The 72089-nt window shown below is 38.6% G+C and overlaps 4 protein-coding genes and 1 pseudogene across 4 annotated transcripts; 2 read left to right on the forward strand and 3 right to left on the reverse strand.

Annotated features, from left to right (window-relative positions):
- Window positions 1-21937: 21937 nt before the first annotated feature.
- Window positions 21938-25228, reverse strand: LOC148788435 (STOREKEEPER protein-like). Its single transcript, XM_088879466.1, has 2 exons — window positions 24068-25228; window positions 21938-22185 (listed from the first exon to the last, which is right to left on the reverse strand). The coding sequence occupies exon 1, from the start codon at window positions 25009-25011 to the stop codon at window positions 24109-24111; it is 903 nt and encodes a 300-aa protein (XP_088735592.1). The 5' UTR covers window positions 25012-25228; the 3' UTR covers window positions 21938-22185; window positions 24068-24108.
- Window positions 25229-27864: 2636 nt separating this feature from the next.
- On the forward strand, window positions 27865-28430 carry LOC148788436 (dirigent protein 4 pseudogene; annotated as a pseudogene).
- Window positions 28431-32447: 4017 nt separating this feature from the next.
- Window positions 32448-33121, reverse strand: LOC148788437 (uncharacterized). The gene is made up of 2 exons (XM_088880076.1): window positions 32804-33121; window positions 32448-32705 (listed from the first exon to the last, which is right to left on the reverse strand). The coding sequence occupies exons 1-2, from the start codon at window positions 33119-33121 to the stop codon at window positions 32448-32450; spliced, it is 576 nt and encodes a 191-aa protein (XP_088736202.1).
- Window positions 33122-35035: 1914 nt separating this feature from the next.
- Window positions 35036-35536, forward strand: LOC105160137 (uncharacterized). Its single transcript, XM_011077403.1, has one exon. The coding sequence runs from the start codon at window positions 35036-35038 to the stop codon at window positions 35534-35536; it is 501 nt and encodes a 166-aa protein (XP_011075705.1).
- A 16892-nt stretch (window positions 35537-52428) lies between these two features.
- On the reverse strand, window positions 52429-55713 carry LOC148788438 (STOREKEEPER protein-like). Its single transcript, XM_088879467.1, has 2 exons — window positions 54559-55713; window positions 52429-52676 (listed from the first exon to the last, which is right to left on the reverse strand). Exon 1 carries the CDS (start codon window positions 55500-55502, stop codon window positions 54600-54602), a length of 903 nt encoding a protein of 300 aa, XP_088735593.1. The 5' UTR covers window positions 55503-55713; the 3' UTR covers window positions 52429-52676; window positions 54559-54599.
- Between the last annotated feature and the right edge of the window lie 16376 nt (window positions 55714-72089).

Here is a 72089-nt window from a genome sequence, read left to right on the forward strand (position 1 = left end):
CTCGAACTTTGAACAAGCCATCGTCTAAATAGCCTTTACCGACAAAAATACCAAATTGTTGAATTACAACTTTATTAAATTTGAAAACCAATTCATATCTCTTCCTAACTATTACAGAACTACTAATGATATTTCTTCTGACAGTGGGTACATGATGAACTCTTTTTAGCGATAGAATGCGCCCTGAAGGAACTTTCAAGTCCACGCTTCCCATCCCAAATACTTTAGATGTACTGGAGTTACCCATGCTTACTGTCCTTCCACTGATGGCCTGATAAGACACAAAGAGAGATTTATCAGCACAAACGTGCACATTCGCTCCAGTGTCAATCAACCAATCATATGGTTCGTTAATAGTCAGGAGTTCGGGTTGTACAGATACATACCCGCGAGTTGCTCTTGAGGTGCTAGCACCGCTAGAACTTACCACAACCATATTGATAGCTGTCTGCCCAGTTTTGGCTTTTTTATTAGGACAAAGCTTGGCCCAGTGTCCAACCACAGGTTCCAGCATGGTTTGTTTGCTTTTGGTTTCTTATTTTTGTAGGCCTTGCTTTTATTGATGGCTTTTGAGTTTGTGTTAATCTTATTCACTTTCTATTTCCCCACTACAAGATTGGCCCTTGGTTGATGTTCAACAGGCATCTTGTGTGTTTGATTTCTATGTTCTTCCTCAATGCTGATAGCAATCATAAGATCATCCAAAGACAATTTCCCTTTCTGATGCTTGAGTGTCATGCCAAAATTTTTCCAAAGATTTGAGAAATTTGTCCACTATGGACATGACCAGAAACTTCTCGGGAAGCTTCATCTCAGCATCAGCCAGAGTATGCTCAAGATTGATAATCTCATTAGTCTGTTCAGCTACAGATCAGTCCTCAACCATTTGATATCTTATGACTTGGAAACAGAATACTTTTCGAGCCCTTGCTCTTTAGTATTATATTTTCGGACCAACTCAACCCACAGAGACGTAGCAGTGTAAGAATCGAAACAATAGACATCGAAGAGCGTATTTGACAAGGCTGACAAAATAGCTCCTCTACCTATTTGATCCCTTTCTGTCCACTGGCCAGATGAAATACAACCACTATAATTCAATGGTAAAAAAAATCCTAAACCGTCCCAGTGACAATTGCAAAATCTAAATTAATGGCTATTTTTTTAACAGCTAAATATGTGTTCCAGTAGCCATTTCAAAGACCATTTCAATGTTTCCTATATGTGTTCCTCTCTTTCCATTTAATCTCACTATCTTCTTCCATTCTTCTTATTTTCTTTCTATTTGACGAGGATTATAAGATTGAAGAAGACAATAATTATGATTGACAGTTCAGCGTTTTTTAAAAAGTATTGTGTATTTTAGGCCCAACCGCACAGATTGTAGGTTATCATTGTATTTTACCGATAAAAAATTACAAATATTATGATTGGGTGTGATCGAAATTGCAACAGAAATTGGCTCGGCCATCTTTAGTATTTTAGGAAACTAAAACTAACGTTTTAAAAAATGAGTTTGAAAATAGCGTTTTCCAAAATAGTTCCAACAACAAAATTCGATTTTTCAAAACTTGTATATTTTCTTCAAGACTATTGGAAAAGTATTTTGTTTCAAGTAATCGAAACGATATTTTGAAATATTACAATCGGATTTAGACATCGAAAGCAATTAAAGCCACGTTGGAACAAATAACATAAAGCAATTAGAAATGCTATTTATGACAAGAAATTTAAACTGAAAACTTACATCGAGAATTGTATCGTAACGATTCTCAGTACAATTGAAGTCGTTAATTTAACCGGATCGCAGAATTACTGCTTGCCTTGAAGAAAATATACGCCGCGTATCAGAAGTGCACCGGGTTCAACGTAATTTCTCCTAGGATAAGACGGTTATAGTTCTTTTGATTTCAGCACTATACCGAAGAACACCTCAATCAAACACTCAAAAGCTCGTAATCGAAACTTTATAGCTCAAATCTTTAACAAAATATAGAAGCCGAAAGAGAGAGAGGGAGAGAAAACTCAAAGTGTGAGTTTGTTGTTTGTGGTGTTTTCCAAATGGTGAAGAGACAAGCCTTTATGTAGGCTTAAAAAATTCAGCAATTAAAAACAGCATTGAACACAAAATTAATGGCCATGAGTCCCCATCCAAAACCGAAAGATGATTTTGAACAAAAATTGTTGTTTTATCTCATGCAATTGCAATTTGAGGCTGATTTCGAAAAACTGTTTCATTACATTAAATATTGAATTGGATGCTTTTCAAGGCAAATGAAAATGGATGTTGGCAATAGAAATGTATCTTCAATTCTATGGGTTTCCACAAAAAAAAAAAAAAAAAATCCCAACACAATCAACATCGTGTACAGGACCAATTTCTTTTATTTCTGGAACATGCTTGAGTACAAGAATGAATGTGATGGGTATCTGCTGCAATATGCTAGGAAATGACAAAAACACCATTCATTAAGGGTATTAATGTCCTTTCTCTAGAGGATCCGCGCCTCTTCTATCGGGCAGGTCGCAGAGGACCCGACCCGATCCGAATAACAGCCTTGAAGACCCGAACAATGACAGTCATTCGATCTGGACGCGAGCCAGCAGGATAAGGCCACGTGGCCCAGCCAATAGTATCCAGTTGTGCTCTATAAATAAAATGCCATAATTAAAGGTAACTTCTGCATTTATTGAGATTGAACTTTGTGATCGCTTACTTTTCTCTCGATCAACCTAACTTGAGCATCGGAGGGTCATTGTCGGGGATGTGCCCAACGAGCTCATTGTTCTTGTCTTATTCTCAGGGAACCCAAAATCTGTGATGAGTTCGTATATAGGGATCGGTGATGAGTTCGTATATAGGGATCGGTGAATTCGTGCCGGATCAGTTGGCGCCGTCTGTGGGAACATCTAAGAAGTATCATCATGGAAGGTTCATCGAGGAGAAACGCCAGGGAAGAAGAGACGCCTAGGAAAGGAGGACCTACGATAGAAATAACAAAAGATGAATTGCAAAGAATGATAGAAGAAGCGAGTCGGAATGCTATTCGCAGGAGCATGTGGCTACATTTGAAATAGTGATGAACTTATACGGACAACCGGGTCCTATCATGGCAAAATTGTTCGCAACTACGCTCACGGGAAAGGCACAAGAATGGTTCACAAATTTGCCCCGGGGAAGCATTGAATCTTACGAACAGCTGGTACAAAAGTTCCATTTTCATTTTGCGAGCAAAAAGAAACAGAAGAGGTCGGCAACCCATTTGTTCAACATCCGACAGAGGGAAGAGGAGACCTTGAAGAACTTCATGGGGAGTTTCACTAATGAGACGTTGGAGGTGCAAGAATTGAGGAATTACATGATCGTAAGTATTTTGATTCACGGGTTGAGGAAAGGTCCCTTCACATCTGCGCTCGCACGCGACCCTCCGGGGGATGTTGAGCAGTTAATGGCTTTAGCTCAGAAGTACATAGACGAGGAAGAGATGAATGCGATGAAGGATTCTGAACGAAGAGAGCGCGAACACACGTACAGGTAACCGAGGTATGCCAGAGAAGGGGGAAGTAGGATAAAAAATGATAAACCCAAGGAACCAAAATACCAACCCAAATACAACAACTACACTTTGTTGGCTATGTCGCGAGAGAAAGCCTTGATGATGGTCGAAAATGCAGACGTTCTGAAATGGCCAAGGACACCAGGTATGCCCCCTCTAAAAAATTTTCTAACAAATATTGCAGATTTCATCGCGAGAGGGGGCACAACACGGAGGAATGTTTTCAACTTACGGACGAGATTGAGAGGTTGGTTAGACAGGGATACTTCCAGGATCGAGTTCCCCCAAACTGCAAGATTAGTAAGGAGACGAGGAGGAGTAGGTCGAGAAGCCAGGATCGAAATCCTGGCCCTTCAAAAACGGAAAAGCCCCACCCAGCGGGAATAATGCACCAACCAAAGGGATGATCTACACCATTGCAGGGGGGCTCGAGTTCGGGTGATTCGAGCAGGACTAGGAAGAGATGTTCTAGAACCATGAGCTCGGGCAGAGGAAGAGAGTTCGTGCTAAAAGTTGAAGAGGAAGAAGCCATTTCCTTTGACAGCTCAGACAAGCCAGAAGAAAGCGGAGATATGAATGATCCAATGGTCATCCGGTTAGACATAGCAAATTTCACTGTTCACAAGGTGTTGGTAGACAGTGGCAGTTCTGCGGACATCATCTTCAAATGCGTGGTTGATAAGATGGGTCTAGAGAATGCTCGGTTGGAACCGGTGAAGACTTCGCTGGTCAGCTTTGGGGAGAGCGAAGTAGCCTCTTTGGGAACGATCGAGCTGCCCGTGTCCATGGGAGATGAGCCTAAGAGAAAAACCTTGATGGTTAAATTTCTGATAGTAGATACTCCATTCGCTTACAACGTTATCCTAGGTAGACCGAGGCTGAATTCATTCTGAGCAGTCATTTCGACTTATCACATGAAGATGAAGCTCCCCATAGAGTACGGGATTGGAGAGGTGTCATGCGACCGAAAGGAGGCTAAAAAATGCTACAAGTTATCACTGAAAGGGGAGTCCGTACAGAAGAAAACGAAGATCAAGGAAGATGCTGACCCTTGACCCTATGAGGCAGAACACTTGAAGCCCAACGGTGAATATAAGGTTGTGCAGCTCGTGCTTGAAGAACTCGACAAAACTACCAGAATTGGGGCGAACATGGATAGAGAGATGGCCATGATAGATTTTTTGAGAAAGAACATGGACGTGTTCGAGTGGAATCCTTCGAATTTTACAGGGATTGACCCAGAGGTCATTGTGCATCGTTTGAACGTCGACCCGGGGGCCCGACCTGTACAGCAGAAGAAGAGGTCGTTTGGGAACGATAAGAAAGAAATCATTAGACAGGAGGTCGACAAATTGCTTAAACTCGGGTATGTGTCTGAAATTCAGTATACGAATTGGCTTTATAACGTGGTGCTTGTCCCCAAATCCTCGGGGAAATGGTGCATGTGTGTTGATTTCACAGATCTGAAGAAAGCCTGTCCAAAAGATCCATACCCCCTGCCGAGGATCGATATGATGGTAGACTCAATAGCCGGGTTCGAAATGTTTTCGATGATGGACGCCTATCAGGGGTATCATCAAATCCACATGGCCGAGGATGACAGAGATAAGACCTCATTCATCACCGACAAGGGGATCTATTGCTACAACATGATGCCATTCGGTTTGAAGAATGCGGGCGCAACATATCAACGACTGGTTAACAAGATGTTTGGTGACCTGCTGGGAAAAACAATGGAAGTATACGTTGATGATATGCTGGTCAAAAGCAGGAGATCGCAGGATCACCTTGAGGACCTCGCACAAGCGTTCAGTATAATGAGGTTGTATGGAATGAAACTGAATCCAGACAAGTGCACCTTTGGAGTAGGAGGCGGAAAATTTTTGGGGTACATGATTAGCGAACGAGGAATTGAGGCGAACCCGGAAAAGATCCAAGCCATAATGAACTTCCGATCACCAACTACGATCAAAGAGGTGCATAAGCTAACTGGAAAGATCACATCATTGAGCAGGTTTATTTCTCGATCGGCAGATAGAAGCCTACCTTTCTTCAGGGTTTTCAGGATATCAAAAAACTTCGCATGGACTGAGGAATGCGAGAAAGCGCTATAAGAGTTAAAGGAGTATCTGACAAAACCCCACCTACTAGCAAATCCAAAGGAAGGAGAAACCCTGTTCTTGTACTTAGGCATATCGGAGAATGTAGTCAGTTCGGTTTTGGTGCGGGAAGAAGCCGGTAATCAGAATCCAATATATTATGTTAGCAAGATGCTCCAAGTCATTGAATCGAAGTATTCAGAGATAGAAAAGTTAGCGCCCGCCTTAGTAGTAACGGCTAGAAAGTTGCGACCTTACTTTCAATCGCACAAAGTGGTGGTATTGACAAATCACCCCCTAAAATACGTGATGTCGCGACTCGAGGCCTCAGGCCGATTGATCAAATGGGCTATCGAATTGGGACAGTATGACGTTGACTATCAGCCCAGAACTGCACAAAAAGCACACTAGATGGGCCTCTCCTAAAATGCTTAGACGAGGAGAGAGCCTTGTACGTGATGCGCGAAATCAACGAAGGGAGCTGTGGGAACCATTCAGGTGCGAGATCGCTGGCTCAAAAGATCATACGACAGCGATATTTCTGGCCCACATTGGTCAAAGATTCCAAGGAGCTGGTGAAGAAGTGCGAAAGCTGCCAGAAATATGCATCCCTGATACACCAACCAGCAACCTCAATAGAGCCGATCAAAATAGCTTGTCCGTTCGACTAGTGGGGAATAGACATCGTGGGACCTTTCCCCCCTGCACAGGCTCAAAAGAAATTCATCATTGTAGCGGTTGAATACTTCTCCAAGTGGGTCGAAGTGGAGGCCATGGCCAAGATATCCGAGAGAGAAGTCATTAACTTCATTTGGAAGAACATCATCTGCAGGTTCGGAATACCCAGAATTCTAATTTCTGATAATGGCACCCAATTTCAGGGAAGAAAGATTACAGAATAGTGCAAGGAGCTCAAGATCGAACAGCACTTCACGGCGGTCGCGAATCCGCAGGCCAATGGGCAGACGGAGGTGACTAACAGAACGATCCTGCATCACTTGAAAACACGATTGGAAAATAAAGGATCATGGGTAGACGAACTGCCAGGAGTTCTTCCGCACAACTCCGCGAATTGCTACAGGCGAGACCCCATTTTTCCTGGTATACGGGACGGATGCTATAATTCCTGCGGAGGTAGGAGAGGAGTCCCAACGGATCGCATCTTACGACCCTAATTCTAACCAAGGTGAGCAGAATTTTGACCTTACAGTGATTGAATAGAAGAGAGATGCGGCATACGCCCGAATCTTGCACCACAAAGGGTTAATGATGAAAAATCATGATCGAAGGGTTCGACCAAGGCAGCTACAAGTGGGAGATCTCGTGTTAAAGAAAGTGGAGGCCTCCAAACACGTTGGAAAATTGGAACCGCCATGGGAGGGGCCATATAAAGTGACCGAGATCAGGAAAAAAGGTACGTACAAGTTGCAAGATATGCAGAGACGACACTTGCCGCGACCATGGAATATCCAGAACTTGAAAAAGTTCTATGCGTGAAGGGAGATTGCATTTATGGAGCCTGTGAAAGGCCGTCAACTAGCTGGAGAGCGCTTATTATGGAGCCTGTGAAAGGCCATCAACTGCGGATAGATCGCATTTAAGGAGCCTATGAAAGGCCATCAACTGCGGAGAGGTCGCATTTAAGGAGCCTGTGAAAGGCCATCAACTGCGGAGAGATCGCATTTCTGGTGCCTGTGAAAGGCCAATCAACCGTCCGAAGACACCTAAAGGAGCCTGTGAAAGGCCACCAACTGCGGAGAGGTCGCATTTCTGGTGCCTATGAAAGGCCAATCGACCGTCCGAGGACACCTAAAGGAGCCTGTGAAAGGCCACTAAATACGAAGATCGCATTAATGGAGTCAGTTTGAAAGTTCACATCCAAGGTTAGGAAGGTCGCATTTTTTGTATTAGAAACAGTCATTAATATATATGATAATATCTGAAAGGACTTGTACAAAGTGTAATCCCTTTCTGTAATCCCTTTTGAGAAATTCCAAGAAGCCAATTTGTCTTTTCGTGTTACATTGATTCAAAAATTATGCTTATCTTATGCTTGGTATTACCTATTGCCGAATTCTTCAAAACGCCACACGCCAACTGAAAAAGAGGCGTTCAACAAACTGCAATCTGAAAAAGAAGCAGCCTGCAGTGCGATCTGAAAAAGATGCACTTCACACGCCAACTGAAAAAGAGGCGTTCAACAAACTGCAATCTGAAAAAGATGCAGTTCATATGCCAATTGAAAAAGAGGCATTCAACAAACTGCGATCTGAAAAAGACGCAGCCTGCAGTGTGATCTGAAAAAGAGGCGTTCAACAAGAACACACACTATCTGAAAAAAAAAGAGCACCCGAGGAAGAACGATGACAAGTAAATGGCATCAATACACGAGCTGTCAAAAGATCTATTCTTTCATTAATGAAGCATCATGTACAGGACATCATCAAAAAATCATGCCTTTCAAAACCAGCCGTAAAAAAATTACAAGTATGGTATTGACAAGTGTATCTATAAGAATTGTCTAAATGAACCAAGCCCCTGATCACCTCAGTCGTCGGCTTCTAGCTCCTCCCTCAAAGCTGCAAACTTATCTTCCTCGAGATCAGGTTCATCAGGATAGGGTTGAAGGTCGCCATCGAGCGTGATATCCATTTGACTGCGATTAAAAGACTCTTGAAATCCACCAAGTTTCTCAATTTGAGCCTCACACGTCTTATAGCCCTTGGTGAAAGAGTCAGCAGACTTGATCTCAACAGCAGTCTTGAAAGTGTCCGTCTTCAAGAAGTCGCGGACAACAGCCATACGGGAGCTCGCTAAAATCTAGTGATGCTCTTTCAGTGAAATGCGACCGGCCTGGCCTTCATCAAATCCCTTCTTATGGCCCTCGACCAGCCCGACCTCCTTGCCAGCCTCAAACCCTTCTTTCCGACCTTCTGATAGGGCGACCTCCTTGTCCTTGTTAGCAGCTGCAAGCTCGCCCTTCCAAAACCTGGAGTTTCTCGAGCAAAGTCTGCATCTCCTCCACATGAGCTCGATCCGTTCTATCCCTATCAGCCAGTTGTGCTTGGAGCTCCTTTACCTTCCTATCGGACAAAATGTGGTTTTTGCGATAGGTCGTGCATTTCATGGATAGGCTCCGGAAGAACGTCAATGCCTGCAACATTGATCAAAATTGTTTAGAGTCGAATACCAAAACTTCAGTAAAAAATATGAGATTACCTGTAGCTGAGCATGAACTCCATATTCCTCGACCCTGACGGGATTGTTTGCTACTAAGGAGCTCTGATCGCGGAGAGAGGTGAAAGAGTCGTACAACTCGAAGGACTCCCCTCCTGCTTTTGAGAAAAGGACAGAACTAGAAGAGTTGTTCCACCTTAAAGCCACCCGATCTCCCTTCTGTTCAGACGGATGGGGCTGATCGCCTCTCAGTGCCTCCCTGGTCTCTTCCCAGCAAGAGGCAAGTTGTTCTAACCGCAAAAACCTTTCGCGCTCATTTGCTGTTCGGCCTTAACTGCAGCTTCCTTGGCCATCCATCTCAATGATTTGGATCGATGGGACTTTGAGGATTTCGAAGACCCAGAAGGTTCTGTTGGCTCTTTATCTCTCGCCTCATCCCTATGCCCGTGCTTGTGCGAAACCCGCTTCCGTTTTTTCTTTTCTCCACTATTGCGGTCATGCTTCTTAGGTTCACCCCCCTGATCGCCGCTCAGATCGTCGAGATTCAGTTCTAAGTCAGACGAGTTGTATCCGTGCAGAGGAAGAGGGGGTCTCCTCGCTGTTGACCTGAATAGGATGATGGTCAGCAGGGCTCGCGAAGGGGCTTGTATAGGTGAGCTCGAAGGGGGATCTGCAGGAGGTGCGACCTGCTTCCCCTTGGCCTTCATCTTATTTTTGGTCGCCTTCAGCCATAGAGCGTAACAAGAGCTCATGATTATACTATCTGCAAAACAGAGGTATGTAAGCGAACTCAAACAGAATGATAAGGTAATGCGTCGTACGAGAAAAAGAGATCACCTAAAGACTCTTCGACGTGGAGGGGCGCTGGAGATAGCCCAGACAGTCGCAAAATCTTCTCAGTGAGAAGCTTCTTGGGGTCGTACTATAAGAGGTTAAACTATTTATTTGATCGCCCTCCAGCCCCCCTCCACTTGTCTTGGGAACAGGTTTATATTTACTTCATTCCATTTTAAAAGGCCAAATACTCAGATATCTACAGTCAGGCTTGGTAGAAAGGTAGAAGAAACCCCTATCACCGGATCGTTTGGAAGTGGTGAAAGAGTATAAACTCCAGAAGTTATCACAACTGGGTTCAACACCCAAATATTGCATTATTACGACAAAAAGAACAATATGAGTAATAGAGTTGGGAGAAATCTGCATAGAGCATATCTCCAGTTTATTCAAAATTGCGGATTGACGAGGAGCTAAAGGGAACCTCAACCCGACGTCAAGATGTTTGATAGAAAAGGCACAAAAATTAGGGGGAGGACGGTGCATGCGATCGAAAGCCCTACGAATGATAATCTCGTACTCAGGGGGTATGTAATATTTTTCCCTAATCTTGCGAATAGGGGTTCTAACACTACTGACTACAGCTTTCCAAGGATTCCTAGCGAGCCTATCTTGGAATTTTTCAAGGGTACAAGGCCCAACTTGTTTATCAAGAGTTTTGAAAATCTAGAACTTTTTGTTCCTTTTTGGAGAGGTAGAAAAGGAACCATGAGCAGACCCAGAAGGGGTCGCAGACGACCTAGAGCCAGAGCTCGAACCAGAATTTGAACTAAAGCTGGAAGACATCGTACCTTAGAACAGGACAGCGATGGAAGCTGCAGATCGAACGCGAACTCGAAGTTATAAGCACTGGTCGCTAAAGCTTATGTGTGGGGCGGGGGAAAATATTTGAATGAATGGTGTATTTATAGGTTCACTTTTCTAGGGAAGCGCGCCACAGACACGGTCACCGGATGATGCCACGTGTCCGCCAGAAGTGTGACATCGATGGATGCGACCGTTCTACTTCTTCAAAAGCAATAAATTGCACTTTGAATAAGTGAGGGAGTAATGATGGGTATCTGCTGCAATATGCTAGGAAATGACAAAAACACCCATCATTAAGGGTATTAATGTCCTTTCGCTAGAGGATCCGCACCTCTTCTGTCGGGCGGGTCGTAGAGGACCCGACCCGGTTCGAATAACAGCCTTGAAGACCCGGGCAATCACAGCCGTCCGATCTGGACGCGAGCCAGTAGGATAAGGCCACGTGGCCCAGTCAACAGTATCCAACTGTGCTCTATAAATAGACCCGAAACGCCATAATTAAAGGTAACTATTCTGCATTTATTGAGATCGAACTTTGTGATCGCTTACTCTTCTCTCGATCAACCTAACTTGAGCGTCGGAGGGTCATTGTCGGGGACGTGCCCGACGAGCTCATTGTTCTTGTCTTATTCTCAAGGAACCCAAAATCTGATCTTGCAGGAGTTAGCTATCTGTGACGAGTTCGTATATAGGGATCGTTGAATTCGAGCCGGATTAGAATGGATGTCCCAACCTTCTGTGCCATAACATTATGTTACAAATTTGAGATGTAAAGCAAGTATTTTTTTAGCTTGATGTATGAATCAATGATAGTGGAATCGAATGAAGATTTGTCTAAGATATACAAAATTGCCCAATTGTGTTCCTACGACTAGAGCCCTTTTAGTCTTCTGATTCTGAAAAATACAATGAGATTAACAAAACAACACTTCAATAGATGAGGATGAACAAAGCTTAGGAACTGATAACAAATTAAACTTTAAAGGAAGGTACTAACAACACGACATTGAGTGCACAGTCTGTGTGACTGATTGAGTAGTACTGTCAGGCAAATGAACTAAGGTAGGGTGAAGGAAAGGTGAAAGATTATCAAGAATGCAAGTGTAGCACACATGTGATTGGTTGCCCTCATATCTACAATCCAAGATGATAAAATTTCAGCTCCATATCTACCAAAAACAACATTCATACCTGTAAAATCATCCACATTCGCCAGGTTTCCTTGTAGCTGATCAACCTGCATATTGCTCTTCATTAATCTGATTAACTCCTGTAACATATCCTCCTTATTATCATACTAGAGCACCCTTCTTAGGTCCAACTTCTGCTGCAAATCCTCTGATTGATCTTGCATATCGTTTTCTCTTGTCCATGTAGCTTAAAACATGTGTCCCTATTATGGCCTGTTTTATCACAATGCGTGCAACATTGTGTTCTTTTGTTAGCAACATATTTCCTGTCAAATTTGGCTCCTCCTTGCACATACCATTGTATTTTCAATGGTATCAGTTAGTTCCATGTCCACCTGCTTTTGTTTCTCAACACTCTATATCATTGTATATGCTTTCTTAATTATGGGAACTAGATCCATTACCAGCAGCTGGTGTCTAACACTATCGAAAGCATTATTATGTCTCATCAAAAATTGCATTAGCTACGTGAGCACAACTAGATCTGCTACTGCCTTTTATGCACCTCAGTGCATCCATTACATATACACTGTGGAGTTGGTTTTAACTCAGACATTTCATCCCAAAGTTTCTTCATATTTATGAAATACCTTGATAGTGGTGCATTTTCTTATGTCATTGAGCAAATTTCCCTTTGCAGTTGATAGAACTATGGACTATTACATTCGCCGTATCGTTGTTCAAGATCCAAGCAAAGGTTCCTAGAGGACTTCGTATACATAAAGGCCTCTACAATATCCTTAGAAATAGAGTTCAAAATCCACGTGGTTACAATATCCTAATCCACTGCTCAGAGTGTGGATCATTCGCACTTGGTTTCGCAGAGGTTCCATCAATGAAACCTAATTTCATCTTAGCTCATAATGCAGGCTTAACTCGAAAACTCCAATTCAAATAGTTATTTCCGTTGAGAGGAGCACTCACCAGCACCATTCCAGGATATCTAATCCATGGAGTTGCAGTGCTTCAGGTAGGGCTGTCTAGTCACAGTGGGAGTTGATGTCTCCGCCATTGCTGAGATTGGCTCGATCCGTTTCACATGTTAGTTTATGAACATGGGTATGCAGGGACCTTCCATTGAAAGCTCTGATACCATGAAGGACTACAGAACTTGCAGAGAAAATAATTGTGGCCATCTTAGATATTTTGGTGAGTGAACTAATCTTCCCATTCAACTCAATTCAAGAAGAAGTTAGAGGCAGAGAAAGAGCATTATATAAGAAGACGAAGCTAACTACCATCTAACTACTTGCCGGCGTGGCTGCCAACTAGCTTGGGTCATCGTCTTCAAGCTTCAAGCTGTTATTGCTGCTGCCACGATCGCGATAACTCACAACACAGTCGACCCCGAAGCATTTCGCGATAGGCATATGGAATAGCAACGCATAGGAAAATAACACTGGTGGATGGGCAAGGGAGGGATTGGCCAGTTAAAGTAACAGACAGGAATCTTGGCATCTTTGCTATGACTGCTGGATGGAGAAACTTTCTGATAGGCTACTAGGTGCTAGTTGAAAGCACGATTTTTTTCAGAGTTCATCCAGGGATCTGGCAATGCGATCGAAGTCCGAGTCCGAGAGAAGAGCAATCCTATCATGCAACTGAACTCATATTTAGATGTTAGGAAGGGTTTGTAAGCATATGTTCGCCAAAACTGCGTCATCTTGCATGCTATTATACTATGCTTTTATTATGTAAATATAAATATGCTCTTAATTTTAAAATTATATATTTTTGTGATTATAGAGTAAGATCCTACCCATTGACAAGCCTACTTTAAACACCAAGTAACGATTTTAGCATCGACTATATTTTTGTGATTTTAGAAATGACTAGTAAGATAATTAATTTATTCAATTTTTCAAATTTTCTATTTATGTAACTACCCAATTAAGATTATATATATATTATTTTTATTGATTATATATTTTAAAATATAAAAAAATATTTATTATAGAAATACTGAGCCACGAGGACTATTTTTTTCTTTTGAAATACAGCTATGTCTTTAAAGAAAGCAATATACTATTACACAACATTCAGTATGCAACAAAACAACATACTGAAAAAATGAATTCAAACACTGTGAAGTATGTTGTTTGGATTTATTTTTAGATATAATTTAAATAAGTGTTGTATGTTTGATGTTGTGTTTTAAAAGACAAAAATCATTGTTTACTATCAAGCCATGTCTCTTTTATATATATATATATAGATGTATATATATAAATATTTTATTTTTTAAAAAATAAAAATCACTATTTATTTTCAAATCATATCTCTTTTAATTATATTTATAGATATATGTGTGTATATATATTATATATAGAAAACTCAAAATAAAAAATTCACACAAATAAGGTGTAAAATAAAGTAAGGAAATATCGAGTGTGTTTTGGCTCATTCCCAAGATGGGGGAAAAATAGTAAATTTTGGCTTCAATGCAGTTAGTTCATTTTTTTTGTTTTTAATTTTGCAGTGCTTTTATTTTTTTTATTTTTTGAGGTCACTTTAATTTTGCAATCTCATAATTTAACAATTCATTCATAATAATAGTTTTTTGATAAATTACATCAACATCCTCTAAAATTTGACATAATTACAAATACATTCATGTTAGATGAAAAATTACATTTACCCTCCTTGAGCTTTGTTCCGTCTTCCATTTAACTCCACCTGTAGCGTTCTGGTGAAATTATCACATGTTATTCTCAAAATACCCCTGATAAAAAAATTGACTATGATTTGACCAACTTTTCAGACGAAAATGCCCTTTGAACCTAATTGTAATATTTTAAAATATTGAGGGGGTTAAATATTATGATGTCACATACTTTGTACTTAAATACAATATTTTAAGTTTTTTGCTAAAATAGCCATTTTTGTCCATTAAATACTGCAGGGATTATATTAATATTAGGTGAATTACATTCACACCCTTGAAGTTTAGTATAATTATAAATACATCCTTGTTAGATAGGTTATTACATTTACCCTCCTAATACTATAAAAATAAAAAAGACGAAATTTGGCACGGACAAGCAAATCGTTCCAATATGGAACGAGCTTTGGAACACATAAAGAACGGATATTAATAGATGACGTTATGATCTATATTTTTTAGGTTATAATTTTGGAACAGCCAAACCGTTCCAAAATGTGTTCCAAGAAAACAGTTACAAGATCCGTTCTAAAGAGCATTCCAACATAGTAACGGTTAATGGTTGGAACTGTGTTTAGAACACAATATTAGAATTAGGGACGGTCTCGCAACGGCCGTTCCTATATGTGTGAAAATAGATCCAAAAGATAACAGTTAGAAAATGTATTTCAAAATAAGATACAATTTAGAGCAGTTTTAGTACACACTTAATTAATTAAGCGAAAAAACCGTTTCAAGTTATGAGTTTTACTTAAGCAATAATGTGTTTCGAAAACCCCCTACAAATTGGAACTATTTTTTTTTTGTATTACTGAGACTATTCCAGATGAAATACAACCACTATAATTCAATGGTAAAAAAAATCCTAAACCGTCCCAGTGACAGTTGCAAAATCTAAATTAATAGCTATTTTTTTAACAGCTAAATATGTGTTCCAGTAGCCATTTCAAAGACCATTTCAATGTTTCCTATATGTGTTCCTCTCTTTCCATTTAATCTCACTATCTTCTTCCATTCTTCTTATTTTCTCTCTATTTGACGAGGATTATAAGATTGAAGAAGACAATAATTATGATTAACAGTTCAGCGTTTTTTAAAAAATATTGTGTATTTTAGGCCCAACCGCACAGATTGTAAATCATTGTATTTTATCGATAAAAAATTACAAATATTAGAAAATTACCGATAGTAATTTGTAAAAATAGTTGACCAGCTAATTTTGTGGACAATTTGCAAAATAAAAAATTACTTTTAAGAATAAAAAATAATATTTTTCTATTTAGGAACGGTCCAAAATTCAATGTATCATTCCAAATATCGTTCCAACTTTGAACAGACTTTAATAAATATGTTCCTAAATAAATTACAATATCCTAAATAAAAAAGGAGGAAAAATCAAAATATAGGAACGGTCAATTTATTTTAACCGTTCCAAAATCAGTTCCAAAAAATTTAATTTTGCACCAAATGAAAAGTGGAGGAAAAATCAAACATAGGAATGATTTTTAAATAATTGACCGTTCCTAAGTTGAATTTAAATAAAATCTTGCCTAAATGTATGAAATGTCCAGTCCTAAAATGATCTTAGAAAAAATGGTTCCAATACCGTTCCTGAATATGTCCATAGATTCCTCATTCACTTTTCAATTATGATATCTCAAATTCCGAGACTCTGATTAATTTCAAACTTAAACGTATAACAATACTTTTCATATGTGAATATATCTAGTGGTCTGATCTAAAATCACATGTTCTCATGGACAGTTGCATTGCTTTTGACCTTGATGGTTGTGTATAAAATACGATAACTCAGTAGCCGTATAACCAAAATGTCCAAAACTTCATCGAATGTAGTATTTTGTCGATGTAATAATATCCAATGGTATTATAAGAATTTTAATGATCTGATTAGGCGATCCAATACAATAGTATAAGATGCTACTTACATCTATGTAAGACTAACAATCTTATATATACAAATGTACTTGATCTTCTGAATATGTATCAATTTAATTTAAAGCATTACATGTTTTTAATGGCCTTAATTAATTTATGGTCTACTTTTTATGATTATTAACTTGTTTGGGATGGTTTTTCTTATATTATTTATTTTTCTAACTTTTTAGGGAAAATAGTTTTGGCACAAAATTAAGAACAATTTTTTTAAAAATAGGAACGATTTTGTTAAAAATGCTCTAAAACAACGTCATGTTTGGACTAAACGACATCGTTTTTGTTTCTAGGAACGATCGTAGGAACACATCGACCAACCGTTCCTAAATGAACCAGGAACACTTGACCAATGCTCGTCAACTGAAACGACGTTGTTTTGGTTATTTGGAATGGTTTTTCAAAAAATACTTGTTCAAGAGCCCGTTCCAAAAGTCAATACATATACAACACTCAGCAAAATTTTATTTTCCTTCTATAATTTTTAAAAAGAATTCAAAATTTTTTCTTAATTATTTGAGATTTTCAAAAATTTTCTTTAATCTCTATTAATATTTCTAATAATTTTAAGTAATTTTTTAAAATTTTAATACGTTTCTGAAATTTTAAAAAAATCTCAACTTTTTGTAATTTTAATAATTTTCTATAATTATTAAAAATTGTAATAATTTTTGGTAATTTTAAAAATATTTAATTTTTTTTAAAAATTTAACAATTTTCATGATTTTCTATTTTTTAAAAAAATTTTGGCGATTTTTGAAAAAGTTCTGTAAAAAATTACTTTTATGTAATTTCTGCAATTATAGAAATACATATCACATTGAAATTAATTATAATCTATTTTTTCTGAAATTATAATATTTTTCTGTAAGTCTTGTGTAATTTGTGTAATGTTTCAAAATTAATTGTATAGTTGTGTAATTTATGAAATTATTATGTAAATTTATGCAATTCTTGTGTGTATTGTATCATATTGCAAAATGTTTTTGTGAAACTTGTTGTAGAGATGTGCAATTTATTGTATAATTAGGCTAATTGATGTAATATTATTTTTTACATGACATTAGCCCAATATTCCCAATAACATAATTTTTACATCATAATATAAATAATCACAAAATTTGACCAATATATAATTTCAATAATAACATTATTTAAATAATAATGTAAAAATAATCACAAAAATTAGACCATTATTCCCCATTATAACATTTTTATATCATAATGTAAATAATCACAAAAATAGACCAATATACAAATCCCAATAATAACATTATTTAAAGAAGAATATAAATAATCACAAAAAATAGACCAATATTCTCAATAATAATATTTTTACATAATAATATCAATAATCCCAAAAATTAAACTAATATTTGCAATAATAATATTATTTACATAACAATGTCAATAATCACAAAAATTAAGCTAATATTTAATATTCCCAATATTAACATTATTTACTTAACAATGTCAATAATCACAAAATTAGAAAATATTACCAATAATAGTATTTTTATATAATAATGTCAATAATAACAAAATTAAGCAATAATCCCAATAATAATATTATTTATAAAATAATGTCAACAATAACAAAATTAAGGTAATATTTCAAATTAAAATACAATAATAGAATCATTAGAACTAGAACAAATAGAGGACAATATTTTCAATAATTAATAATTATTTAAAAATATTTAATTCCTTTGTAACACTCGTACAAACACATCATTCATGCCTTTAAGCTTGTTTAGCCCATCAAGTGAATTTTGCTTGTAGAACTAGTTGTTTATCCATCTTCATCTGTCAACTAAAGACAATGTTGATAGAGAAAAAAATAGATAAACTTAAGTTGTACTATAATGAAAAGTCCATGTGATAGACTAAACAAGCTTAAAGTAATGCTTGGCCGTTTGTATATGTGCACAAGAGAATTACATTTTTAAATAATTAATGAGTACAATAATCATAACTTCATGATAGTATTTTCGATTGTAAGAATTAGTATATTATTTTTTATTTACATATTAATATCAATAATCGCAAAAATTTAGACTAATACTTCTCAATAATTTGTTTAGATCATGTCTAGTGGTACGCCTCGGTGCCACGTGGTCGAGGACATGGTCGTGGTAGTGGCCGCGGTCGTGGCCCGCCACTTCCAGTAGCACCATCAGATGCTTAGGTTAGGGAAGCAGTCCTTCAACCACCCCCACCACCTGACACGACCACACCGTCCTCAGCCTCTCAGACTTCAGATGATGTTGGACAATACAGCAATCTACACCGGTAGCTGATGACACAATACAACAGTCTGCCACACCAATGGCTGCTCCACCACCACCACCACCACCAGCAGGCCCCCCCTCTTCAGCGCGCTAATACATCAGCCTCGATACGCGAGGTAATTTATTTATCAAATTCTTTTAGTATTATTTTATCTTGAAAATATCTAATTAACATGTCCTTTCACGTCTGACCACTGCTTCCACGAGCACATCAATGCAGTCATTTGGGGACACTTTCTCCACCCATAGCCATATCTGAGGTAGGTGCTGCAAGAGCACTAAAATTTCTGGTTCGAGAGTATGAAGGTAATCAAATTTAAATTTGATTTGGTATTATCTAATAATCTAAATTGTTTAATAAATTTTACTAATGTTTTGTTTAATTTTATTATTGTAGATGACCTACTAGTGAGACTGTGATCACGAGTCCATATTCCAAGTCTTACACACATGGGCCGAAATGCATATCCGAAAATACATTTTCCGTCGCCAGGTCCAGCCTGGTCAAGCCACTCTGATTGGCCAACGAGGTCTGGCTCCAGCTCCAGGCGTACTGGGCCAACAAGGACTTCCAGTGGGAGTCCACGAAGAATAAGGTGAATCGGACGGCGAACCCTACGGCGTCCTCGATTGTGTACCGAGGGAGGGGACGTTGATAAGTAAATAATATTATTTTATAAATAAGATGCTAACTATTTTTTCTTCTACAGAAGGCGGAGTTCGGCCGGCCGCCCATGTAGATACAATTATTTGAAAGGTTCTATAAGGAAAAAAAAAGGAGGATGACAGCTAGAGCAGGCCGAGGGAAGCGGAGGTGGCGGCAAGTAGATTATTAATATTATTTTTAAAAAAAAAATAATTTTTGGTTAAAGAACTAATAATTTTGTTTGTTTTGCTGGAGACATTTCAGAAGTTGATGGAGGATCGTCATCCTCAGGCCACGGTTGAGGACCATGATGCCCCGGCCGAATTGGAGGCTTTGGTGGCAGTGACAGAGCAACAGATGTGGCTGGCTACAGTCGGGGCAAGAACAAGGGCCAAGTATTTGGCCTTGGTTTTGAGGCCCACGTCTACAGCCGGACCTTCAAATCACCATCGCCACCCCTGCCGACACCGCCATTGCCACCACCACCGCCAAACCCGGCTATGAAGGACCGCATCGGCCGTTTCGAGACGATGATGGCAATGATGAGGGAGATGCGGGCCTCCTCCTCGACCGCAGCACTGCTTCCGACACAACCCCCGGCCTCAAACTAGGACGATATGGATGTCACTAACTACGTAATTAGGCAATTTTTCATATTAATAAAATATTTTTCCTTGATTGTTCATGTTTCATAATGTTTATTACATTCCATTATTTCATATTTATTAAATTAATTAAATTCATAAATATAATTAGTTAAAAATGTTTTAAATTAATTTAATTATATATTTAAATTTTATTAAAATATATATTTATTTATTTTATTAAATATATGAATAAATTATAAAATATAAAAAAATTAAAAAAATTGAAATGACTCTAGTAATAGTTAGAAAATATTACAAATCTAAGTAAATGACCGTTGCAAATACCATTACTAAAACAGTTCTAAACACGTGTTCCTACCTGCATTGACTATTCCAAATACCATTGCCATAACAATTTCAAACAAGTGTTCCTAAATAGTGGTTGACCATTCTTAATACCATTGCTACTTCAGTTTTAAGTATGTGTTCCAAACTAAGACAGACTATTCCTAATACCAATATTAAAATAATTTTATATACGTGCTCCTAAATAAAACTGACCGTTCCTAAAACCGTACAGAAGACTGTTCCAAACAAAAATATACCCGTGCCTAAAACTATTGGAAAGATCGACAAAAAAATCATTCAAAGATCGTTCCTATATTTATCACCAATACAAAAAAAAAAAAAAAAAACAGTTTTAAAATTCAAGCACAAGGATTCCAAAAATCATTGCAAAAGTAACCCAATAGAAATACAGTAACTGTTCCAAATTTCATCAAAACCGTTCCAATTAAAAAAATAATTTTTTTGATAAATTTAATACTAGGAACGATTTTTCATATAATGTTACGGAGCCCGTCCCAGATAGGAATGGTCTTGCATGAACTATTCCTAAGTATTTGTAACACCATTTACAAGGATGGATGTCCAACCGTCCCAAAATTGTTCCAAAAACCGCTCCCAATTAGTTTGGTATCTTGAAAACCATACAAAAGAAAAAACAAATAAATTGTTCCTAAACCCGCCCCAAATTCCGCCTTTTTTTTTTCTAGTGTAATGAAGTTTTGTTGAAGGAATTTTTAGTCTTTTTTAAAAATTTATTTATTTTTTTGCCAGATAAATGAAGGGTGTCTTTGTATTGCAGATTTTTTTTTGCAAGCACTCAAGGAGGATAATGTAATTTCCTACCTAACAAGGATGTATTTGTAATTATACTAAATCTCAGAAGGTGTGGATTTACTTCACCCTAATATATAAGATAATCCCTGCAATGGACAAAAAACAGCTAGGTTTGCAAAGAAAAAATAAAATATTACATTTAAGTAAAAAATATGTGTGATCATAACATCTAACTCCCTTAATATTTTAAAATATTACAATTTGGTCCAAAGGGCATTTTTGTCTCAAAATTGGTCAAATAATAGTCAAACATTTTATTAGGGATATTTTGGGTATAATATGTGATAAATTCACCGAAAACCTATCGATGGAGTTAAATGTTAGATGGGACAAACCTCAAGCAGGGTAAATATAATTTTTGATTTAATAGAAATGTATTTATAATTATGTCAAACTTAAGGAACTGTTGATGTAATTTACCCTTATTTTTTTTATTTATCACAAGTGTGCAGCTTATTTTATTGCAGAGACATTTTTTTTTTTATCTTTCATAACTGGGCAGCTTATCTTTTTGCAAAATTTAGTGGAAAAACTTGTCATTTTATCGTGAGATGCATTCAAATTGTGACATAATAGGATATAATTCCCTTCAAAAAGTCTAGTGAGTTTCAAACCATGAAAAACCACCTTTGACCTTTCAAAAGTGGGTTTTCATCCCTCACATAACAGTTTAAACAAGGTTAGGACTAAAAGTGCAAAAGTTTTTCTTTCTGGGGGATCAAAATTGCTGAGCCCGTAATGTGTGGGACCAAAATTACAACAGTATCTATCTACTGGGACCAAAATTGCAATTTTTCCCCCATTTATTTCTGACAGAAACAAAAAGAAGCAAAAAAGAGTTGCAATTCAGTCAAAAGTGCCAACTTAATTGATATTTAGAATTATAATTTATACAAAAGTTGTTAACATTCACACGTTTCTTAATTTGTCATCTGTCCAAACAGAGCACATCATGTACAAAAAATCCACAACATTTGTAATGTGGCAAAACAAATCATCAAACAAGTATCTTTCTCGCTTTACAAAAAGGCAACATATTCATGTTGGCTAGTCATGATAAAAATTCACATCCTACACAAAAACAAGTGCCCTGTTTTGTCTACTTCTTTCTCTTCCCCTTATCCTTGAGTTGTTCAGATTGCATTGCAGTGTTCAAGTTTGACAATGTGACATTGTTTACCATCCTTCATAATGGTTGGTCGACTTGAATAAGGCACAAAAAGAACATGTAAATGCTAAAGGGTTAGATACAAAATAGAAATTGCATATGATACATAACCACTTGAAAAATGCTTACTTGTTATTAGATACAAAACCTGAGGATGGCCAAGCATAGGTGGTGGTGCATGTGTAGGACCACTAGGTGATTTAGAATTGACGTTATGAAAACACCAAATTGAAACATTAATTGAAACAACAAATTGATGTCAAATTCCCATAGATCCTTTTATGGAAGGATACGTTGCCATCTAACAGCTAAAAACTACTGAGACTACAAAGGAAATCTCTATTCGCTAGCTATGGTTAAAGTTAGCGTTTTTTAAGTCTTAAACTCATGGAGCTTATTTCTTCAATTTCTCGATCAAACATTAATTAAGTATTCCTTTTTCAATACAACATAGTAAAATATAGCTATTATAAGAAATCTCCATTATGTCAGAACCGGTTCATCCATTTTAAAGAGTGGATTATTTGGATAGCATAGGTCATTTATAAAAAGATTTAGCTGAGCTTTGGGATCACCAAATTTTCATTAATCCAAGCTGGATTTTGCATGCTTGTAAAGCAGTCATACCCAAGTTCAGTTCTTAATTGGCTAATTAGACATTCAAAAGGAATCAAAAACTTGATGTAATAATGGACAACAATGTCTCGAAATATCTATTTGTCTACGTATCAGAAAATAGAAAAAATTCGCACTAGTTTTTTTTGTTCATCTAATAGTGCCTTTTTCCTAAGTCAAATACGGCTTCTCCGAAGAACATATTCTCTGATTTGTACTCTGTCTTTCTGTTTCACTTTTTCGTTAGAACAGTTGGTTGGCTAATGCATCTGATTCTCTAAAAATATGTTTCTGGGATGTAACTGTTTCATTCTTTAACTTCTTGTTCCCCTGCCCTTCTCTTTATTTTTCTTATTTACTTACACTATTTTTCTTCATTTTCTCTTTGGGCCACCAGCAGCAGCAAGATGGGATTTATAGTAAGGATGTTGGGGCCATGAAATTACCGCAAGAGTAATCATTCAAGACTAGAGACTTCCAATGCCAAATTTCATGATTAGAATGTGAGACAATGCATTGTATAAAAACATAATTAGTGAAAGGAATATGAATGCAAACATCTTAGTGTACTTCTCCTGTGTTTTGCTTGTAACCTGCTTGTTTAAACTTGGTATCCATAGATCTTATCTATTAGATTGCATTTGCATCCTAATAATATTGTCATGAAATCCATTCTCCAAATCCTTACATCAAATCCAAATCTCTCTGTCCAAATACACCCTTAATGATTTTAGCCAAGGGGAAAAAGAGAACCGGCCATATGTTTGTGGCTTATGCAACAACAAACTAAATTTTTTGTCTAACCATTTAACCTTTTACTGTCTCTGAAATATTAGATTGGAATCTTATCTGAACTAATAAGCCAAAGGTAGTTTGGTAAACCTGGGATCATAATCTAGTATGACGGAAGCATTAGCCCTTTCTCCATCCTTGGGAACTCGTTAAGAATTCTTTATGACATTCTTAGCCATAGTATTTGTGCATTCTAAGTGCAGCTGCTGCTGCCTATGAGGCAAATATTTTATCTGCTTCCTAACTTGTGACTTGATTCTCTTTTATTAGTTATGACATGAAGACTTCATTGTGCAAACAGGCAAGTGCACCTAATTTATGTAATAATCTGAAGACCTGCTTTAAAATTTCGAAGACAAGAACTCTGTCAAAGACATAAAAAGGACTCCATCAAATCTAATTTTCCACAAAAACAGACATCAACTCAACAAAACAGCATATATAACTGATATCAACATTCAGAAACAACTAAAAACTAACACTAAGATGGACAGCAACAGTATGTTATACCTGTTCAAAAGCCAAAAAGTCTCTTAAATCCTTCATTTGCTTCAGAGTAGATTGTGCAAGTCCCTCCTAATCAAATCAATCCTTTTAAGCTCCAGGCTAAGCTCTGCAGCTTTCACATCCCTCCACTTCTCTTCCAGCTCCTGTAACTTCTCTCTGCCAATCAAAAGGAATTTCTCCTTGATGAAGTTGGGATATCCATTTTCATTCAAAGACAATGCCACGAGTGGGTAAGCAGAAGCAAACTCCTCTTTGTCAATCTTCCCCGTTTTTTTTTGGTTCTTCATTATCTCTTTGTCTGCATCATGCTCTTTCCCAGCCCGTTTTCTCTTCTTTTGGAATCTGCTTCTGTCTCCCTTTTGTGGTGTCTCCTTTCCTTTTTCAGCATGTTTATCCCCAGCTTCGCATTTATCTTCTCCCCACAGTGTCTTCGACACATCAAACACAGCGGATTCATGGGCGTCCAAGAAATCAACCCAGTCCCCATTGGCGCGAGCTTTTTTAAAATTGTTCTCAAACTTGCCCTTGAGCCTACGAATCTCCTCAGACACCTGAGTTCTGGTAAACTGATGCTGGAGATTGTCCTTGATGAAGTTGTAAAACTCGGTCCACTTGTTGTTCCTCCCGTCAGCCCAGAAAACGGCGAGGCCTTTAAGCAGAGCGATTTCATCCTCTTCGGAGAATATCTTAGAGAAAGGGGTGTTCTTCACGCTAGGTTTTGCGGCAGAGCACTCCGACTCCTCTTTTCCAGATACGGGTCCTTCTTCTTCACGCGGTGGATTCAACTTGGTCTTCTTCGGAGGTACTGCTGCTGTGCTTTCCTCTTCTTCGCTTTTGGAGTCTGAGTCAGAATCGGTTTCTTCGTCTGCCTCGTGAGTAGTTTGTTGCTTATCTTCTTCGTCTTCTCCTTCTCCATCTCCACTGAAACTCAGACGCTGGGGCCTCATTTTCAGAAGAGAAGTGGGAGGAGTGGAGTAGTGGGGAGAGCTTTGTACTTCGATTCGTGCGATTGAGCGACAGAAAAAGGAACGGGTGGAAGGCGAGGGGTTGAGGAGAAGCAGAAGAGGCCAGCAAGGCAGCAAGAAACTGCTCAGTTCCCAACAAACTTTTTCCCTCCCAACTCTTTCCCTCCAGGCTGCCACAGCGTGCGCTGTAGGCCTCAGCGACGGCCGAGTCCTTTTTTATAGTTTTTTGAAAATTTGGTTTTTTGAATTTTTTTATTATTAATTATGCATTTTTTTAATTTTTTATAAAATTTGATTTTTCTAAAAAATTTTAAGTTGTATAATTAATTAGATTTATTATGTGCATTGGATGCACATATTTTCTACCGTCCGTTAATTGCAACTACGAACCTATATTTTCTTCGTATAATTTATTTTGTGATATTGGATATCATGAATTGTTGTATTACATAAGATGTACACTTTGAAATGTATGAATGGATGATCATGAAGCCCAACTTATGTGATCCACTAAGCCCGCAGTGAGTTTATGGTCAGTAAGGTGGTCCTATGTTATTGCAAAATATTTTACCCATCAATATATAGATGGACCTTGTAATTTCTTCGTGTCTCTCCTCCTCCATGGACTTTCTTCTCCCTGGGCTTTCTTAAAAATAAAAACCTCAAGAAAATTTCATATACTACTCTCATTATATTTAAAAAGAAACCACGATCAGAAATCGGGAGAAGTACATTAGGAGGGAGGTAGCAAGTCTTATTATTGCAAGCCTAAAAACGAGAGGGTGAGAGAAGATAGCATTCCAACCAATAAACATACAAAAGGTCGTGGGCTTCGTGATCATCCACTAATACATTTCAAAGTATACATCTTATGTAATACAATAATTCATGATATCCAATATTAGAAAATAAATTATACAAAGAAAGCACATATTCGTAATTTGCAATTAAAAGCTAATAGAAAATATGTGCATCCAATGCATATAATAAATCTAATTAGTTATGCAATTTTAATATTTTTGGAAAAATTCAATTTTATCAAAAAATGAAAAAGAACAACATAATTAATAATGAAGAAAATTTCAAGAAAATCAAATTTTTGAAAAAAGGCGAAAAACAACCCACCATCGGTTGTCTGCCCTGCAGTGCGTGCTGACGTCGATGCCTGCGCGCCCGCCCTATCTACAGCGTTCGTAGTGTGCGTGTCGGCCCAGGCTGTGCGCAGGCTCCCTTGCCTGGGCGCGGGCCTGGCCGTGTGAGCACTGTGCGCCAACAACAACAGTTCATGCTGCGATTTTCTTTCTTTTTTGTGTTTAATTTAAAATAGCAAAATAAAGCATAAACCTTGAAAAATTTTAAATTTTTCACATGCTTTAAACATCCATAAATGCAAAAAATGAACGAGCCATTTTCATCATATAACCAATAAACGAAAAGCGATAGAAACATGCTTCAAAAGCCGTAAAAAGCACGTTAACACATAACCATCGGCCCCTACATCGAACAGGTCTTTAATACCACTTGAAGGGATCTGTGGTACGGCCTGGGAAAGCTCTTGCAGGATTGACAAATAAAATGCATAATAACAAAATTTTAAATGCAAAATTTAACACATTCTGGCTTGGCATTTTTGTACAGCTTTATTTGCAGGTGCTGTGCGATCCAGGACGTGGTGGGATAACAAAAATCCTTTTTGACTCGCCATAATTTTTCTTCGACACCTGTTCGGGTATTTTGTTGTAAGGGAGGTACTCCATGTTTATTGTTGCTCTATTTGTAAGGGAGTAGTACTACTTGTTTATGGCTTTACTAGAAATTCTAGGGAGGTTGCTCTCCCCGCTGTAATTATTTTGTGAATTTTAATATAGGGGACTCCGAAAAGTTTCCCCCACCTCTAGGTAGTTTTTGTTAAAAAAAAAAAATGGAAATCAAAAGAGTACAATCTCCTAATTTTTTTAATTTATTTGAATATTTGTTTAATTTACTTTAATGTTTGTTGTTATTTTTGTTGATAAATGTGTTAAATTTTACAAAAAAATTTAAAAAAATTACATTTCATTACATTTAAAAAAGTTTATGTAAATTTATTAAATTTCAGAAATTTTGGAAGCTTTTCTGAAATTTTTTCCGAATTTCTGAAAATTTAAATAATTTTTTCCAAGTTTTTAAAATAACTAAAATTATTTTTAAATTCTATAAAATAAGATTTTTTTAAAATTTCAGAAAAGTTTTTAAATTTCTGCAATTTTTAAAAATTTTGGAAATTTTTTAAAATTACTGAAATTTTTTAAATTCTATAATTTAAAAATAAAATCCAGATTTTTTAAAATTTCTGAAATATTTTTGAATTTCTATAATTTTATTAAAATTTCAGAAATCTTTGAAGCTTTTCTAAAATTTTTCCGAATTTCTGAAAATTTAAATAACTTTTTCCAATGTTTTAAAATAACTGAATTTTTTTTTAAATTCTATAATTTTATAAAAAAGAAATTTTTTTATATTTTAGAATCTTTTTTGAATTTCTGAATTTTTTTAAAATTACTGAATTTTTTTTTAAAACGTGTAATTTTAAAAGAAATCCAATTTTTTTAAGATTACAGAAATATTTTTGAATTTTTGGAATTTTAAAAATATATATGGAACTTTTTAAAATTACAGAATTTCTTTTTAAAATTTGTAATTTTAAAAAGATTGTATATATGTTCTATGTATTAAATTGATTGTATATATGTTGTATGTTTTATGAATTAATTGGTTATAAGACAAAATTTTAATTATAGGAAAAAATAACCTTAAAAAAAAATTTAAAAGAAACTGCTTGATAAAAGCAGAGAAATGGAGAAGGTTGTACTCGTGGCATGGATATTAGTACTTAGCGTATGGACTACACCAGTTCTCTCCAAATACTACTCCGAAAGCCGGCCGTATGAGGCAGTTCAGGAAAAGAGAACTCATCTTCGCTTCTACGTTCATGACATTCTAAGTGGAAACAAACCAAGTGCAGTGCAGATAGCTGGTCCGAACACCACTAAAAAAGAGGACGGACCGACACCTATTGGCTCCACATTCGCCATTGATGATCTACTCATGGAAGGGCCTGAGATAACCTCAAAAAAGTCATTGGCAACGCACGAGGAATATACGTCTCATCGAGCCAGGACAAGGACTTGACTTTGGTCTTGTATATTGATCTTGGTTTTACAAGTGGGAAGTTTAAAGGGAGTTCACTCAGTGTGTTTTCTAGGAATCCGATAACGGAGAATCACCGGGAACTGGCTGTGGTTGGAGGGAGAGGGCGGTTCAGGCTGGCCAGGGGGTTTGTTTTGGTCAAGACATATTCCTTGAACAACACTAATGGTGATGTTGTTCTTGAGTACACTGTGGAGGTTGTTCATCCTTGAGGGATTAGGTTTTATTGTATAATGCTGGAAGTTCATGGAAACATTTGTCTTCTTTTCTAACTAATCATGAATCAGGTTTTAAAAAAAAAAGATTGACCTGTTTGTATATGTGCACAATGGGAACTATATATTTTTAAATAATGACAACCTTCACAACAATAATAAACTTTTTTACCATAATTTTATGCAATTCACAAAATATAGCTTAATGTAATTTTAGGACAAATTTGGACATTAATGCAAATTTTATGACTTTTATGAAATAACATCATTTTATCAATAATCAAATACAATTATGTGCTTTAAAATGTTAATATTTTTTAAAATTGTAGATAATGACTATCAGTGCACAGTCTGGAATTGTGTTTTGACCATAGTGAGGAAGTTTGCTAAGGTTTGATGAACATGGGATTTGTATTTAAGAAGAAAAGTTCGTGTAGCTCGACTGAAGTCGTCTACAATAGTAAGAAAGTAACTACATCTAGTTAGAGAGGGTAAGTGATAAGATCCTCTAGATCAATGTGTATAAGGTCTAGGATATGCTCAGAATGAATGTTGTTGGTGAAGGGGAGTCTGTGTTGCTTGGCCATAGGATAGGCACTGCATTATGTTTGAAAAATTTTTGGTTTCAAACAATCGAAACGACGTTTTGAAATATTACAATCAAATTTAGAAATTAAAAGCAATTAAAGCCACGTTGGAACAAATACATAAAGCAATTAGAAATGCTATTTATGACAAGAAATTTAAATCGAAAACTTACAACGAGAATTGTATCGTAACAATTCTTAGTCAAATTGAAGTCGTTAATTTAACCGAATCGCAAAATTACTGCTTGCCTTGAAGAAAATATACACCCCGTATCAGAAGTGCACCGGGTTCAACGTAATTTCTCCCACGATAAGACGGTTACAGTTCTTTCGATTTTAGCACTATACCAAAGAACACCTCGATCAAACACTCAGAAGCTCGTAATCAAAACTTTATAGCTCAAATCTAACAAAATATAGAACCCGAAAGAGAGAGAGGGAGAGAAAACTCAAAGTGTGAGTTTGTTGTTTATGGTGTGGGTGAAGAGACAAGCCTTTATATAAGCTTCAAAAATCAGTAATTAAAAAAAATAATGAAGACAAAATTAATGGCCATGAATCCCCATCCAGAACCGAAAGCTGATTTTGAACAAAAATTGTTGTTTCATCTCATCCAATTGCAATTTGAGGCTGATTTTGAAAAACTGTTTCATTACATTCAATATTGAATTGAATGCTTTTCAAGGCAAATGAAAATGGATGTTGGCAATAGAAATGTATCTTCAATTCTATGGGTTTCCACAAAAAAAAAAAAAAAACAACAATCCCCCACAAACTCATAGATTTGAACTCAAGTTTCCATGACTTGCTTTCAACAATGGTACCTTTCGATTTGAACCACTGTCTAAGTTATCTGACGCCAGTTATCACCAGGTCAAATGGAACTAAGCCTTGAATTTAAGCCTGTGAGTGTGATAATGTATGTCAGTAACAACAAGCCACCAGCTTTGTGATCTTTAGGGTTGACACTTAGGCATGTATCCTGATCCTGTTCATGAATGCTTTCAGGAATAACCCAATTCCTTAGTTGCGGCCAAACAACGATATTCACTTAGTTGGGCGTCTCCAGGGATGCACTGCTAGCATCTCGTCTTATAAAACTTGATCCCATTCAGAGATAAACTCTTACTATACTTGCAGTACCAGCACCTTCCAAAATTTCAGGGGAGGGACTCCAAATACAAAGTATCATTCTGTTTGGTGCTCTAACATACCCTTACGACTTGTTAATACCACATTGAACCTTCTTTGTGGGATCTCCACTCAAAAGGTTGGGTTTCCGTCATAGATACATCACTCATGGGTTTTTAGTCCCATCCCTAATCTGGACTTATAAACATGTGACAAATTCAATCCTTTCGTCAAAGGATCAGCCAAATTGTCCTTTGCTCCCACAAAGTCAATGCCAATTACTCTGTCCTTTTTACTTGAGCACCCAGATTTGTAGTCAATCAAGCTACCGGAGAATAGGTATTGAAATAGTCTATTCCCTCCTTTTTTTTAAACCCTTTAGCCATCAATCTGACTTTAAACTTATCTATGGTCCCATCAGGCTTCAATTTCCTTTTAAAGATCCACTTACCCAATAGTAGTACACCTCGGAGGGAGATCGACTAGCACCCACGTTCCATTGGAAACAATGGAGTCCATCTCACTTTTGGCAGCTTCTTTCCACTGCTTGGCTTCTTCAGAAGCCATAGCATCTTTGAAAGTGATCGAATCATCCTCGATATCGTAAGTGACAAAGTCACTTTCAAAATTCTTGACAATCCTAGCTCTCTTACTCCGTCTAGGTTCATCTGACTTCTCATGAGTCCGATTAGAACTACTAGGGCTAACCCCTACATTTGACATCTTTTCCACATGTTCAGGAATAGATGTGGAGGCAAGTGAATCATCAGGCGAAATATTTGAAGGTACTGCATCACGAAATTCAACTATTGTGTTGACCTCAATGCTTGGAATTTCTAATTTAATAACTAGAAATATTAGGGTATAACTTGTCTTCACATAGCCCAAGAACACAGCATCAACCATCTTAGGACCCAATTTCTTTCGTTTGTGTTATGGGACTAGCACTTTTTCTAGGCACCCCCACACTCGAAAGTATTTGAGGCTTGTTTCCTACCTTTCCACAATTCGAAAGGAGTACTCGTATTGTGTTTCAGAGGGACTCTATTCAAAATATGGCAAGCCATATTCAAAGCCTCTCCCCATAAATACTTTGGTAATCTAGAGGTTAGTAGGAGACTGTTAATCATGTCTTTTATGTTCTATTCTTTCGTTCAGCTATTCCATTAGACGAAAGGGAGTATGGAGGAGTCTCTTCATAAACAATGCCAAAAGTTTGACAATATTCGTTGAACTTACTCGACTCATACTCTCCTCCTCTATCGGTCCTTAGTCTTTTAAGTTTCTTACCAGTTTGGGTTTCTGCTTCATTTTTAAATAAAATAAATTTATCTAAGACTTCATCCTTATTTTTTATGAGAAACACGTTATAGTATCTACTGCAATCATCTATAAAAGTGATAAAATATCATTTGTGGTCCCTAGTCAAAACTCTACTAAATTCACAAATATCAGTATGAACTAAATCAAGTATTTTCGATTCCTTTCAATTGACTGATAGGGTTTTCTAACTTATTTAGCTTATACACAAACTTGGCATTTATTGTTTCGTTCAATATTTTGACTAGGAATTAAATTCAAATTCATCATTCGTTTGATCGAATTTAGATTTAAATGACTAACCTACTATGCCACAGAGTAGAAGATTCCACATTCAATATAATAGAATCAGAAAATATCAATTTTATTATTATCAACTCGATACTTTGAACAAGCCATCGTCTAAATAGCCTTTACCGACAAAAGTACCAAATTTGCTGAATTACAACTTTATTAAATTTGAAAACCAATTCATATCTCTTCCTAACTATTACAGAACTACTAATGATATTTCTTCTGACAGTGGGTACATGATTAACTCTTTTTAGCGATAGAATGCGCCCTGAAGGAACTTTCAAGTCCACGCTTCCCATCCCAAATACTTTAGATGTACTGGAGTTCCCCATGCTTACTGTCCTTCCACTGATGGCCTGATAAGACACAAAGATAGATTTATCAGCACAAATGTGCACATTCGCTCCAGTGTCAATCAACCAATCATATGGTTCGTAAATAGTCAGAAGTTCGGGTTGTACAGATACATACCCGCGAGTTGCTCTTAAGGTGCTAGCACCGCTAGAACTTACCACAACCATATTGACAACTGTCTGCCCAGTTTTGGCTTTTTTATTAGGACAAAGCTTGGCCCAATGACCAACCACAGGTTCCAGCATGGTTTGTTTGCTTTTGGTTTCTTATTTTTTGAGGGCTTGCTTTTATTGATGGCTTTTGAGTTCGTGTTAATCTTATTCACTTTCTATTTTTCCACTATAAGATTGGCCCTTGGTTGATGTTCAACAGGCATCTTGTGCGTTTGATTTCTATGTTCTTCCTCAATGCTGATAGCAATCATAAGATCATCCAGAGACAATCTCCCTTTCTGATGCTTGAGTGTCATGCCAAAATTTTCCCAAGATTTAGGAAATTTGTCCACTATGGACATGACCAGAAACTTCTCGGGAAGCTTCATCTCAGCATCAGCCAGAGTATGCTCAAGATTGATAATCTCATTAGTCTGTTCAGCTACAGATCAGTCCTCAACCATTTGATACCTTACGACTTGGAAACAGAATACTTTTCGAGCCCTTGCTCTTTAGTATTATATTTTTGGACCAACTCAACCCACAGAGACTTAGCAGTGTAAGAATCGAAACAATAGACATCGAAGAGCGTATTTGACAAGGCTGACAAAATAGCTCCTCTGCCTATTTGATCCCTTTCTGTCCACTGCGCTATCTCAGCAGTTCTGGGATCGGTATCAGTAGGTTCAGGTCTGGTCACCTGAATCACTGACAAGAGTCCTTTCATCGTCAACCAAATTTTTATTCTCTGTTGCCAGCGTTTGACAAACTGGCCCACAAACTTGTCCGGTAAACCAGTCAAGTCGACCTTGGGTGTGATCGAAATTGCAACAGAAATTGGCTCGACCATCTTTAGTATTTTAGGAAACTAAAAGTAACGTTTTAAAAAATGAGTTTGAAAATAGAGTTTTCCAAAATAGTTCCAACAACAAAATCCGATTTTTCAAAACTTGTATATTTTCTTCAAGACTATTGGAAAAGTATTTGGTTTCAAGCAATCGAAACGATATTTTGAAATATTATAATCGGATTTAGACATCGAAAGCAATTAAAGCCACGTTGAAACAAATAACATAAAGCAATTGAAAACGCTATTTATGACAAAAAATTTAAACTGAAAACTTACAACGAGAATTGTTATGTAACGATTCTTAGTACAATTGAAGTCGTTAATTTAACCGAATCGCAGAATTACTGCTTGCCTTGAAGAAAATATACGCCGCGTATCAGAAGTGCACCGGGTTCAACGTAATTTCTCCCAGGATAAGACGGTTATAGTTCTTTTGATTTCAGCACTATACCGAAGAACACCTCAATCAAACACTCAAAAGCTCGTAATTGAAACTTTATAGCTCAAATCTTTAACAAAATATAGAAGCCGAAAGAGAGAGACGGAGAGAAAAGTCAAAGTGTGAGTTTGTTGTTTGTGGTGTGTTCCAAATGGTGAAGAGACAAGCCTTTATGTAGGCTTAAAAAATTCAGCAATTAAAAACAGCAATGAAGACAAAATTAATGGCCATGAGTCCCCATCCAAAACCGAAAGATGATTTTGAACAAAAATTGTTGTTTCATCTCATCCAATTGCAATTTGAGGCTGATTTTGAAAAATTGTTTCATTACATTAAATATTGAATTGGATGCTTTTCAAGGCAAATGAAAATGGATGTTGGCAATAGAAATGTATCTTCAATTCTATGGGTTTCCACAAAAAAAAAAAAATCCCAACACAATCAACATCGTGTACAGGACCAATTTCTTTTATTTCTGGAACATGCTTGGGTACAAGAATGAATGTGATGGGTATCTGCTGCAATATGCTAGGAAATGACAAAAACACCATTCATTAAGGGTATTAATGTCCTTTCTCTAGAGGATCCGCGCCTCTTCTATCGGGCAGGTCGTAGAGGACCCGACCCGATCCGAATAACAGCCATGAAGACCCGGATAATCATAGTCGTTCGCTCTGGACGTGAGCCAGCAGGATAAGGCCACGTGGCCCAGTCAACAGTATCCAGCTGTGCTCTATAAATAGACCCGAAATGCCGTAATTTTTGCATTTATTGAGATCGAACTTTGTGATCGCTTACTTTTCTCTCGATCAACCTAACTTGAGCATCGGAGGGTCATTGTCAGGGACGTGCCCGACGAGCTCATTGTTCTTGTCTTATTCTCAGGGAACCCAAAATCTGATCTTGGAGGAGTTAGCTATCTGTGACGAGTTCGTATATAGGGATCGGTGAATTCGTGCCGGATCAGTTGGCGCCGTCTGTGGGAACATCTAAGAAGTATCATCATGGAAGGTTCATCGAGGAGAAACGCCAGGGAAGAAGAGACGCCTAGGAAAGGAGGACCTACGATACAAATAACAAAAGATGAATTGCAAAGAATGATAGAAGAAGCGAGTCGGAATGCTATTGTCGAATATGAGAGAAGAACTGCGACCCCAGTAGTCAAAGAAACTGCTAGGAGGCAACTATTCGAAAATACTGAGTCCCGTAGAGAGTCGAGGGAGCATAGTGAGCAGGAATGCCGGAGTAAACGACCGGCTTCATCGGAAGCTGGATCCAGCAGTCATATTCGAACAAAGAGAAGAGAGCCTATGATATCGCGGGCAAAGGTCGAGAGCGTGGGAAGACAGATAGAGAGCTTGAAGAAATGAGGAGAGATAGTCTCACACAACAAGAATTCCCCTTTCACTAATGACATTTTGGTTCAAACGGTCGAACCGGGTTTTAGAGTACCTGATTTGTAGAGGTACGACGGAATGAAGGATTCGCAGGAGCATGTGGCTGCATTTGAAATGGTGATGAACTTATATGGACAACCGGGTCCTATCATGGCAAAATTGTTCGCAACTACGCTCACGGGAAAGGCACAAGAATGGTTCACAAATTTGCCCCGGGGAAGCATTGAATCTTACGAACAGCTGGTACAAAAGTTCAATTTTCATTTTGCGAGCAAAATGAAACAGAACAGGTCGGCAACCCATCTGTTCAACATCCGACAGAGGGAAGAGGAGACCTTGAAGAACTTCATGGGGAGATTCAATAATGAGACGTTGGAGGTGCAAGAATTGAGGAATTACATGATCGTAAGTATTTTGATTCACGGGTTGAGGAAAGGTCCCTTCATATCTGTGCTCGCACGCGACCCTCCGGGGGATGTTGAGCAGTTAATGGCTTTAGCTCAGAAGTACATAGACGAGGAAGAGATGAACGCGATGAAGGATTCTGAACGAAGAGAGCGCGGACACACGTACAGGTAACCGAGGTATGCCAGAGAAGGGGGAAGCAGGATAAAAAATGATAAACCCAAGGAACCAAAATACCAACCCAAATACAACAACTACACTCCGTTGGCTATGTCGCGAGAGAAAGCATTGATGATGGTCGAAAATGCAGACGTTCTGAAATGGCCAAGGCACACCAGGTATGCCCCCTCTAAAAAATTTTCTAACAAATATTGCAGATTTCATCGCGAGAGGGGGCACAACACGGAGGAATGTTTCCAACTTACGGATGAGATTGAGAGGTTGGTTAGACAGGGATACTTCCAGGATCGGGTTTCCCAAACTACAAGATTAGTAAGGAGACGAGGAGGAGTAGGTCGAGAAGCCGGGATCGAAATCCTGGCCCTTCAAAAACGGAGAAAGCCCCACCCAGCGGGAACAATGCACCAACCAAAGGGGTGATCTACACCATTGCAGGGGGCTCGAGTTCGGGTGATTCGAGCAGGACCAGGAAAAGATGTTCTAGAACCATGAGCTCGGGCAGAGGAAGAGAGTTCGTGCTAAAAGTTGAAGAGGAAGAAGGCATTTCCTTTGACAGCTCAGACAAACCAGAAGAAAGCGGAGATATAAATGATCCAATGGTCATCCGGTTGGACATAGCAAATTTCACTGTTCACAAGGTGTTTGGTAGAGAGTGGCAGTTCTGCGGACATCAGCTTCAAATGCGTGGTTGACAAGATGGGTCTAGAGAATGCTCGGTTGGAACCGGTGAAGACTCCGCTGGTCAGTTTTGGGGGGAGCGAAGTAGCCTCTTTGGGAACGATCGAGCTGCCCGTGTCCATGGCAGATGAGCCTAAGAGAAAAACGTTGATGGTTAAATTTCTGATAGTAGATACTCCGTTCGCTTACAACGTTATCTTGGGTAGACCGAGGCTAAATTCATTCTGAGCAGTCATTTTCACTTATCACATGAAGATGAAGTTCCCCATAGAGTACGGGATTGGAGAGGTGTTATCCGATCGAAAGGAGGCTAAAAAATGCTACAAGTTATCACTGAAAGGGGAGTCCGAACAGAAGAAAACGAAGATCAAGAAAGATGCTGAACCTTGACCCTATGAGACAGAACACTTGAAGCCCAGCGGTGAATATAAGGTTGTGCAGCTCGTGCTTGAAGAACTCAACAAAACTACCAGAATTGGGGCGAACATGGATAGAGGGATGGCCATGATAGATTTTTTGAGAAAGAACATGGACGTGTTCGCGTGGAATCCTTCGAATTTTACAGGGATCGACCCAGAGGTCATTGTGCATCGTTTGAACGTCGACCCGGGGGCCCGACCTGTACAGCAGAAGAAGAGGTTGTTTGGGAACGATAAGAAAGAAATCATTAGACAGGAGGTCGACAAATTGCTTAAAGCCGAGTATGTGTCTGAAATTCAGTATATGAATTGGCTTTCTAACGTGGTGCTTGTCCCCAAATCCTCGGGAAAATGGTGCATGTGTGTTGATTTCACAGATCTGAATAAAGCCTGTCCAAAGGATCCATACCCCCTGTCGAGGATCGATATGATGGTAGACTCAATAGCCAGATTCGAAATGTTTTCGATGATGGACGCCTATCAGGGGTATCATCAAATCCACATGGCCGAGGATGACAGAGATAAGACCTCATTCATCACCGACAAGGGGATCTATTGCTACAACATGATGCCATTCGGTCTGAAGAATGCGGGCGCAACATATCAATGACTGGTTAACAAGATGTTTGGTGACCTGCTGGGAAAAACAATGGAAATATACGTTGATGATATGCTGGTCAAAAGCAGGAGATCGCAGGATCACCTTGAGGACCTCGCACAAGCGTTCAGTACAATGAGGTCGTATGGAATGAAACTGAATCCAGACAAGTGCACCTTTGGAGTAGGAGGCGGAAAATTTCTGGGGTACATGGTTAGCGAACGAGGAATTGAGGCGAACCCAGAAAAGATCCAAGCCATAATGAACTTGCGATCACCAACTACGATCAAAGAGGTGCATAAGCTAACTGAAAAGATCGCATCATTGAGCAGGTTTATTTCTCGATCGGAAGATAGAAGCCTACCTTTCTTCAAGATTTTCAGGAAATCAAAAAACTTCGCATGGACTGAGGAATGCGAGAAAGCGCTACAAGAGTTATGGTGCGTGAGCGATCAGCCCTAGCGAGCAGAATGGAGGTGCAAGTAGTCTCCGAAGCCGGGTCGTGGAAGGATGAAATCATTAAATACATGGAGAACAACATCTTGCCTACCGATCCCGTCGCTGCGAAAAGAGTGAAATTCCGAGCTACACGATTCACTATGTTGTCGGGGCAACTGTACAAGCGAACACTGGATGGGCCTCTCCTGAAATGCTTAGACGAGGAGAGAGCCTTGTACGTGATGCGCGAAATCCACGAAGGGAGCTGTGGGAACCATTCAGGTGCGAGATCGCTGGCTTAGAAGATCATACGACAGGGGTATTTCTGGCCCACATTGGTCAAAGATTCCAAGGAGCTGGTGAAGAAGTGCGAAAGCTGCCAAAAATATGCATCCCTGATACACCAACCAGCAACCTCAATGGAGCCGATCAAAATAGCTTGTCCGTTCGACCAGTGGGGAATAGACATCGTGGGACCTTCCCCCCCTGCACAGGCTTAAAAGAAATTCATCATTGTAGCGGTTGAATACTTCTCCAAGTGGGTCGAAGTGGAGGCCGTGGCCAAGATATCCGAGAGAGAAGTTATTAACTTCATTTGGTAGAACTTCATCTGCAGGTTCGGAATACCCAGAATTCTAATTTCTGATGATGGCACCCAATTTCAGGGAAGAAAGATTACAGAATAGTGCAAGGAGCTCAAGATCGAACAGCACTTCACGGCGGTCGCGAATCCGCAGGCCAATGAGCAGACGGAGGTGACTAACAGAACGATCCTGCAACACTTGAAAACACGACTGGAAAATAAAGGATCGTAGGTAGACGAACTTCCAGGAGTTCTTCCGCACAACTCGGCGAACTGCTACAGGAGAGACCCCATTTTTCCTGGTATACGGGATGGATGCTATAATTCCTGCCGAGGTAGGAGAGGAGTTCCAACGGATCGCATCTTACGACCCTAGTTCTAATCAAGGTGAGCGGAATTTTGACCTTACAATGATCGAAGAGAAGAGAGATGCGCATACGCCCGAATCTTGCACCACAAAGGGTTAATGATGAAAAATCATGATCGAAGGGTTCGACCAAGGCAGCTACAAGTGGGAGACCTCGTGTTAAAGAAAGTGGAGGCCTCCAAACACGTTGGAAAATTGGAACCGCCATGGGAGGGACCATACAAAGTGACCGAGATCAGGAAAAAAAGGTACGTACAAGTTGCAAGATATGCAGAGACGAAACTTGCCGCGACCATGGAATATCCAGAACTTGAAAAAGTTCTATGCGTAAAGGGAGATTGCATTTATGGAGCTTGTGAAAGGCCGTCAACTAGCTGGAGAACACTTATTATGGAGCCTGTGAAAGGCCATCAACTGCGGAGAGATCGCATTTAAGGAGCCTATGAAAGGCCATCAACTGCGGAGAGGTCGCATTTAAAGAGCCTGTGAAAGGCCATCAACTGCGGAGAGATCGCATTTCTGGTGCCTGTGAAAGGCCAATCAACCATCCGAAGACACCTAAAGGAGCTTGTGAAAGGCCATCAACTGCGGAGAGGTCGCATTTCTGGTGCCTGTGAAAGGCCAATCGACCGTCCAAGGACACCTAAAGGAGCCTGTGAAAGGCCATCAAATACGAAGATCGCATTAATGGAGTCAGTTTGAAAGTTCACATCCAAGGTTAGGAAGGTCGCATTTTTTGTATTAGAAACAGTCATTAATACATATGATAATATCTGAAAGGACTTGTACAAAGTGTAATCCCTTTTTGTAATCCCTTTTGAGAAATTCCAAGAAGCCAATTTGTCTTTTCGTGTTACATTGATTCAAAAATTATGCTTATCTTATGCTTGGTATTACCTATTGCCGAATTCTTCAAAACGCCACACGTCAACTGAAAAAGAGGCGTCCAACAAACTGCAATCTGAAAAAGACGCAGCCTGCAGTGCGATCTGAAAAAGATGCATTTCACACACCAACTGAAAAAGAGGCGTTCAACAAACTACGATCTGAAAAAGAGGCGTTCAACAAGAACACACACTATCTGAGAAAAAAGAGCACCCGAGGAAGAACGATGACAAGTAAAAGGCATCAATACACGAGCTGTCAAAAGATCTATTCTTTCATTAATGAAGCATCATGTACAGGACAGCATAAAAAAATCATGCCCTTCAAAACCACCCGTAAAAAAATTACAAGTATAGTATTGACAAGTGTATCAATAAGAATTGTCTAAATGAACCAAGCCCCTGATCACCTCAGTCGTCGGCTTCTAGCTCCTCCCTCGAAGCTACAAACTTATCTTCCTCGAGATCGGGTTCATCAGGATAGGGTTGAAGGTCGCCATCGAGCGTGATATCCATTTGACTGCGATTAAAAGACTCTTGAAATCTACCATGTTTCTCAATTTGAGCCTCACACGTCTTATAGCCCTTGGTGAAAGAGTCAGCAGACTTGATATCAACAGCAGTCTTGAAAGTGTCCGTCTTCAAGAAGTCGCGGACAACAGCCATACGGGAGCTCGCTAAAATCTGGTGATGCTCTTTCAGTGAAATGCGACTGGCCTGGCCTTCATCAAATCCCTTCTTATAGCCCTCGACCAGCCCGACCTCCTTGCCAGCCTCAAACCCTTCTTTCCGACCTTTCTATATGAGCTCGATCCGTTCTATCCCTATCAGGCAGTTGTGCTTGGAGCTCCTTCACCTTCCTATCGGACAAAATGTGGTTTTTGCGATAGGTCGTGCATTTCATGGATAGGCTCCGGAAGAACGTCAATGCCTGCAATATTGATCAAAATTGTTTAGAGTCGAATACCAAAACTGCAGTAAAAAATATGAGATTACATGTAGCTGAGCATGAACCCCATATTCCTCGACCTTGACGGGATTGTTTGCTACTAAGGAGCTCTGATCACGGAGAGAGGTGAAAGAGTCGTACAGCTCGAAGGACTCCCCTCCTGCTTTTGAGAAAAGGATAGAACTAGAAGAGTTGTTCCACCTCGGAGCCACCCGATCTCCCTTCTGTTCAGACAGATGGGGCTGATCGCCTCTCAGTGCCTCCCTGGTCTCTTCCCAGCAAGAGGCAAGTTGTTCTAACCGCAGAAACCTTTCGCGCTCATCTGCCTGTTCGGCCTTAACTGCAGCTTCCTTGGCCATCCTGCTCAATGATTTGGATCGATAGGACTTTGAGGGTTTCGAAGACCCAGAAGGTTCTATTGGCTCTTTATCTCTCGCCTCATCCCTATGCCCATGCTTGTGCGAAGCCCGCTTCCGTTTTTTCTTTTCTCCACTATTGCGGTCATGCTTCTTAGGTTCACCCCCCTGATCGTCGCTCAGATCATCGAGATTCAGTTCTAAGTCAGACGAGTTGTATCCGTGTAGAGGAAGAGGGGGGTCTCCTCGCTGTTGACCTGAATAGGATGATGGTCAGCAGGGCTCGCGAAGGGGCTTGTATAGGTGAGCTCGAAGGGGGATCTGCAGGAGGTGTGACCTACTTCCCCTTGGCCTTCATCTTATTTTTGGCCGCCTTCAGCCGTAGAGCGTAACAAGAGCTCATGATTATACTATCTGCAAAACAGAGGTATGTAAGCGAACTCAAACAGAATGATAAGGTAATGCGTCGTACGAGAAAAAGAGATCACCTAAAGACTCTTCGACGTGGAGGGGCGCTGGAGATAGCCCAGACAGTCGCAAAACCTTCTCAGTGAGAAGCTTCTTGGGGTCGTACTTATAAGAGGTTAAACTATTTGTTTGATCGCCCTCCAGACCCCTCCACTTATCTTGGGAACAGGTTTATATTTACTCCATTCCATTTTCAAAGGCCAAATACGGGTTGGTGGTCGAACAATTCTTACCAGGCCCCTACATTCGATTTTAAAGTACTCAGATATCTAAAGTCAGGCTTGGCAGAAAGGTAGAAGAAACCCCTATCACCTGATCGTTTGGAAGTGGTGAAAGAGTATAAACTCCATAAGTTATCAAAACTGGGTTCAACACCCAAATATTGCATTATTACGACAAAAAGAACAATATGAGTAATAGAGTTGGGAGAATTCTGCATAGGGCATATCTCCAGTTTATTCAAAATTGCGGATAGAGGAGGAGCTAAAGGGAACCTCAACCCGGCGTCAAGATGTTTGATAGAAAAGGCACAGAAATCAGCGGGAGGACGTTGCATGCGATCGAAAGCCCTAGGAATGATAATCTCGTACTCAGGGGGTATGTAATGTTTTTCCCTAATCTTGCGAATAGGGGTTCTGACACTACTGACTACAGCTTCCCAAGGATTCCTAGCGAGCCTATCTTGGAATTTTTCAAGGGTATAAGGCCCAACTTGTTTATCAAGAGTTTTGAAAATCTAGAACTTTTTGTTCCTTTTTGGAGAGGTAGAAAAGGAACCATGAGCAGACCCAGAAGGGGTCGCAGACGACCTGGAGCCAGAGCTCGAACCAGAATTTGAACTAAAGCTGGAAGACATCGTACCTTAGAACAGGATGGCTCTGGAAGCTGCAGATCGAACGTGAACTCGAAGTTATAAGCACTGGTCGCTAAAGCTTATGTGTGGGGCGGGGGAAAATGTTTGAATGAATGGTGTATTTATAGGTTCACTTTTCTGGGGAAGCGCGCCACAGACAAGGTCACCGGATGATGCCACGTGTCCGCCAGAAGTGCGACATCGATGGATGCGACCGTTCTACTTCTTCAAAAGCAATAAATTGCACTTTGAATAAGTGAGGGAGTAATGATGGGTATCTGCTGCAATATGCTAGGAAATGACAAAAACAGCCTTCATTAAGGGTATTAATGTCCTTTCGCTAGAGGATCCGCACCTCTTCTGTCGGGCGGGTCGTAGAGGATCCGACCCGGTCCGAATAACAGCCTTGAAGACCCGAACAATCACAGCCGTCTGATCTGGACGCGAGCCAGTAGGATAAGGCCACGTGGCCCAGTCAACAGTATCCAGCTGCTCTATAAATAGACCCGAAACGCTGTAATTAAAGGTAACTGTTCTGTATTTATTGAGATCGAACTTTGTGATCGCTTACTCTTCTCTCGATCAACCTAACTTGAGCGTCGGAGGGTCATTGTCGGGGACGTGCCCGACGAGCTCATTATTCTTGTCTTATTCTCAAGGAACCCAAAATCTGATCTTGGAGGAGTTAGCTATCTGTGACGAGTTCGTATATAGGGATCGCTGAATTCGAGCCGGATCAGAATGGATGTCCTAACCTTCTGTGCCATAACATTATGTTACAAATTTGAGATGTAAAACAAGTATTTTTTTAGCTTGATGTATGAATCAATGATAGTGGAATCGAATGAAGATTTGTCTAAGAAATACAAAATTGCCCAATTGTGTTCCTACGGCTAGAGCCCTTTTAGTCTTCTGATTCTGAAAAATGCAAAGAGATGAACAAAACAACACTTCAATAGATGAGGATGAACAAAGCTTAGGAACTGATAACAAATTAAACTTTAAAGGAAGGTACTAACAACACGACATTGAGTGCACAGTCTGTGTGACTGATTGAGTAGTACTGTCAGGCAAATGAACTAAGGTAGGGTGAAGGAATGGTGAAAGATTACCAAGAATGCAAGTGGTAGCACACATGTGATTGGTTGCCCTCATATCTACAATCCAAGATGATAAAACTTCAGCTCCATATCTACCAAAAACAACATTCATACCTGTAAAATCATCCACATTCGCCAGGTTTCCTTGTAGCTGATCAACCTGCATATTGCTCTTCATTAATCTGATTAACTCCTGTAACATATCCTCCTTATTATCATACTGGAGCACCCTTCTCAGGTCCAACTTCTGCTGCAAGTCCTCTTATTGATCTTGCATATCGTTTTCTCTTGTCCATGTAGCTTAAAACATGTGTCCCTATTATGGCCTGTTTTATCACAATGCGTGCAACATTGTGTTCTTTTGTTAGCAACATATTTCTTCCTGTCAAATTTGGCTCCTCCTTGCACATACCATTGTATTTTCAATGGTATAAGTTAGTTCCATGTCCACCTGCTTTTGTTTCTCAACACTCTATATCATTGCATATGCTTTCTTAATTATGGGAACTAGATCCATTACCAGCAGCTGGTGTCTAACACTATCGAAAGCATTATTATGTCTCATCAAAAATTGCATTAGCTACGTGAGCTCAGCTAGATCTGCTACTGCCTTTTATGCACCTCAGTGCATCCATTACATATACACTGTGAAATATGTTGTTTGGATTTGTTTTTAGATATAATTTAAATAAGTGTTGTATGTTTGATGTTGTGTTTTAAGAGACAAAACTCGTTGTTTACTATCAAACCATGTCACTTTTATATATATTTATATATATAGATGTATATATATAAATGTTCTATTTTTAAAAAAATAAAAATCACCATTTATTTTCAAATCATATCTCTTTTAATTATATTTATAGATATATGTGTGTATATATATTATATATAGAAAACTCAAAATAAAAAATTCACACAAATAAGGTGTAAAATAAAGTAGGCAAATATCGAGTGTGTTTTGGCTCATTCCCAAGATGGGGGAAAAATAGTTGTGACAGTGAAACAAAGTGTATTTACTTGAATTTGGTTCTGTAATTAGTTTTTTGGAAAATCTTCAATGTTTTTGGCAATTGCAAACATTGACAGTTCTTTTGAGATGTAAATTGCATATTTGCGTATAGCTATTGCAAACAGTAAATTTTGGCTTCAATGCAGTTAGGTCATTTTTTTGTTTTTAATTTTGCAGTGCTTTTATTTTTTTTATTTTTTGAGGTCACTTTAATTTTGCAATCTCATAATTTAACAATTCATTCATAATAATAGTTTTTTGATAAATTACATCAACATCCTCTAAAATTTGACATAATTACAAATACATTCATGTTAGATGAAAAATTACATTTACCCTCCTTGAGCTTTGTTCCGTCTTCCATTTAACTCCACCTGTAGGGTTCTGGTGAAATTATCACATGTTATTCTCAAAATACCCTGATAAAAAAATTGACTATGATTTGACCAACTTTTCAGACGAAAATGCCCTTTGGACCTAATTGTAATATTTTAAAATATTGAGGGGGTTAAATATTATGATGTCACATAGTTTGTACTTAAATACACTATTTTAAGTTTTTTGCTAAAATAGCCACTTTTGTCCATTAAATATCGGGGATTATATTATATATTAGGTGAATTACATTCACAGCCTTGAAGTTTAGTATAATTATAAATACATCCTTGTTAGATAGGTTATTACATTTACCCTCCTAATACTATAAAAAAAAGACGAATTTGGCACGGACAAGCAAATCGTTCCAATATGGAACGAGCTTTGGAACACATAAAGAACGGATATTAATAGATGACGTCATGATCCATATTTTTTAGGTTATAATTTTGGAACAGCCAAACCGTTCCAAAATGTGTTCCAAGAAAACAGTTACAAGATCCGTTCTAAAGACCATTCCAACATAGTAACGGTTAATGGTTGGAACTGTGTTTAGAACACAATATTAGAATTAGGGACGGTCTCGCAACAGCCGTTCCTATATGTGTGAAAATAGATCCAAAAGATAACAGTTAGAAAATGTATTTCAAAATAAGATACAATTTAGAATAGTTTTAGTACACACTTAATTAATTATGCGAAAAAACCGTTTCAAGTTATGAGTTTTACTTAAGCAATAATGTGTTTCAAAAACCCCCTGCAAATTGGAACTATTTTTTTTTTGTATTACTGAGACTGTTCCAGATGAAATACAACCACTATAATTCAATGGTAAAAAAAATCCTAAACCGTCCCAGTGACAGTTGCAAAATCTAAATTAATAGCTATTTTTTTAACAGCTAAATATGTGTTCCAGTAGCCATTTCAAAGACCATTTCAATGTTTCCTACATGTGTTCCTCTCTTTCCATTTAATCTCACTATCTTCTTCCATTCTTCTTATTTTCTCTCTATTTGACGAGGATTATAAGATTGAAGAAGACAATAATTATGATTGACGGTTCAACGTTTTTTAAAAAATATTGTGTATTTTAGGCCCAACCGCATAGATTGTAGGTCATCATTGTATTTTATCGATAAAAAATTACAAATATTAGAAAATTACCGATAGTAATTTGTAAAAATAGTTGACCAGCTAATTTTGTGGACAATTTACAAAATAAAAAATTGTTTTTAAGAATAAAAAATAATATTTTTCTATTTAGGAACGGTCCAAAATTCAATGTACCATTCCAAATATCGTTCCAACTTTGAACAAACTTTAATAAATATGTTCCTAAATACATTACAATATCCTAAATAAAAAAGGAGAAAAAATCAAAATATAGGAACGGTCAATTTATTTTAACCGTTCCAAAATCAGTTCCAAAAAATTTAATTTTGCACCAAATGAAAAGTGGAGGAAAAATCAAACTTAGGAACGATTTTTAAATAATTGACCGTTCCTAAGTTGAATTTAAATAAAATCTTGCCTAAATGTATGAAATGTCCATTCCTAAAATGATCTTAGAAAAAATGGTTCCAATACCGTTCCTGAATATGTCCATAGATTCCTCATTCACTTTTCAATTATGATATCTCAAATTCCGAGACCCTGATTAATTCCAAATTTAAACGTATAACAATACTTTTTATGTGTGAATATATCTAGTGGTCAGATCTAAAATCACATGTTCTCATGGACAGTTGCATTGCTTTTGACCTTGATGGTTGTGTATAAAATACGATACCTCAGTAGCCGTATAACTAAAATGTCCAAAACTTCATTGAATGTAGTATTTTGTCGATTTAATAATATCCAATGGTCTTATAAGAATTTTAATGATCTGGTTAGGCGATCCAATATAATAGTATAAGATGCTACTTACATCTATGTAAGACTAACAATCTTATATATACAAATGTACTTGATCTTCTGAATATGTATCAATTTAATTCAAAGCATTACATGTTTTTAATGGCCTTAATTAATTTATGGTCTACTTTTTATGATCATTAACTTGTTTGGGATGGTTTTTCTTATATTTTTTATTTTTCTAACTTTTTAGGGAAAATAGTTTTGGCACAAAATTAAGAACGATTTTTTTAAAAATAGGAACGATTTTGTTAAAAATGCTCTAAAACAACATCATGTTTGGACTAAACGACATCGTTTTTCTTTCTAGGAACGATCGTAGGAACACATCGACCAACCGTTCCTAAATGAACCAAGAACACTTGACCAATGCTCGTCAACTGAAACGACGTTGTTTTGGTTATTTGGAATGATTTTTCAAAAAATGCTCGTTCAAGAGCCCGTTCCAAAAGTCAATACATATACAACACTTAGCAAAATTTTATTTTCCTTCTATAATTTTTAAAAAGAATTCAAAAATTTTTCTTAATTATTTGAGATTTTCAAAAATTTTCTATAATTTCTATTAATATTTCTAATAATTTTATGTAATTTTTTTAAATTTTAATACGTTTCTGAAATTTTAAAAATATCACAACTTTTTGTAATTTTAATAATTTTCTATAATTATTAAAAATTGTAATAATTTTTGGTAATTTTAAAAATATTTAATTTTTTTTTTAAATTTAACAATTTTTTCTGTAATTTTTACAATTTTCATGATTTTCTATTTTTTAAAAAAAATTTGGTGATTTTTGAAAAAGTTTTGTAAAAAAATTACTTTTATGTAATTTCTGCAATTATAGAAATACATATCACATTGAAATGAATTATAATCTATTTTTTCTGAAATTATAATATTTTTCTGTAAGTCTTGTGTAATTTGTGTAATGTTTCAAAATTAATTGTATAGTTGTGTAATTTATGAAATTATTATGTAAATTTATGCAATTCTTGTGTGTATTGTATCATATTGCAAAATTTTTTTGTGAAACTTGTTGTAGAGATGTGCAATTTATTATATAATTATCTAATTGATGTAATATTATTTTTTACATGACATTAGCCCAAAGGTAACATAATTTTTACATCATAATATAAATAATCACAAAATTTGACCAATATATAATCTCAATAATAACATTATTTAAATAATAATGTAAAAATAATCACAAAAATTAGACCATTATTCCCAATTATAACATTTTTATATCATAATGTAAATAATCACAAAAATAGACCAATATACAAATCCCAATAATAACATTATTTAAACAAGAATATAAATAATCACAAAAAATAGACCAATATTCTCAATAATAATATTTTTACATAATAATATCAATAATCCCAAAAATTAAACCAATATTCGCAATATTAACATTATTTACCTAACAATGTCAATAATCACAAAAATTAGGCTAATATTCCCAATATTAACATTATTTACCTAACAATGTCAATAATCACAAAATTAGAAAATATTCCCAATAATAAAAACTTTACATAATAATGTCAATAATCACAAAAATTAGACCAATATTCGCAATAATAATATTATTTACATAACAATGTCAATAATCACAAAAATTAAGCTAATATTTAATATTCCCAATATTAACATTATTTACTTAACAATGTCAATAATCACAAAATTAGAAAATATTACCAATAATAATATTTTTATATAATAATGTCAATAATAACAAAATTAAGCAATAATCCCAATAATAATATTATTTATAAAATAATGTCAACAATAACAACATTAAGGTAATATTTCAAATTAAAATACAATAATAGAATCATTAGAACTAGAACAAATTGAGGACAATATTTTCAATAATTAATAATTATTTAAAAATATTTAATTCCTTTGTAACACTCGTACAAACACATCATGCATGCCTTTAAGCTTGTTTAGCTCATCAAGTGAATTTTGCTTGTAGAACTAGTTAGGTTTATCCATCTTCATCTGTCAACTAAAGACAATGTTGCTAGAGAAAAAAATAGATAAACTTAAGTTGTACTATAATGAAAAGTCCATGTGATAGACTAAACAAGCTTAAAGTAATGCTTGGCCGTTTGTATATGTGCACAAGAGAATTACGTTTTTAAATAATTAATGAGTACAATAATCATAACTTCATGATAGTATTTTCGATGTGTAACAATTAGTATATTATTTTTTATTTACATATTAATATCAATAATCGCAAAAATTTAGACTAATACTTCTCAATAATTTGTTTAGATCATGTCTAGTGGTACGCCTCGGTGCCACGTGGTCGAGGACATGGTCGTGGTAGTGGCCGCGGTCGTGGCCCGCCATTTCCAGTAGCACCATCAGATGCTTAGGTTAGGGAAGCAGTCCTTCGACCACCCCCACCACCTGACACGACCACACCGTCCTCAGCCTCTCAGACTTCAGATGATGTTGGACAATACAGCAATCTGCACCGGTAGCTGATGACACAATACAATAGTCTGCCACACCAGTGGCTGCTCCACCACCACCACCACCAGCAGACCCCCCCCCATCAGCGCGCTAATACATCAGCCTCGATGACGCGAGGTAAATTTATTTATCAAATTCTTTTAGTATTATTTTATCTTGAAAATATCTAATTAACATGTCCTTTCACGTCTGACTACCACTTCCACGAGCACATCAATGCAGTCATTTGGGGACACTTTCTCCACCCATAGCCATATCTGAGGTAGGTGCTGCTAGAGCACTAAAATTTCTGATTCGAGAGTATGAAGGTAATCAAATTTAAATTTGATTTGGTATTATCTAATAATCTAAATTGTTTAATAAAGTTTACTAATGTTTTGTTTAATTTTATTATTGTAGATGACCTACTAGTGAGACTGTGATAACGAGTCCATATTCCAAGTCTTACACACATGGGCCGAAATGTAATCCGAAATACATTTTCCGTCGCCAGGTCCAGCCTGGTCAAGCCACTCTAATTGGCCAACGAGGTCTGGCTCCAGCTCCAGGCGTACTGGGCCAACAAGGACTTCCAGTAGGAGTCCACGAAGAATAAGGTGAATCGGACGACGAACCCTACGGCGTCCTCGATTGTGTACCGAGGGAGGGGACGTTGATAAGTAAATAATATTATTTTATAAATAAGATGCTAACTATTTTTTCTTCTACAGAAGGCAGAGTTCGATCGGCCGCCCAAGTAGATACAGTTATTTGAAAGGTCCTATAAGGAAAAAAAAGGAGGATGACAGCTACAGCAGGCCGAGGGAAGCGGAGGTGGTGGCAAGTAGATTATTAATTTTATTCTTTAAAAAAAATAATTTTTGGTTAAAGAACTAATAATTTTGTTTGTTTTGCTGGAGACTTTTCAAAAGTTGATGGAAGATCGTCATCCTCAGGCCACGGTTGAGGACCATGATGCCCCGGCCGAATTGGAGGCTTTGGTGGCAGTGACAGAGCAGCAGATGTGGCTGGCTACAGTCGGGGCAAGAACAAGGGCCAAGTATTTGGCCTTGGTTTTGAGGCCCACGTCTACAGCCGGACCTTCACATCACCATCGCCACCCCTGCCGACACCGCCATTGCCACCACCACCGCCAAACCCGGCTATGAAGGACTGCATCGGCCGTTTCGAGATGATGATGGCAATGATGAGGGAGATGCGGGCCTCCTCCTCGACCGCAGCACTGCTTCCGACACAACCCCCGGCCTCAAACTAGGACGCTATGGATGTCACTAACTACGTAATTAGGTAATTTTTCATATTAATAAAATATTTTTCCTTGATTGTTCATGTTTCATAATGTTTATTACATTCCATTATTTCATAATTATTAAATTAATTAAATTCATAAATATAATTAGTTAAAAATGTATTAAATTAATTTAATTATATATTTAAATTTTATTAAAATATAAATTTATTTATTTTATTAAAATTTTTATTAAATATATGAATAAATTATAAAATATAAATAAATTAAAAAAATTGAAATGACTTTAGTAATAGTAAGAAAATATTACAAATCTAAGTAAATGACCGTTCCAAATACCATTACTAAAACAGTTCTAAACACGTGTTCCTACCTGCATTGACTATTCCAAATACCATTGCTATAACAATTTCAAACAAGTGTTCCTAAATAGTGGTTGACCATTCTTAATACCATTGCTACTTCAGTTTTAAGTATGTATTCCAAACTAAGACAGACTATTCCTAATACCAATATTAAAATAATTTTATATACGTGCTCCTAAATAAAACTGATCGTTCCTAAAACCGTTACAGAAGACTGTTCCAAACAAAAATATACCCGTGCCTAAAACTATTGCAAAGATCGACAAAAAAATCATTCAAAGATCGTTCCTATATTTATCACCAATACAAAAAAAAAACAGTTTTAAAATTCAAGCACGAGGATTCCAAAAATCATTGCAAAAGTAACCCAACAGAAATAAAGTAACTGTTCCAAATTTCATCAAAACCGTTCCAATTAAAAAAATAATTTTTTTGATAAATTTAATACTAGGAACGATTTTTCATATAATGTTACGGAGCCCGTCCCAAATAGGAATGGTCTTGCATGAACTATTCCTAAGTATTTGTAACACCATTTATAAGGATGGATGTCCAACCGTCCCAAAATTGTTCCAAAAACCGCTCCCAATTAGTTTGGTATCTTGAAAACCATTCCAGATACAAAAGAAAAAACAAAAAAATTGTTCCTAAACCCGCCCCAAATTCCGCCTTTTTTTTTTTTCTAGTGTAATGAAGTTTTGTTGAAGGAATTTTTAGTCTTTTTTAAAAATTTATTTATTTTTTTGCCAGATAAATGAAGGGTGTCTTTGTATTGCAGATTTTCTTTGCAAGCATTTTAATGTTTTACAAACCTCAAGGATGATAATATAATTTCCTACCTAACAAGGATGTATTTTTAATTATACTAAATCTCAGAAGCTGTGGATTTACTTCACCCTAATATAAGATTATCCCTGCAATGGACAAAAAACAGCTAGGTTAGCAAAGAAAAAATAAAATATTACATTTAAGTAAAAAATATGTGAGATCATAACATTTAACTCCCTTAATATTTTAAAATATTACAATTTGGTCCAAAGGGCATTTTTGTCTCAAAATTGGTCAAATAATAGTCAAACATTTTATTAGGGATATTATGGGTATAATATGTGATAAATTCACCGAAAACCTATCGATGGAGTTAAATGTTAGATGGGACAAACCTCAAGGAGAGTAAATATAATTTTTGATTTAATAGAAATGTATTTGTAATTATATCTAACTTAAGGGACTATTGATGTAATTTACCCTTATTTTTTTTATTTATCACAAGTGTGCAGCTTATTTTATTGCAGAGACATTTTTTTTATCTTTCATAACTGGGCAGCTTATCTTTTTGCAAAATTTAGTGGAAAAACTTGTCATTTTATCTTGAGATGCATTCAAATTGTGACATAATTCCCTTCAAGAAGTCTAGTGAGTTTCAAACCATGAAAAACCACCTTTGACCTTTCAAAAGTGGGTTTTCATCCCTCACATAACAGTTTAAACAGGGTTAAGACTAAAAGTGCAAAAGTTTTTCTTTCTGGGGGATCAAAATTGCTGAGCCCGTAATGTGTGGGACCAAAATTACAACAGTATCTATCTAATGGGACCAAAATTGCAATTTTTCACCCATTTATTCTCTTTATTTCTGACAGAAACAAAAAAAGAAGCAAAAAAGAGTTGCAATTCAGTCAAAAGTGCCAACTTAATTGATATTTAGAATTATAATTTATACAAAAGTTGTTAACATTCACACGTTTCTTAATTTGTCATCTGTCCAAACAGAGCACATCATGTACAAAAAATCCACAACATTTGTAATGTGGCAAAACAAATCATCAAACAAGTATCTTTCTCGCTTTACAAAAAGGCAACATATTCATGTTGGCTAGTCATGATAAAAATTCACATCCTACACAAAAACAAGTGCCCTGTTTTGTCTACTTCTTTCTCTTCCCCTTATCCTTGAGTTGTTCAGATTGCATTGCAGTGTTCAAGTTTGACAATGTGACATTGTTTACCATCCTTCATAATGGTTGGTCGACTTGAATAAGGCACAAAAAGAACATGTAAATGCTAAAGGGTTAGATACAAAATAGAAATTGCATATGATACATAACCACTTGAAAAATGCTTACTTGTTATTAGATACAAAACCTGAGGATGGCCAAGCATAGGTGGTGGTGCATGTGTAGGACCACTAGGTGATTTAGAATTGACGTTATGAAAACACCAAATTGAAACATTAATTGAAACAACAAATTGATGTCAAATTCCCATAGATCCTTTTATGGAAGGATACGTTGCCATCTAACAGCTAAAAACTACTGAGACTACAAAGGAAATCTCTATTCGCTAGCTATGGTTAAAGTTAGCGTTTTTTAAGTCTTAAACTCATGGAGCTTATTTCTTCAATTTCTCGATCAAACATTAATTAAGTATTCCTTTTTCAATACAACATAGTAAAATATAGCTATTATAAGAAATCTCCATTATGTCAGAACCGGTTCATCCATTTTAAAGAGTGGATTATTTGGATAGCATAGGTCATTTATAAAAAGATTTAGCTGAGCTTTGGGATCACCAAATTTTCATTAATCCAAGCTGGATTTTGCATGCTTGTAAAGCAGTCATACCCAAGTTCAGTTCTTAATTGGCTAATTAGACATTCAAAAGGAATCAAAAACTTGATGTAATAATGGACAACAATGTCTCGAAATATCTATTTGTCTACGTATCAGAAAATAGAAAAAATTCGCACTAGTTTTTTTTGTTCATCTAATAGTGCCTTTTTCCTAAGTCAAATACGGCTTCTCCGAAGAACATATTCTCTGATTTGTACTCTGTCTTTCTGTTTCACTTTTTCGTTAGAACAGTTGGTTGGCTAATGCATCTGATTCTCTAAAAATATGTTTCTGGGATGTAACTGTTTCATTCTTTAACTTCTTGTTCCCCTGCCCTTCTCTTTATTTTTCTTATTTACTTACACTATTTTTCTTCATTTTCTCTTTGGGCCACCAGCAGCAGCAAGATGGGATTTATAGTAAGGATGTTGGGGCCATGAAATTACCGCAAGAGTAATCATTCAAGACTAGAGACTTCCAATGCCAAATTTCATGATTAGAATGTGAGACAATGCATTGTATAAAAACATAATTAGTGAAAGGAATATGAATGCAAACATCTTAGTGTACTTCTCCTGTGTTTTGCTTGTAACCTGCTTGTTTAAACTTGGTATCCATAGATCTTATCTATTAGATTGCATTTGCATCCTAATAATATTGTCATGAAATCCATTCTCCAAATCCTTACATCAAATCCAAATCTCTCTGTCCAAATACACCCTTAATGATTTTAGCCAAGGGGAAAAAGAGAACCGGCCATATGTTTGTGGCTTATGCAACAACAAACTAAATTTTTTGTCTAACCATTTAACCTTTTACTGTCTCTGAAATATTAGATTGGAATCTTATCTGAACTAATAAGCCAAAGGTAGTTTGGTAAACCTGGGATCATAATCTAGTATGACGGAAGCATTAGCCCTTTCTCCATCCTTGGGAACTCGTTAAGAATTCTTTATGACATTCTTAGCCATAGTATTTGTGCATTCTAAGTGCAGCTGCTGCTGCCTATGAGGCAAATATTTTATCTGCTTCCTAACTTGTGACTTGATTCTCTTTTATTAGTTATGACATGAAGACTTCATTGTGCAAACAGGCAAGTGCACCTAATTTATGTAATAATCTGAAGACCTGCTTTAAAATTTCGAAGACAAGAACTCTGTCAAAGACATAAAAAGGACTCCATCAAATCTAATTTTCCACAAAAACAGACATCAACTCAACAAAACAGCATATATAACTGATATCAACATTCAGAAACAACTAAAAACTAACACTAAGATGGACAGCAACAGTATGTTATACCTGTTCAAAAGCCAAAAAGTCTCTTAAATCCTTCATTTGCTTCAGAGTAGATTGTGCAAGTCCCTCCTAATCAAATCAATCCTTTTAAGCTCCAGGCTAAGCTCTGCAGCTTTCACATCCCTCCACTTCTCTTCCAGCTCCTGTAACTTCTCTCTGCCAATCAAAAGGAATTTCTCCTTGATGAAGTTGGGATATCCATTTTCATTCAAAGACAATGCCACGAGTGGGTAAGCAGAAGCAAACTCCTCTTTGTCAATCTTCCCCGTTTTTTTTTGGTTCTTCATTATCTCTTTGTCTGCATCATGCTCTTTCCCAGCCCGTTTTCTCTTCTTTTGGAATCTGCTTCTGTCTCCCTTTTGTGGTGTCTCCTTTCCTTTTTCAGCATGTTTATCCCCAGCTTCGCATTTATCTTCTCCCCACAGTGTCTTCGACACATCAAACACAGCGGATTCATGGGCGTCCAAGAAATCAACCCAGTCCCCATTGGCGCGAGCTTTTTTAAAATTGTTCTCAAACTTGCCCTTGAGCCTACGAATCTCCTCAGACACCTGAGTTCTGGTAAACTGATGCTGGAGATTGTCCTTGATGAAGTTGTAAAACTCGGTCCACTTGTTGTTCCTCCCGTCAGCCCAGAAAACGGCGAGGCCTTTAAGCAGAGCGATTTCATCCTCTTCGGAGAATATCTTAGAGAAAGGGGTGTTCTTCACGCTAGGTTTTGCGGCAGAGCACTCCGACTCCTCTTTTCCAGATACGGGTCCTTCTTCTTCACGCGGTGGATTCAACTTGGTCTTCTTCGGAGGTACTGCTGCTGTGCTTTCCTCTTCTTCGCTTTTGGAGTCTGAGTCAGAATCGGTTTCTTCGTCTGCCTCGTGAGTAGTTTGTTGCTTATCTTCTTCGTCTTCTCCTTCTCCATCTCCACTGAAACTCAGACGCTGGGGCCTCATTTTCAGAAGAGAAGTGGGAGGAGTGGAGTAGTGGGGAGAGCTTTGTACTTCGATTCGTGCGATTGAGCGACAGAAAAAGGAACGGGTGGAAGGCGAGGGGTTGAGGAGAAGCAGAAGAGGCCAGCAAGGCAGCAAGAAACTGCTCAGTTCCCAACAAACTTTTTCCCTCCCAACTCTTTCCCTCCAGGCTGCCACAGCGTGCGCTGTAGGCCTCAGCGACGGCCGAGTCCTTTTTTATAGTTTTTTGAAAATTTGGTTTTTTGAATTTTTTTATTATTAATTATGCATTTTTTTAATTTTTTATAAAATTTGATTTTTCTAAAAAAATTTAAGTTGTATAATTAATTAGATTTATTATGTGCATTGGATGCACGTATTTTCTACCGTCAATTGCAAATTACGAACCTATATTTTCTTCGTATAATTTATTTTGTGATATTGGATATCATGAATTGTTGTATTACATGAAATGTATACTTTGAAATGTATGGATGGATGATCATGAAACCCAACTTATGTGACCCACTAAGCCCGTAGTGAGTTTTTGGTCAGTAAGGTGGTCCTATGTTATTACAAAATATTTTACCCATCAACATATAGATGGGCCTTGTAATTTTTTCGTGGGCCTCCTCCTCCATGTACCTTCTTCTCCCTAGGCTTTCTTAAAAATAAAAACCTCACGAAAATTTCCTATACTACTCTCATTATATTTAAAAAGAAACTCCGATCAGAAATCGGGGGAAGTACATTAGGAGGGAGATAGCAAATCTTATTATTGCAAGCCTAAAAACGAGAAGGAGAGAGAAGATAGCATTCCAACCAATAAACATACAAAAGGTCGTGGGCTTCGTCATCATCTACTAATACATTTCAAAGTATACATCTTATGTAATACAATAATTCATGATATCCAATATTAGAAAATAAATTATACAAAGAAAGCACATATTTGTAACAATTAAAAGATAATAGAAAATATGTGCATCCAATGCATATAATAAATCTAATTAGTTATGCAATTTTAATATTTTTGGAAAAACTTAATTTTATCAAAAAATGAAAAAGAACAACAGAATTAATAATGAAGAAAATTTCAAGAAAATCAAAATTTTGAAAAACGGCGAAAAACAACCCACCATCGGTTGTCTGCCCTGCAGTGCATGCTGACGTCGATGCCTGCGCGCCCGCCCTGTCTACTGCGTTAGTAGTGCGCGTGTCGGCCCAGGCTGTGCGCAGGCTCCCTTGCCTGGGCGCGGGCCTGGCCGTGTGAGCCTTGTGCGCCAACAACAATAGTTCATGCTGCGATTTTCTTTCTTTTTTGTGTTTAATCTAAAATAGCAAAATAAAGCATAAACCCTGAAAAATTTTAAATTTTTCACATGCTTTAAACATCCATAGATGCAAATAATGAACGAGCCATTTTCATCATATAAACAATAAATGAAAAGCGATAGAAACATGCTTCAAAAGCCGTAAAAAAGCACGTTAACACATAACAATCGGCCCCTACATCGAACAGGTCTCTGATACCACTTGAAGGGATCTGTGGTACGGCCCGGGAAAGCTCTAGCGGGATTGACAAATAAAACGCATAATAACGAAATTTTAAATGCAAAATTTAAACGAATCCAAAGGGTGTACCATTGGAGTTTTCGGGCGTTCGATGTACTACAATAAAAACTAATATGGGGCTGATATAAAATCCATAGAAATAAAAAAACATAAGGGTGAAAATGATACTTTCGTTTTTCACGGTCGCTTGAAATGTTCTTCACTTGAGGCTCAATCGTAGCAGCTCTAATTCGTCCACACCACACCGGAGTCGGGATCTCTATGTTCTCTTTGATAGAAGAGAAGAAGAGAAGAAAAATTGCACCTTAGTGCAAAAGAAGGAGGGCGGCCGAGAACCATGGAAGAGGAGGGGAATTCTTTTTGTTGTGTAATAATGATTATAATTATTTTCAAAATAATTATGTTCCATATATATATACCTTGTCGATAATTAAGAATATTTCTAGATACATTTCATTATCTACAAGGCTTATTTCTCTTTATTCTAAATAAAGAGATCCCCAAAATGGCTAGAATTGCACTTTCACTAGAATTTTCCATGGGCTTAATGCAATATGGCTTCGCCGATTTTTTTCTTAAAAATTCAAGCCCAATGAATTTTTATCTAAATTCAATTCAATAAAAATTTATTTAATTGAGCCAACTTGTATTTAATCTAATTACATACATAAGCCCAAATTATCCTTATTATTTAATAAGATTTAACTTATTAAATTATAAGGACAAATTCAATATAAATTGATGCCATTAATTTATTCTTGGGCTCTTTTCCATCCAATGGATCTCTCTTTGTGAGTAATCCAATTACTTGTGGAATAATTCTAAATTAATTTCTTCTTTCTTTTCGGTGATTTGTGTGTGACTCTTTAGGTTCTCCTTCGGCTAGACTTGGGCTAGTGTCTAATAATATTATTAATTAAATCTAAATTAATAATTCTTGAGTAACCCTTAATTGAGATAGCCCCTCACCATGGGTGGCCGTTTAGCAACGGTCCATAACCCTAGAAACTAGGTGAATTGTCATGTGAACATTTAGACTCTCGAGTCCATAGGAGATACCTCTTTCACATACTGACAGGGTGTCAAGGGCCGCCCGCACACTAGGCCCCCTTGACACGCACTTTGGCCACTCAACCGTTCTACATGGCCGACCACTCAGCCTCCATCGATAGACGCTGGACAACCAACAGTCTTAGAGTCCTAGGTGTAGGCTTTTTATTGCTTTGTTACTGCTTTGTTACTGCTTTGTTATTTGCTTTCTATTGTTTAGATTGCTCAGGGGGACGTTACGCCTCCTGAGGTGCAAATTTCAGCTTTTCTATTGTCTAGTGCAGGAAATAGGATTTGCTTTTTTAAGCCAATTATAAGGGGGGGGAATGAGTTCAAGAAGCTTGGTTTAGTGACGTGTTAGAGTCCCCCTCAAGGCGAACCCCTTACTCTAGCATCGTTGATCATTGTATACGCACTTTTCAGTTCAATGCAATCTGGTTTTCTGAATTCGTGTGTGCAATTTACGGTTTTGTGATTGTTCCTCCCTACTCTGATATATTTCGGCGCGCTGCGTTAGTGCCGAGCGGAGGTGTGTGCGGAGATGGCGGACGTAGTTAGCGGACTACTAGCCACACGGTGCACTTTGCGATAGGCGCCTCGTGAGAGGTGGTATCAGAGCCTCGTGCCGAGATGGGGTCGAGGCGTACGATGCTACTGCTGTGAAGGCGTCGGGGCAAGATCCGGAAAGCCCGCGACACACAGCTTTATCCAGTGAGAGAGTTGAAAACCCGGAGAACGGACACTCCCAGTTGGCGGAATTGGAGGAGAATGTCTCTTCCCTAGAATTTGAGATCACGGTGTTGAATTCGGAGTTGGACGAATGTCGGCACGTGATTCAGGAGATGGCTGGCGTCTTCGGAGGCGACAGCATTGCCGATATGCGGTGTGATATGGAGCAAATGTCCATTCAGATTGGTTTGCTCCAGCGTGCAGTGGGTAGCACGCCTGTGGTTGCTCACGACCCTGGTGCTAGACCTCGAATTCCAGAACCGAAGGCCTATAGCGGTGAGCGTGATGCGAAGGAGGTCGAGAACTTCCTCTTCAACATGAAACAGTACTTCCTTGCGGCAGACGTGCGGGACGAGGCAAGGAAGGTTGCGACTGCAACCATGTACTTGACTGGTGACGCAAAGCTGTGGTGGCGTACCAAGTTTGCGGAGATCCAGGCCCATCAAGTATAGCTGGATACGTGGGCTCTTCTACGGGAGGCGATCAGAGAGCAGTTCTTCCCCGAGAATGTAGAGTACAATGCCAGGAGGGCATTGCGAAAGCTTGAACATACAGGTTCCGTGCGGGAATATGTGAAAGCTTTCGCAGCGCTGATGCTGAACATCTGAGACATGTCAGAGGCGGACAAGCTGTTCACTTTCATGGAAAGCTTGAAACAGTGGGCGAGAAATGAGTTGTAGCGGCAACGAGTGACTGATTTGAGCTCGGCTATTATAGCGGCCGAGCGCCTGGCAGATTTCAACCAAGAGACTCGGAAGGATAGGCAGGCGACGTCTGGTCCTGCGCAGAGTAAGCCGAGTGGGATGAGATCGTTCAGGAATAACTTCAATAGAGGTGGGGGAGACCAGAGGCCCCACGCTCAAAATGGTTCGCAGGGCGGTTCAGACAGGAACAGGCCCCAAGAGAACAGGCAGAGAACACCACAGAGGAGAAGGAAGACATGATACGATGAGCATCAATCGGTCCTCCCCGTGCACGATGGCAGTAGCATGAGACAACGTCTGCACAAAGTGAGCATCTATTGGGGGCATGATGGGGGCCTTCAAGAGCCGGCTCTAGGCAGCTCGTGAGCGGAGCGCTAGAGTCCCCGAAGGGCTTGGAGACCTGACGGGTAGCATAGGGCTAGGATGGCCTACGTTGGGCGCCAATTGTGCCGAGAGGCTCTGTGTGGTGTGCTAGGTTGCCCCGCTGGCTGCAAGTTATCATGGGCAACGCCTCTCGAGCGAATGGGTGATCGAGGCAAGCATTACAAGACCTCGTGATCCAGCTTATGGAATGCGCTATCGAGTTCTAGCCGTCCATGGGGGTCCGTTGGCTAAGGATAGGCGATCGTAAGACGCCGCCGCACTGTGGGCTTATTGTGAAGCCAAAGCCAAAAGACAAGAAGGCGTGTCGAGCATAGCCGTGCGGGAGAGCGGCAAGGTGTCGGCATATCGATTGGGCCTCGGACTTATGATGATGTCCTACTCGGGTGAGACATGGAAGGCGGCCATGATGAGGGCGAGCGCCTAGGATGTGCCGAGTGATGTGGGACGAGAGATGGACGTTGCGGGCACAAGCGTAGTGCCGTAATGCCGAGGTGGAGCGAGGATGCTCCTTGCCATTGAGCAATGTATCGACAGGTTCCGAGATTATGTGCGAGAAGCAAAGGCACGAATGCCGATAGCCTCAGCGAGCACATGAACTGTCGCGAAACTCTAATGTGTGTGAAGGCCGGACGAAGGTGGTTCGCATCTTTGTGGCCGCACAGGCCATATATATATGAGAATGACATTCCGCTGCATTGAAGACTAGCAGGCCTGTGACAAGTGGTATCAGAGCGGTTCAGACAGGAACAGGCCCCAAGAGAACATGCAGGGAACACCACAGAGGAGGAGGGGGTGTTTAATCTGCAACGGTCCGCATATGTATCAGGATTGCTCGAAGAGACAGGTGTTGAACGCATTGGCGACGACCTTTACCGACAAGGTGTCATCTTCGAAGAGTGTTGAGCCACAAGCAGAAGCAGGTGGCGAGAATGACACGAAGGAGGATGAGGACAAATTGGGGGCCGTATCCCAATGGTGCAACACATTCTCTACGGTGGCGGTGAAGAGAGTTGTGCCACCCCTTGCGAAAAAGACTGTCCCGACTCTTACTGTGGAACAACCGAAAAAGAAAGAAGAAGAAGTTCAGCCCCAGATTCCTAGGAAGAAAGGGTTGATGTTCGTTGATGTGAAGATTCATGGCAAGCCGATTCGAGCCATGATTGACACTGGAGCCTCTCACAACTACCTTGAGAGCGCCGAATTAGCGAGACTCGGGCTCGTATTGGAGAAGGGAGTTGGGCGTGTGAAGGCGATCAACTCGGCTGCATAACCCATTGCTGGTGTAGCCAAGTCTGTGCTGATTAAGGTTGGTGCTTATGAAGGCAAGACCAATCTTTCTATTGTGGTAATGGACGACTTCAAGCTTATCCTCGGGCTTGAATTTCTACGGGATACACGCACTGCAGTTTTACCCCATGTTGATTCGCTGATGATGATGGGAGCGAAACCGTGTGTCATCCCTACCTTGGCCGGACATATTGGAGAGAAGAACTTGTCGGCCATGCAATTTGAGAAGGGTCGCAAGCGGAATGGACCATCCTACTTGTGCACTCTTTGTTTTGATGAAATGGAAGAGGTGTCAGGGCCCATCACGGGCAGCATCAAGAAACTGTTGATGGAGTTTGAAGACGTGATGCTAGACGAGCTGCCTCGGAAGCTACCGCCGAAGAGGGCAGTGGATCACAAGATTGAGTTGGTACCTGGCATGAGGCCGCCCACCCGGGCACCGTACAGGATGTCGCAACCTGAGCTTGTAGAGCTTAGAAGCAGTTGAAGGATATGCTGGAGAGCGGAATCATCAAACCCGCTAAGTCGCCATACGAAGCGTCGGTCCTATTTCAGAAGAAGGCCGACGGCTCCCTACGCCTGTGTTGTGACTATCGGGCGCTGAATAAGATCACTATGAAGAACAAGTACCCGATACTGTTGGTGGCAGATTGCATCGACCGTTTTAGTGGAGCGAACTACTTCACGAAAATAGACTTGAGGTCGGGCTATTAGCAGGTCCGAATCAAGGAGGGAGATGAGGCGAAGACGATAGTTGTCACGAGATACGGAGCTTTCGAGTTTCTTGTCATGTCTTTCGGCCAACTAACGCTCCCGCAACCTTCAGCACCTTGATGAACCAGGTACTTCACGGTTTTCTTGACGACTTTGTGGTGGTGTACCTGGACGACATTGTGATATACAGCAGAACCTTGGTCGAGCACGAGGACCACTTGCGGGAGGTTCTGACTAGACTCCGCGAGCACGAGCTATACGTGAAGGTGTCGAAGTGCTAGTTTGCTCGGGAGACTATCAGTTTCTTGGGACACATCGTGGAGGGAGGACGCATTCGGATGGATCCCAAGAAAGTACAGGCTATCGAGGAGTGGAGACCGCCGAGCGATATTGATGACTTGCGCTCATTTCTTGGCTTAGCGAATTATTATCGACGTTTCGTGAAGGACTACTCCGCGATAGTACGGCCTTTAACCTACTTACTGAAGAAGACAGAGACTTGGAATTGGACACCCTAATGCCAAGTAGCCTTCGATGATTTGAAGAGAGCGATGGTGACAGATCCTGTGTTGGCCTTACTAGATATGTCAAAGCCATTCGTGGTGGAGACAGACGCTTCAGATTTTGCTTTAGGAGGAGTTCTGATGCAAGATGGCCATCCAGTTGCCTTTGAGAGCAGAAAGTTGAAGGATGCTGAACGACGTTATTCAATGCACGAGAAGGAGTTGTTGGCCGTAGTTCATTGCGTTCGACTATGGCGGCACTATTTGCTAGGCTCTCCCTTCGTGGTCAGGACAGATAACACTGCAGTGAGTCATTTAATGTCGCAGCCGAAGCTGACCAGAAGGCAGACACGTTGGCAGGAGTTGTTGTCAGAGTTTCATTTCGTGTTGGAGTACCGGGCCGGCTCCAGCAACCACGTAGCAGACGCCTTGAGCCGCAGGGCGGATTTCGTGAACTTGGAGTCGATAGCAACACTCTCCTCTAGCGCGACTACTATCTCCGTGAAGGATCAGGTACGGGAGTTACTACCGAGGGATCCTGCAGCGCAAGGCCTGATTCGGCTTGTCGAGCAGGGCAAGGCTCGGCAGTTTTGGATCGACGATGGGTTGCTGATGACCAAGAGAAATAGCGTATATGTTCCGAGAGGCGGGGACTTATGGAAATCACTCCTTCCGGAATGCCACGACACTCTTTGGGCGGGACACCAGGCCTACTTTTGGCCACAGATGCGGAACGATGTCGAGACGTATGTCCGCACTTGTTTGATTTGTCAGCAGGACAAGGCAGACCATCAGAAGAAGGCCGGTCTGCTGCAACCACTTCCCATCCCAAAGCGTCCATGGGAGAGCGTCTCTATGTATTACATCTCTGGATTGCCTAAGGTCGGGGACTTAGGCTCTATTATAGTCATGGTAGATCGTTTGTCAAAATACGCTACATTCATTGCAGCACCCAAGCATGTTACGGCAGAAGGGACGGCTCATCTCTTCTTCAAGCACATCGTCAAGTATTGGGGACTGCCAAAAGATATTGTCAGTGATCGAGACTCCCGTTTCACTAGCGTCTTCTGGACCGAGCTGTTCAAACTCCTCGGGTCCACACTTTCCATGAGCTCGAACTATCATCCAAAGTCCGATGGTCAGACAGAACGCTTTAATTCTATTTTGGAGGACTACCTTCTGCACTTTGTGTGAGGTACGCAGAAGGATTGGGTGAAGCTCCTGGATGTCGCCCAGCTGTGTTTCAATGCTCAAAAGAGCTCTTCGACCAACAAGAGCGCTTTTGAAATCGTTATTGGGCAACAGCCACTCCTCCCTCACACTCTTGACTCCCCACAAAGTGTGAGATCCCCTCTTGCCCGAAGTTTCTCCCAGGAGTGGAAGCAGAATGTTGATATCGCTAGAAGTTGCCTGGAGACAGCTCAGAAGCAGATGAAGAAATATGCAGATCAGAATCGCCGCTTCATCGAGTTCAATGCAAGAGACCTGGTGCTGGTGAAGGTCCCGGATCCTAGATTGTCAAAGTCATCAAGGGAGAGAGATCCTCGGTTGATGCAGAAGTATGTTGGTCCTTTGCCTGTCCTTAGGCCTATTGGAACGGTGGCATACAAGGTAGAGTTACCGCCCTGGTGGAAGATCCACAACGCCTTCCATGTGAGTCAATTGAAGAAGTATTCAGCGGATAAGGAAGAAGACACCCGCAATCAACCCAGCTGCCCACAACTTGAATTGAAGAAGACGAAGGAGAAGGTGGCTGAAGCAATCCTAAATCACCGAGTGACGAGTACCGCGAAGAGAGACCACACAGAGTACTTGGTGAAATGGAGGGGATGCAGCAGCGAGGAGAACACTTGGGAGCGAGTGACGAACCTAAAGGCGTTTCTACCTCTTGTCGAAGCGTACCATGCTTCCGTAGCGCTGGGGACATCGCTATCTCAGGTGGGGGAGAATGTCAAGGGCCGCCCGCACACTAGGCCCCCTTGACGCGCACTTCGGCCACTCAACCGTTCTACATGGTCGACCACTCAGCCTACATCGACAGACGCTGGACAACCAACAGTCTTAGAGTCCTAGGTGTAGGCCTTTTATTGCTTTGTTACTGCTTTGTTATTTGCTTTCTGTTGTTAGATTGCTCAGGGGGACGTTACGCCTCTTGAGGTGCAAATTTCAGCTTTTCTATTGTCTAGTGTAGGAAATAGGATTTGTTTTTTTAAGCCAATTATAGGGGGGGGAATGAGTTCAAGAAGCTTGATTTAGTGACGTGTTAGAGTCGCCCTCAAGGCGAACCCCTTGCTCTAGCATGGTTGATCATTGTATACGCACTTTTCAGTTCAATGTAATCTGATTTTCTGAATTCGCGTGTGCACGGTTTTGTGATTGTTCCTCCCTACTCTGATCTATTTCGGCGCGCTGCGTTAGTGCCGAGCGGAGGTGTGTGCGGAGATTGGCGGACGTAGTTTGCGGACTACTAGCCACACAGTGCGTTTTGCGATAGGCGCCTCGTGAGACAGGGGAAGGACCCTATTCTTGGAGCTCATCGTCCTTGCTACATACTCTGACTGCACTGGACAAAGCTTATATTGATCATGTTTGTGACACAATCACCTCTCACATAGATCCAAGATACAATAATCGTATGCACGTGATTACCGTGATTCCTCAAGTTTGAGGACTACTCCCGTACTATCAAAATCGGGATTTTGATTCATACCGACCAAGCCTCAAAAGCTTCCATATGACGATTCCTGTGAGTAAATTTAGTTGATTCGACATCTAGTCAATCAATCCACCAAGATCGCATAGACGACCTATTCTGTCACCGATAAAATACGATACTCACCAATTGAATGTGAATCTTAGTGCAAGTTTCCATAGGACTCTCGATGCCTAATCTTGAGGTCCTTAACTTGGAATGTTCCACACTCAATCTTTTGGCAGTTGGTTTCATAACCGCCATCCAGTGCATGGCCCAACTGTATGGTTGCGAATTTGGTCTGTGGGCTTTGTTGTGATGTTCAAGCAAATACAGATATACAGAATGAGCACAACAAAGTAAATGCCAAATAAGCGAATACTAATTTTATTTACTTAAAATAATATTACATAATATCTTAATTGTCAGAATATAATACATCCAGGCCAATCTAATTGACTTTTTGGTTATCTATCCTAACAATCCGCTCCCTTTGATTGAACACAAGACAACACTCTCCCAAAATATACTCTCTCCAAATAGTCTCTCTGTCTACATATATTACTCTCTGTGTTGTTTCTTTGAGCATCACCATAGACTCTTTGAATTTGGGGAGTGTAAACAAGTGCGTTGCTCTCTTTAGTAATCCTCTAAGGCAAGCAAGGCACTTTTGTGGTTTGCACAATATTTGGAGCAAGATCCAATGTGGGGTGATCTTGATGATGTTCTTGGGATGATCTTACTGATATTCGTAGAGTGATCTTCAAGACAACAAAAAAGACCATGTGCTCTTTATCCAATCAAGGCATGGGCTTGTAGGGGAGCCAGATCCGGAGATGTGGATTGTTTCACTTCCACTGCTGAAGGTTAAATCGATCGAGGATTATGTATTCATGTGTTAATTAACTAATTAATGTGCACAAAAATCTATTTTTTTATGCCTGATTTATTTTTGAAATACCCATTATTTTCCAATAGTGGTACCAAAGCCACTATGGCGTAGTCATGCTGAAATTGCTTGATTGATCACGAAGGTATTTTTATGCTTGAAATTTTGGAAAGTTTATTTTAATTATGAAAGCATGAAATCTTTTGTTGATCTTTTAACCATTCGTAGATCTTGATGTGGAAATCATGTGGTTAAAATTTGGTAAAAATCGGATGAGTGGTTTGTGAAAATAATCAATCCTAATTTTAAATTAATTTTCTTTGTGTAGAAAATCGGATCTGATTATGTCAGTTTTATCGACATATTTTTATGTTATTTTTCAAAGCATGAAAAGAGGTTCTAAATGGTGCGTGAATAGTTGAAAATGGATTTAAAATGAATGAGACACAAAATTTAAAATTTTTATCGAGAAATACACCATTGTCGGAAATAAGTAGGCGAGGTCACCAAAGAAGTGTTGCTTGTGCTAGGAAGTTACTAATTGGGGGCTAAAAAGGTGCCAATGGGTGCGGGCCCTATTGCTAGCATTGATTGTGTACTGCTGGCGTATGGTCGGCAGGCACATAGCGCGATGTTGGCACTAGTCGTATGGCTTAAGCTGGCGCCCTGTGCGAGTCTGAGCCTAGCTGAGCAGCGAGCAGTGGCTAGGTTGCAGTTAAAGCTTTGTTTGACTACATTGTTTTTCTAATGTTCTTATAAAATGCGATTTTCAGCTCTTAAAAAAGGAAGCGGTTTTTGAAAAATCATTTTTGCGGTATTATGTGATTGCAATTTATGCCGATATAATTATTCATTATTACAATAACTTGTGATTGTAATGATACCAATATGTCTATTATTAATGCAATAATTTTTTTATTGCAATTTATGCTAATGAGGGCTCTCATCATATTTATGCATGTTATGTTTATTGTGATTTTTGTTGAATATGTGATATGGTTTTTTATTATGAATATATGACATTTAGGTGCCCATTTATTATGTGAGTATTTTATTATTTTTGATAATTTATGACAGTAGTGGTAATTAATACAATACCCACCAATTACTTAGATTGGTATAGTAGACCTTGAAAATAATATAATTATTTTAAATTAAGATAATAGGCCTTATATCCCTGAAATTATATTTTTTTTAGAAAATGTATTTGTTAGGCCAATTTTTGGGGAGACTATGTATTACTTTTATTGGAAATATGTTTCACTATTTAGCACCATATGGCCAAATTATCTCAACATGCTTTACCAAATGTTAGTATAGCTCATGTGGGTTGATTTTATTTTTTATTCATTTTGCACATTACATGCATGTAGCATTGATATGGGCATAGAGTTATTGTATTCATGATTAGTAAATAGTTTATTATGACGTTTACTCACTGAGAGATGATTATTGGCTGTTGGGAAATTTTCTACTTCACTGGGTATAAAGAAATAATAAATAATTTACTTGAATCTAGAATAAAATATAAAAATTGGTATCAATTTTTTGCATAAATCTAGAGATTTTAGATTCACTCACCATTTTATTTAAGAAAATTAATTGTGAAGATGGATCATTACCTAACATTATCGCGATTTAGATGCTGACAATCAATAGTGGATTAAAAGAAGATATTTGTGCTTTTACTCATTAAGTTGTAAACTAGAGAATCTAATGAGCTCAAATGTTGCTAATTAGATTGACTTATGGATATTGTTATTTGTATTCAACTAAACAAATTACCAAACTTGGGGTTGGGTTTTTAAAGTTGAAATATAAAATTAAGGCGTAGTTGCAAAAATAGTCCTGTAAGTAAGGGGGGTGGCGTTCTCGGTCCCGTAACTATAGGACTAGTAATTTTAGTCCCGTAAGTTTTAAAAAGTTGGCAATTTTAGTCCTCCGCACAAATCTGGCCAATTTTTGGACAATTTTACCCTTTTCCAGCTTTAAAATGTGCAGTTTAGTTCAGTTTCAATTATTTTGCATTCTAATGCATAGTTTCCATTCATGCTCGCCAAGAATGGTATCAGAGCCTAGGTTTATTGAAGAAATATATGATTATATTACATTTTGATATTATTTATCCATTAATGGAGGAGACTTTTCAAGATAAAATGGAACCGAACGAAAGTTCGAGTTGCTATGAAAACAGGGAATATTTCCAGATTCTGGAAATACAAAGAAGAGAATTTCTCATGGAAATTCTTGACAAGTGTGACAACGGTCCCAAGAGGATTGATCCAAAACTTCTCTCGCCAGAAGAAGAACAAGAGTGGCTGAGAAATTTTGAAATTCGACAAGTACTACCAGGAAATGCAGTGAGACGCCTACACTCCACTGAAGTTCATGGTAGAATTCCAGCCAGGAGAAATGGAACGGGTAAATTCCTACATAATTACAGTTCTAAAAATTATGACTGATTGGAAGGAACTCGAGCCAGATACATCAAAGATCTCCCAAGATCTGAGGGAGATACAAAAGACGGTTCAAGACTATGGACATAGGTTAATACATATACCTATGAAAATAGAATCTTTGACCAAAAGATGGACGAGATACTTAAGATCCTTCCGGATCTACACAAGGGCCTTACAAATCTGAGGATAGAAATCACAGATCTGAAGAAAAATCAGAGGGAGAACCTTGAAACATCTAGATCCAGACAGGAGCGAATCAGGGACGCCCTCGGAACAGTACCTCTTCTACACCAGAAGGGGAAGGCTACGGAGATTCCAAAGCCAAAGTCAAGGGAAGATTTGATCATTGCATCTATCAGATCTATAAAATAATGGAGGTAACAAGAGCAGATCTTTCAGATCTACAAGAACTGGCGGAATCCTTTTCCCAACTCGGGATCGTGGATTTAGTCAATATCCAAACAAATCAGATCACTCCAGCACTACCACCACCGGAAGGAAGTACATGTTCTAATGATCCTCCACAGGATCAACCGATGAGGGAGAGTGCGGATTTCCACACTAATGCCACACCAACATTTGTGGGAACCAGATTAAAGGAAAATCCAGGAAGAAATCCAAAAAGAGTGCCGGAGAATACACCTTGGGCAAGGACCATGCTCCAGCCCTTACATCCATACGGCGCTATACTAAATCTGGATATTATCGATTTCTGAAATACCGAGAAATTGATAGACGAATGGGTTGCAGCAATCAAGATAGCAGCAACTACCCTAGAGCTCGACAAAGAAAACTTCATAAAGCTTGTGGAGTTGAGCTTGAAGGGATCTGTAAAAATCGGATGGGATAATACTCCATAAGATACCAAAGCCAGCATCCTTGCCGGAGATTCGAAAGGCGCGGTAGCTGACCGGCTAGGAAGGCTCATCAAGATACACTTCATTGGAGATGGATACTTCGAAGGAAGTAGGGCAGAAAAAGCTAGGGAATATCTACGAACAGATGCAAGATCCACCGGAAGAACCCCTACAAGAAGAACTTTCAGACGGGCCCATACCCGAGCCAATGAGAGTTTTAAAGATTGCAATTGCTGGACTTGCGGAGCAAAAGGACATATATCTCCCGATTGTCCGCAGAAACGTGGTGAATTAAGAAAATTTGAAGCCATGGATGACATCTTAGATGCAGTTTACTATGGTGACTTGGTACCCATCTACCAATTCGAAGATCTTCCTTCAGACGAAAGCGTCTATGAGGAGGAAATAGAGACTGATTCGGATGGATCTTCAACCGAGTTAGAATAACTACAATGAAGGAGATAGGCTTCAAACCTCCGAAAGCCTATCAGGATCTTTTCTAGAATGACGGTGTCAAACAAAACCATGGAAAGAATCATGCGGCAAGATTCCAACCTTAGCCCATATGATGGATTTAGGATTGGAGGAACTGGGAAAGTCCTGAACCAGATAGGACTAAATCAAAGGAAGCATCACATAATCTACAAAGTAAGTTCAGGTGAGTTTGCTATACCTATGGAACTTACTGGTAATGTGATGGAAATGCAGTTAATTCCTAAAGAAGAAATTCTTGAAGAATTGAGTAAGCTTAGGGAAGAAGTAGCCATTACTATGAAATGGATCCACATAGGAACTATTGAAGTAGTAATAAAAGCAACTTTTAAGGAAGGAATTGATTCAGAAATACATTTATCAATAATGGATAGAAGAATCAATAACTTAAGAGATGGTTGTCTTGGAACAATGATAGGTAACTTGTATCAGGAAAACTGATGTTTGACATTCATCCTAGGATTGCATACAACCTAGCAGACCAAGATTTTAGTAGAGTCTTAACCCTTCATCAAGATTTTAAAAGAAAAGATCTAATGAGAGAAGGAAATAGACCGTATTCTATAACTTATAGAATTGCATATGCCCTTTCCAATACACATCATTCAGATTTGTTTCTTAGTAAAGAGTATATTGAGATTCCTAAAATTTTCAAGGAGTTTGCCAAGGTCATGACACCAGATCCTATTAGGATACCTAGAATAGGTGGTGTTGATATCATTATAAAAGATCACTCAGTTTTAGATAAAACACTTAGCTCTAGAACTGATTTCAGTAGTCGAATGTCCTTTTCGGAAAGATAGGATTACAGGCTATAAAGGAAAGGAGAAAGAATTATTAAAATCTTTAACTCCTCAAGAGATTAGGGTAGATAACGTAAAACTTAGATGCCCTGAAGGATGGAAAGAAATACAAGTTATATTTGACATCACTAAGAAAGAGAATTTTTTCCCTTGTGATGACTTATATCATTTGCAGCAACCTGTTGTTGGAAGATATGAAGGCATGTTAGAAATAGCAGGCCATGAAATTTTAGTTGCAGGTGTTGCAGGAAGAGAAAATGGGAGTATGAGTTTGGGGTTAAGTTTCCTCGAAGATCATAAACCATGGGGAAGAAAAGGTAACGGAATGGAATGCAGTCTTGATGGTGTCACCATAAGGATTGAATGACGAGTCCCTTTTCTATATACATATCTCTTGGTATGTTATATGATCAATATAAGACGGAGTATTTTGCAGCTTATATTGATTCAGGATCAGGTATTTGCACGGCAAAACCTGGAGTTTTCCCTAAGGAAGCAAGGGAAACCTTACCCGTCATTGCAGGAAGGGATTTTTCACAAAAAATCCTGATACTCAATAAGGGAATACGAGAAGCCAAGATCATGATTGGAGGAGCATTCGGATCACCCTGGTTTAGGGTAAAAACACCTCCTATTTACTTTCATGATACAGGTGCCGATATCTTGCTAGGTAACAATTTCATTCAAACATTTGCAAGATATATGCAGGATAATCAGAGGAATCTGTTAATCTTTACAACTAATTGTGGTAGTGAGATACAGGTGTTGCGAAGAGAAAAGGCATTTAACAGAATAATGCCAATAAATTTTCGCAGCAAACATGGTGATTTTGATTCCAGATTAACTCATCCAAAAATGCAGGATAAGAGGAAATTTGGTAAAGTTCTTTTGTCTTTCAGGCAACAAGGACTCTTAGACAGCGATAGCTTCTATAAGGAATCCGAAGAGGAAATTCTGAACCTTAAAGAAGCACTACTGGAAATGAAATTGCTAGATATCAGCAAAGAGAGCAAGCTTTCTCTTGAAAATATAAAGAGGCTCATCCAGAGGAATTTCAGTGAAAATCCTCTGGCTTGGTGGGATAGGAACAAGATCGAAGCTACTCTGAAGGTCAAAGAAGAATGCAAATACGAGTATGTTCGATACAAACCTATCCAGATGAACATGGAAGATAAGAAGGATATGCAGATGATAATCAAAGAGCATATCAATCTTGGACTCATCGAGCTTGGAGTCTCTACCTACAGTAGTCCTGGATTTCTGGTAAGAAACCATGGCGAGATTAAGAGAGGTAAACCCAGGTTGGTTATTAACTATCAAGGTATTAATAAGATATTAGAGTTTGATGGTTATTACATTCCTAGTAGAGAACACTTAATTGATTGCATTAAAGAGGCAAAAGTGTTTTCTAAATTTGATTGCAAATCTGGGTTTTATCAGATTAAAATGGAG

The sequence above is a fragment of the Sesamum indicum genome, linkage group LG4, assembly GCF_026168435.1.
Source record: "Sesamum indicum cultivar Baizhima isolate 11 linkage group LG4, ASM2616843v1, whole genome shotgun sequence".
Classification (NCBI taxonomy): domain Eukaryota; kingdom Viridiplantae; phylum Streptophyta; class Magnoliopsida; order Lamiales; family Pedaliaceae; genus Sesamum; species Sesamum indicum.

What these genes read in the sequence shown, in the direction of transcription:
- LOC105160137 (XM_011077403.1), top strand. Translation starts at nt 35,036, where the DNA reads ATGAAGGATTCGCAGGAGCATGTGGCTGCATTTGAAATGGTGATGAAC.
- LOC148788438 (XM_088879467.1), bottom strand. Translation starts at nt 55,502, where the DNA reads ATGAGGCCCCAGCGTCTGAGTTTCAGTGGAGATGGAGAAGGAGAAGAC.
- LOC148788435 (XM_088879466.1), bottom strand. Translation starts at nt 25,011, where the DNA reads ATGAGGCCCCAGCGTCTGAGTTTCAGTGGAGATGGAGAAGGAGAAGAC.
- LOC148788437 (XM_088880076.1), bottom strand. Translation starts at nt 33,121, where the DNA reads ATGGTCGAGCCAATTTCTGTTGCAATTTCGATCACACCCAAGGTCGAC. An exon ending in AGTCTCTGTGGGTTGAGTTG is followed by an intron (nt 32,706 to 32,803) that starts GTCCAAAAATAT and finishes GTAGCTGAACAG; the next exon opens with ACTAATGAGATTATCAATCT.